The 60,570-nt window shown below is 33.8% G+C and overlaps 5 protein-coding genes across 12 annotated transcripts; 3 read left to right on the forward strand and 2 right to left on the reverse strand.

Annotated features, from left to right (window-relative positions):
• Positions 1–3,892: 3,892 nt before the first annotated feature.
• Positions 3,893–34,477, reverse strand: LOC119639120. The gene is made up of 6 exons (XM_038036339.1): positions 33,565–34,477; positions 21,996–22,345; positions 18,976–19,283; positions 18,136–18,363; positions 11,699–14,529; positions 3,893–5,647 (listed from the first exon to the last, which is right to left on the reverse strand). Exons 1-6 carry the CDS (start codon positions 34,409–34,411, stop codon positions 4,479–4,481), a joined length of 5,733 nt encoding a protein of 1,910 aa, XP_037892267.1. The 5' UTR covers positions 34,412–34,477; the 3' UTR covers positions 3,893–4,478.
• A 4,207-nt stretch (positions 34,478–38,684) lies between these two features.
• Positions 38,685–39,396, forward strand: LOC119639572 (U1 small nuclear ribonucleoprotein C). Its single transcript, XM_038037029.1, has one exon. It carries the CDS (start codon positions 38,740–38,742, stop codon positions 39,214–39,216), a length of 477 nt encoding a protein of 158 aa, XP_037892957.1. The 5' UTR covers positions 38,685–38,739; the 3' UTR covers positions 39,217–39,396.
• Positions 39,397–40,207: 811 nt separating this feature from the next.
• LOC119639424 (deoxynucleoside kinase) lies at positions 40,208–42,557 on the reverse strand. 7 transcript variants are annotated; one of them, XM_038036784.1, is made up of 6 exons: positions 42,410–42,484; positions 42,312–42,351; positions 41,780–41,978; positions 41,459–41,711; positions 40,635–40,783; positions 40,208–40,546 (listed from the first exon to the last, which is right to left on the reverse strand). In XM_038036784.1, the coding sequence occupies exons 1-6, from the start codon at positions 42,450–42,452 to the stop codon at positions 40,403–40,405; spliced, it is 828 nt and encodes a 275-aa protein (XP_037892712.1). In that variant the 5' UTR covers positions 42,453–42,484; the 3' UTR covers positions 40,208–40,402. The 7 variants fall into 7 exon arrangements, with proteins under 7 accessions (XP_037892712.1, XP_037892713.1, XP_037892718.1 ...); XM_038036785.1 differs by lacking the exon at positions 42,312–42,351 and having other exon boundaries at positions 40,209–40,546; positions 42,437–42,512; XM_038036790.1 differs by lacking the exons at positions 42,312–42,351; positions 42,410–42,484 and adding an exon at positions 42,505–42,557 and having other exon boundaries at positions 40,210–40,546.
• Positions 42,558–43,173: 616 nt separating this feature from the next.
• On the forward strand, positions 43,174–47,645 carry LOC119639550 (CUE domain-containing protein 2-A). Of its 2 annotated transcripts, XM_038036993.1 has the most exons (5): positions 43,174–43,341; positions 43,661–44,002; positions 44,062–44,293; positions 44,949–45,115; positions 45,180–47,645. In XM_038036993.1, exons 2-5 carry the CDS (start codon positions 43,689–43,691, stop codon positions 45,364–45,366), a joined length of 900 nt encoding a protein of 299 aa, XP_037892921.1. In that variant the 5' UTR covers positions 43,174–43,341; positions 43,661–43,688; the 3' UTR covers positions 45,367–47,645. The 2 variants fall into 2 exon arrangements, with proteins under 2 accessions (XP_037892921.1, XP_037892922.1); XM_038036994.1 differs by lacking the exon at positions 43,174–43,341 and having other exon boundaries at positions 43,410–44,002.
• Positions 47,646–48,676: 1,031 nt separating this feature from the next.
• On the forward strand, positions 48,677–54,694 carry LOC119639368 (V-type proton ATPase 116 kDa subunit a1). The gene is made up of 6 exons (XM_038036692.1): positions 48,677–48,818; positions 50,919–51,057; positions 51,128–53,017; positions 53,897–54,125; positions 54,190–54,361; positions 54,426–54,694. The coding sequence occupies exons 2-6, from the start codon at positions 50,941–50,943 to the stop codon at positions 54,517–54,519; spliced, it is 2,502 nt and encodes an 833-aa protein (XP_037892620.1). The 5' UTR covers positions 48,677–48,818; positions 50,919–50,940; the 3' UTR covers positions 54,520–54,694.
• Positions 54,695–60,570: the final 5,876 nt, after the last annotated feature.

Raw genomic sequence — 60,570 nt, forward strand, 5'->3', positions numbered from 1 at the left:
TGCTTGAAAAGCTCTCGATGGCTCTTCAAATGCTCCAAAGCCGAACGCATCAGAGATGTGGAAGGCTCCATAATTGAATAAACCCTTGGACCTTTGAATACCTGTTGTCCCAATTCTAGCCAAACACTATAGATTCCATTGTGCCCACCTAAATCTTCAGAAGTGAGACAGTTGCACAAATTTAGCAAACATAAAAGTGAAGAAATTCCCAAATTTTTCGCCCTAAGAGTGAAGTCATCCTTTACATAGGTACTTTCTCTCTTAATTTCTCCTTTCACTTTCGTTTAGTAAATATTTTTGTTTCATTTTTATTACTCATCTCATTTTCTATTGCATTTGCTTCATTTCTGATTTGGTGTCAATTTGCGGAGTGATAAAGAAAATGCTGAAATTTATGGTAAATGTAACAATGCGAATGGGCATGGACATAATTACACAGGTAATTAATTTTATATATTATTAAGTATAATTATACAGGTAGTCAAAACTTCCTTCAGCTAACAATTGCTTACCCTAGAAACTGGTATAATTAATATAATAACCAATTCGGTATGTCCATGTGCGGTAAATTTTTTTCCCGTTGCAAAAAATAAGCTGTAGGCTTGCTTACACTGCAGCACAATCCCGATTTCAACAGAGGGAACAACCAAGTTGAGAGTTTTGCTTGTTACTTATAAACTGCACAAAAACCGACCAACATTATAAATTATTATTATATATTATGTTTCGTATATATTATTTGATTCTTTTTTCGTGGCAATAGTGGCGGAAATAAAAAATTCGTTCGTAGTCAAATATAGAAAAACATGTGTTTTACTTCATTTCCTTCTATTTCCGTATCTGCTTTATGCCTTATCGTAATTTTTTATTAGCAAAACAGTAATATTATTATTTTTGAAAAAGGAATTTCTGATGTAAGTCAAAATCTTGTTTGACATTCATTCCGGTGAACAATAATAATAATACCGGGAATATTCAAAAGAGCATTTGGGCGAAGCGGACGTATTCATCGACTGTGTGGAAGTGATGGTGCAAATTACCAAAAATGCATTAATTTACTTATATTTAAGTGTTCAATACAGTCGTTAGCCTCGGCAACCAATTTTGATTAGGGTTTTCATATAATTCTTAATAAATAATTTTGATAACAATTTCAACCACAATTTTACTTTTAACTAAAAGGTGTTGCAATACCAATTTGGTTTTAGTTTTACAGAAAATCCTGAAATTTACCAGCACACCCTGAAATGTTAGTACTAGATTTTTACTTCTAACTATTATATAAGTTATATTATATATAAGGTTGAATGAGAAAAACATATCGCCGTTGTTAACTTTTAACTGCGTTTCTACTTTACACATACTCGCTTTTGCGGAGTGAAACGTGGTTTTTTATATAGTTGTTGCAAGTGGCCTGAGCTAAACACACTGCAAACAAATAAAGTATGTAACGTAGAAGCAAAATTGGGCTTGTTAAAGTCGATATAAATTCTCGGTAATGCTTTAAGAGTTTAGTCTTAGAATTTATTTCTCTGACTAAATTAATTATAATAATAATAATAAAAGAAAGATATAAACAAAAGCTAATTATGAAGTTAATGAGTTTACGAAATAATACAAATGTTGTAAAAAGAAGAACTGAAAAGCTTAAACCAAAACTATAAACATCACTAAACTACCACTGCAACCATTTATTTATTATGTTTATTTATTAAATTTATACGGAGTGGCTGTAATAAATATTTCATCAATGCTTTGCTGTCTTCTTTGTTTACCTTTTCAGTACGGTATTGAAAGGAAATGTGTAAAAACTAAGAATTTTTAAAAGTTTAACAAATTTTAAGGTTTGTCCATTACTTCGTAAGGACATTTTCTATGGATACTTATGCATTGGTTTTAAAATTTCGTAAAAATATAAAAGATCTGAATAACTTTTCGAATCATTTATTTGCATGCTTAGCTCGTTTACAAAAAATAGTAAGGAAAACATTAAAGTTAGAGGATACATATGAAAGCTTAAGAAATAAGAATAAATAAACAAAAAGTAAACAATTTTAACTGGAAATTGTGGGTAGAAGTCAAGGTTAGGCATTCCAAAAGCACAATAGCAAAATTTGCCTGTAATTTTTGACGGGAGAAAACAAATGAATATATAAAATATAAATATCGCCATATAATATTAACAATAACAGCAACATTAGTCAAAACTGTCTATTATCTTGTGTTCTTCATTTAATTAGGTATTTGAGACCAGCTTTAACTGCTCTGCGTTAATGCAGAGACTTTGGCTCATCCTAAAACGCCGTCGAATTTCACAAATGTCTATTTAACCAGTTAACTGTGTTGACCTCTTCGAAAAATATGCATTCAAATTGCGTCGCAAAATTTGTGCGATGACGAGCGTATTCGTCATACAAAGAATATGTCCAATATGTAACTAAGTTGTAATGAAATAACTTGACAAAGTGGCATTCATCCATTGTGAAAAACATTATTGTAGCAAATACACATTCATGATGTTACAATTTTATGAGAAAATCCGACAAGACCGGCTGGACGGATCATGACGTATACCTTCATATATTTATGATAACAGAAAATTTGATACTTCTTTCATGAGTTATACATTCGTCATACACAGCTCCAGTGGTTATGAAAATAATTTGAACCATGTCGAAGCGTGACTAGCTAATTACTCAGGAAGTAGCAGCAGCGAAGATTGTTCATAGCTCTCAAAACGAAATTATATGTAATTTTCGACGAATAATCTTCTAAAATGGTCGATTATTTCAGATATTTTATTAGTTTAAATTTTCAAAAGTCAATTTTGATTAAATAAAGACTCTAGGAAGTTCATCGCGCTATAATATTACGAATCATCGCAATTACAGGCGGAATAGAATAATTTTAATAATTAATACCTCTCTTAAAATTTATTTTTTTTTATCATTAAAGGAATTTAAAATTATGGAGAGACTGAAATGCGTCCTTACTTAGAACTTTTTAAAAGTACTGAAAGAGGAGGCGTGAAATTTAAGGACGTTATAAGAGGCTAATGAATTCTTAAGGATATTTTCTAAAAAAAATCAATAACTTTTTTCATTGTCGTAAAAGCTTAACAATCACTATTTTGGAGACATGCAAATATGTTTGCATCCCATTTCGTACGCTGTCGAATTTGAGATGAGTTGTTTTTGAATATTGTTAAGGCAGTTGTGAGTTGTCAAATATAACAGAATTCTTCTCTTTTAATAATATCTGTACAACAAGTTTATATAGTAATTTCAAAACATTTTGAAAATAAATTGTAAAACACTCCTAAGAAACAACCTTACAAAATAAATTTGTAAATGTTTATGTGAACAAAAAAATGTATGGCATACGTATGCGGTTGTGTACATATTCAGTGTAAACATTATTTATGTATGTTTAACATAACGGGAGCGGTAAAAATGGTGAAAATAAAGTTTCATATTCACCACAGTAGATAATAATACTTGTTCTGATATTTTGAGATCCAACAAATTGTGTATTTGAGCAATTTTGAGGTTTTGAAGTTTATCTTCAAATTTGCAACGTTTGGAAAATTGGAACGCATTGACTTTAAAAATGGAGAAAACACAAGTGAACACTGTAATGGATCAAAAGCAGTCTGTGGGTGGCCTGGCAATGTAGCCTTTTATTCGGAAAGTAAACTCAAAATAGAAAACCATTGAAAATGAGCGACTTCAGTTGTAAAGTCGAAGAAAAGAAAATTTAACGGTCAATATATATGTTATGAATTAAAAACATCCCAGTTATCCAATTAATACGCCCGCAATTACAAATAGCCCTTCGGAAACATTCTTTCTTAATGCGTCTTCAAGGGAAACATAAAAGTAACATAGCGTTTATCTCAGGACAAAATTCAAAGTTAATTGGAGTATGTATTCGTAAAATCCGCTAACTATATCTACATAAAACATTTGCAAGGACAAGGTCCTTAATGGATGGCAGTTGTGAAATATAATAAGGAAAGGCAGACTTTTGTTTTAGCTTAGGCCAGATGTTTGATGCTGGAAATGTACATTTTTATATATTACATCAAGCTGTCTAACTTTCTGTATTTAATTGACTGATTTATACCTGTTTAGTAGGTTTTTTACGACACAATTCTCTCTCTCTCTCCCATTCTTATCTATTCTGAGACCGTAGTTTTTGTTCCGTGTAGTTTCAGTCTTTCGGTGCAGGTGTAAAATATAACCTTTTCCTTTTCGCTTTATTAAACTCAGAAATTCAAGAGAGTGATTCGTTCAACTAAGTCTTAACTTTGTTATAAAATTATATTGTAACATGGCTACGAATTTTGTTCTTATTTTCTAGTTGTATATGCTTGAATACACTTCCGGCCCACACAATAGTCTACCGCCCTTTACTTATGTCCTCAAGCACTGATGAATTAATGTTTTAGATTTATAAAGACACAGCGTAGCAAACTTTTACAATGCTGTCTCTAAGGCAGGTGTTGTTACGACTTTTGAAGCTGGCGCGATTGCTTCAATGGTATTCATTATTGGGACTGAGGCGTTGCCATCGCTAGCATTTACATCTTTAGAATACGTTGCTGGCGTTATAATTGTTGGTTCAAAAGAGCGTTTATCTTTACCAAAACTAGACCTTAATTCACCTCGTATGAAGTTGTTTTGTTCATTTTGCAAAAAAATATTCTTCTCTTTATCTTTTTTTTTGAAATTTTCCATGTTTCCAGCCGTTTCTCCTTCATCAATATTTGAATTGCCATTTAAAATGCTACAATTTTTGCTAACATTACTTTCATCAGCAGCAAGAGCCTCTTCACTGTTCGACTCCGGTATAATGGTAGACATGATGTCCGTACGTAACGCAGAGTTTGTTCGCCAACCACTGGGCGAATTCTTTAACTTAGGAGTGAATGATTTTGAAGGTGAACCAAACTGACCTTGACGCAGCATCCTGCGGTTAGCAAATGTTTTTGGAGAACCACTAAGATCCAGTAAATTCAGACTGGAATTGATTTTTAATGTTGGACTTCCTGGTGATGCATGGGTTTTGGTATTTGTGCATGTTATGCGTCCATCCCCAACGCTTTGGCCCGTTCCAGTAGAATTTTTCTTCAACATTTCCACAGCCGACAATTTTTTTGGCAGTGTATTGCTTTTTACGGACTTGGCTAGCAGCAATCTTTTAAAATCCATTAGACTGGTCTTGCTGTGTCCAATACGATCGGCACATGTATTCAAACGATCCGGCGAATTGTCGTCCCAAAGCAAACTTCGCGCCGAAGGTTGCTTCATGGGAATTCTGTCAGATGGAAATGTGGAGTCAGTTGCACTTTGTCGCATAGGGGTGGACGTCACAATTCCCATTCGATGACCTTGTCCTATGGACGATATGTTGTCTTGACGTAGCTTTCTATCAGAGCGTTTCAGAGGTGTGGCGTACAAGTCATCGCGAGAGATTGAACTTATCACTTGCTGTCTACCGCATCTTTTGCTTTGCAAAGTCCAATAAACAGGAGAACTCCTCTCAACCGCTGAGTAGTTCATGCATATTTTTTCTAATGCTCTATGACACTCTTCCGGTTGTTGCTGCTCCTGTTCCCCAACTGTGTGATAAATTGGTTTATAACCTGCCAAAAAAATATCAAAAGGGAGATGCATTTAAAACATATGTAGACATATTTTAAGTTTAATAAGTCCTGAATTCCTTATTATCCAATAGAGACTATGAATAGATGATGTTAATAGTGGATGCGTTTGAAAAAAAGTAACTTGAAAAATTTATAACATTTTACTATTTACATCTAGACATTACTTATTAACAACGACTACACCAAATGTACACGTGCACAACTATACGTTAAATCTTTGTATACTTCCGTAGCGAATTCCGAAAGATATTATTTAGAGTTGCTTTTCCACCCGCACAAGTGTGAAGCGTATGGAGTATCGTAATGTAAATGAAAGCTAACTTATATAACCAGACAATTCCCGGAAGTTGTGTCGACATCCAAGGCGTATACGAAGTTTTGAGTATCGATAACATATAGTCTAGGTGCGCTTTGCGTACGAATAGACAAAGAGGGTTGGCAAACTCGGAAAACCTGATATGCCATGTACGGCGTGATCGCATAATTACTGTGAAAGTGTGTTGTTGACGTGGTTTGTGAAATTACATAGCACAAGCATTCATCTTCCCGACATTTCTCGCCACATTCGGTCACTAATGATTTTCATGCGGATTTCAGAGGAAGCGGACGGTCATTTCATGAGTACAGACAAATTTTTAAAGTTCAGAAATCAACTAATGCTAGAGATTTATGAAAATCTACTAGATATTTTGCTTTTTGACTTTTGCGGATTTTCGCTATGGATCTTTGCGCAGTTGCAATAGACAATGTATATAGAAATAGTAAAAGTAAAGAAGTAAGAAGATAGAGAAGGAAATTATGCAGGTATAAAAGATATATATTTTTACCTGGTAGATTACTGCTTACCTGTGGTTGATCACAGAATGCCCGTATACATCAGTGTAAGGAAATGGGTTCGTATGAACGTATATTTACAAATAAATGTTGCTCAGTGAATATACAAATTTTTATGCTTTTTATGCCCCAATGGAAAAGCGCTGTGCGCATATATCGAGTGAACAAAATGAATAAGATTTTCTTTATGCACTTTTTGTACAATTTGCATATAGTCACAGACAAATATACATACATATCCGAAAACTTTTCAATATGAAAAAGAAAAGTTGAAAACATAATTTCAATCCATTCTTTATATAACGAAATATAAAAAAAAAAAAAATGGTAATTGAAAAGCAGGGCCATGTGTCCAGACGACCAAACGCAAAGATTTTAACCCGCATATGTTTACATACATTTCTTGTCCTCCCCATAATATAAATTCCAATAAAAGCGGGAGAGGCAAACGGAAATAATATTTCGAAATTGTCGAACGCGACTAATCACGAGTAATCGCTGTGATAAAGTAATTAAAGCTCTCTTTTTACGAGGATTAATCGCATATTTCACCGCTTATCGCTAGTATGCACTTATAATGATACATACATAGGGCATTTGACAAGAAGATAAGGCCAAAATTTGAAGCTTTTTCCTCGAAAGTAAACAAATATAATATTCCTTCTTCAGTACTTCAATTTTATTAAATGGCGTAGTACTAAACACCTAAAACTACTTTACATGAACAGTTTCCTTAAATTGAACAAAATATTTAAATTGTGTTACATTAGCGCTCTTAGTAATGTTAAAATTAATTAAATCATAAAAAAACTCATTTCCGTGTACCGAAAAATTGTGCTAATAGCTTACATTGATAAAATTGCTTGGTATCGATTTTCTACTTCAAATTTCGGTATATATCCCTTACTCACCGGTCCCCATTAAGCCGCCCCATTACAGTCTTCGTTATAGTCTCACGTCTGTTAGTCCGTTTTTCGATATAGAGGAAAAGACATTTTTTCAGATTAGTAAGTTTTATAATCAATTTTCTTTCGATTTTAACTTCCAGAGGCCCAGTTTTGGTTCATTAGCTGTAATAAGTAAACTAAGCGCCTTTTGCCAATTCATGAAATATTAAAAAACGAAAACAAGACACTTTGAAAAAGAATTTTAAAAGGGATTTAAAACAAAAAAGAGCTACGACGCACGTTTACTAACAAATGCCAAGTTTTTATGAAGTTTGAGCTGCACCAAAAGGCAGGGTAAAGCGAGGAAGCCTAAGATTTATGTGTGCTATCAGAGTATGGTGTTCTTTCATTTAGTTTACGTAAAAGCGGCATTAACACACACTAGCTTAAGTTGCGCGCTAAAATATTATCAAAATATCGCTTGCGTCAATTTTTGCAACAAAGCTTTAGTAGCTTTATGGTGTGAAGGCTGGCATGGTGAAACTAATAATATAATCATTATTATAATTAAGACCCGCATGAGTAGCAGAGTAGGTTAGAAACCACCAGTCCGACCACCAATCATTGTTCGAGTGTATAAATCTTAATGCGCTTGAGTTGATTTTAGCCGTAGTTGTAATTGTAGTGAGCGTACGCTATCAGTGAGTTAATAAGTTTTTCGATTATGCATGTCATGTAATAGTTTTTACACTTCGCCATCAAAGAATTGCGGTGACAATGAGCAATGTACATCAGAGTATATATAATTTTGATCGGTATAGGACTGCTTGGCCTTAGCTATGTATCTTTGTTCTTCGATTTTCGTTTCTGCAGTCTGGATTAGAAAATGAGAGAGTTGGAATTCGAACACATATTTTCTGCGATATGCGCAGATCATGCCTAAAATTGTTCAGAGTCCTTACAGAAATACACAAAACGTTGCTACTTACAAGCTGTCGTAGGTAATGATCTAAGAAACCGCAATCGTTTACTAAAGTCAGGTAAAGCTTTAGTACAAAAAAGAGTGTACACGGCGCGCCAACATGTCTTAAGCTAATAAACCCATTTGAGTCCGTAGGCATCAAAGATTTGCTTAAGGGTGAATAGACTTTACTTCTTATTATGGGTAGAAAATTAATAACATATTAATTAATGCGGTAATAACGTGATTGTAATTAATTAAAAATAAGGTCCTGCACCAGTACATAACCGCTTAAGCATGTGCCCGTTTCGAGATTCGAATCGAAGGAAAGCCAAATTTGCCATACGCATGCGTTTATGTTTAAATTACTGCGTTTGATTAAAATGTAATGCATTCAACAGTAATACTACAAAAAAACAGTGTGCTTTTTTTCGGATATTATTCATTCATTCTCGGTTAACATTTTTTTGGAATACCTTTACCACCAACTACGCGTCAGGACAAATTAGAGGGCAACCCAACAGTTAATTCAATGCCAAACTAAGTTGAAAACTCCCTCAGATTTTCAAAATTACGGTCATGTTCATATCGGTAAAAGTCATCTGTTATCCTAGGAGATGTTAATGGAGCAGTAGAAGTACTTTAAAAATATAAGAAATACGAAGCTGTATAGACTGATGCAACCCACCTTTCCTTATCTGTGTAAAGTATCGAGAGGCTATCAATAGCTAACAAACGATATGACGCAAATATACACATTTCGATATTCGCCTTAAATCATTTTTAAAGCCATTTTGCTCCTCTTGATGATTACTATCTCTTTCACAAACGAGACGCTTTGTCGTGAAATAAAGTCAAAGTGAAGGTTCCGTTAAATGCGCAAACTCTGAGGACAATTTTGCTTGTGTTTAATAATATCAACCACTTTCGCTAAGTAAGTTTTGAAAGCCTTAGCAGAGAGTGCTATTAAATGAAGGGAGGTAGGGTAACCGATTGAGAATAGCAGGTCTTGCGATCGGGTAAAATAAACATGCTTTTATATTCACTACCGAAGGATGATGGATATATTAATTTTGTCAAAACGTTTGCAACGCACGGAAGGAAGCTTCAGAGATACCACAAAGTATATATATTCCTGATCAGCGTCAAATTCTGAACCGATTTAAGCATGTCCGCGTGTCCGTGTGTGTATGTCCGTTGTAAACATTCTCCTGGATGCGAACATGAATCTATTGACTGCAAATTTGGCAGAAACATTGAGCACCCGTGCACGCAGGTTGGTATTTAAAGCGGGTTAGCTCGGTCGAAGGACACGCCTATTTTAGTGAGTAAACTGAAAATAGCTCCATTTAGTAAAAGGTATAAAAATTGCTCTTTTGCTTGTTATGCTGTAAAGCTGTAATATCTCTACAAAAATGGGAAAAAATTGACCACGTTCACCCATCATTAGTGTATTAAAATTTAATTTTTTTTCTATGCCTTGTATGTCTGTTTGTCCATCCATCTGTCCGTCCCTCTGTTCAACTATGTAGTAACTGTGCTAAATATTTCCCCGTTCACAAAAATTACGATGTCGCCTACAAAAATGTCCTAAGCGGTTGAAAGGAGATGCCAAACGCCTATGCAACAAAACTGTGAGCAACTTTGATCTCCGTGTTTTTTGCTCGGTACTCATAAAGTACAACATATACACCATATAAATTTCCACGCCCATCCAATATTATCGAGTACAAAAACTTGGTCCTTTCATTTTTTTTTTTTTAGCCTTAGTAGGAAAATAGTGATGGGTGTAAAAGATTCGATCACAACCGAATATCATTTTTTTTACTTCTTTTTTACTATTAAATGTCCAAGGCGACTATCCGAACAGATTTCAAATGATTATCGTCTCATAAGCATGCCATTTGTTTATCGATCCTAACCAATTTTATGCCTTACCATTAGTACATTGATTTTGTAACAATCTCTAGTCATGAGTCGACTATTGAAGCCTTGGATATTACATTCAGAGGCATGTAAAGGCCATCATTGGGATTTCTGGTCTAGTGGAGAGAAATGGCTTGCTTCATCACGTGAAATTGTTTTTCATACGCAAAATTCTTTGGATGGAAAAGAACATGCGATGACTTGAAATTGATAGATAGATAGATAAGGCATTGGTCGCGAGAATCGTTTTGTGATTAGCTAATAACTACACGTTGCAAGAGTGTCATATACTTGGAGTACAGTTAGGTTAACATTTGGATGGAATCTGTTCTGTAAATGTTTACGTGTCCTACACTCGAGAAGCTATTTCAAATGCTCACCAAATATCGGTTGTTTCAAATTTTTGCAAAATTCGTTGTCGTCTGTTATCGTCTAGCGGCATAATAATCTTAAACGGTCTCAGTAGCACTTTTTTTACAAACAATTTGTTGTATTTTACGGGCGTGTTGAGAGCTAGTTGATTTTGCTGTTCAAAATCAGAATCAGAATCCAAGCCTTTACACTTGTTTAGTTCGTTGTAATTTGTGCCTATTCCGGCACATTCATTAACGGAATTTAACGGAAGTATGGCTGATGACTCATCGAAATTTTCTAAAGATTTATTGCGCAGATATGAGGAGTCTATAGATGTAGTAGACAAAGAGAATTCATCTACTAACCGTTCAAATGATTTGGTTATCTTATTTTGAGCGGTAGTTAGATGCAAGTTGCAAGAATTTAATGATTCTTGTGTGTTTTGTAAAACATTTTGCAAAGACTCTTCCACTGGCGAAACGACTGGATGAGTTAAATTGCTAGAAATATTATTAATATCGATATATGAATTTTGTTCTTTGTCTATTTGCGGGTTTGTATCGTTGTTTGCTAGTCTGTAACTATTGTTTCGTTTCAAGGAAATGTGTTGCCTGAGTTCATCGCTCGATGCTAAAGCAACGTCCAGCTCTCTACATGAAGTAATAGCGAAGGGCTCAGGTGCAGATGCATCATTTTGCAGTTTCGTATTTAGGTCACCCTCCAGCAAAATTGATTTCTCTGTAGTGGGGGTGGGAATAAATGTATAATATGAATATGGATTGCGGACATCTGTTTCATGTGCTTTCACTTCTGCACTTCTGGGTGGCAGAGGTGGTGGTAATACAGCTGTTGATTTTTCCAAATTTATCGTTTCGTTTTCTTTATTTAAAATTTTGCTTTTAATCGAATTAAAATTTTGAAAAGATGTTGAGTGTGCGTTTTGCTTTCGGATTGTCGGTAGTGCAACGTCAGCCTTGTTAATGATACAGTTGGGATTTGTGTTATTTACAAGAGAATTTGTATGACTATTGCCAGATTCTCTACTAGAATATTTTACATTGGGCTTACCTTCATCTTTTGAGGAAAAACTTGATTTGGAAGATGAGGTGATTGAAGAAATGATGGAGCACGAACTGGAGCAATTCGATTTGGTGGAAGGCGAATGTATTAAGCTATGGCTAGAAATGGGCTGTTGGTATGAAAAGGGTAAAACGTTTTTGTTGTTCTCGTTAGTGGTGATGTGAGGGTTTCCATGCTCATCAGTGTCAGGTGTCGCTGAGATTGGTCTTGTTGTCGCCAATCTATTCGTGATAGATTTAACATCAGCCATTTTATAATTAACTTTATTATCAGCATAGAGTAGTAGTAATTTTACGGCCGAACTATCACTTTCACTATTATTTAACGGTAATTGTGTGTATTGACTTTCGTTTTCTTCTTTAACGTACGGACCCGGTATAAATGTTGTGTGTGCGCCTTTGCGTCGTTTCAAACTATCGGAATCATAGATTGGTTTGCCTACTGAATTTAAACGAACTCGCGCACCCTTATGTGGCGAAATAAACGGGGAAGAAGGCTTAGATGGTGGTGGTGTTTTTGTTATACAAGGAGATGTTTCCAAAGTTTCTCTCTGCAAGTCATCAATATCTGCATACAATTCCGTTGCTTGCAAATTCTGCATTTGATAAGCGCCGGCGCGGTGAGTATCACTTGACTCATTGTTCCGCTGAGAGCATTCAATTTTTGGTCCTTTATTGCTGCTACCATAAGCTTTTTGTAGACTCAACGGTAATTCATTAAGCGATACGTACTCTAAGTCTCGTCCATTTCTTGTTACACTATTAGAGTAATATATACCCAAAGAACCTGCATTACTCGCTTGTGGCATCTGTGAAAGCTGCTTACTGCTAACTTTGTTATTGCTATCAGCTGCAATGTAAACATATTCGCCAGCTGTATCATAAAGCACGTCATCCTCTATCACAGACAGACCAGTAGACAGACCAGTAGAAGGTAAATTCATTTGGGCAGCTTTCATTTCGTCTAATGCAGACTTCTCTTCTACCTGAACTTCTTTGGTTGAAAATTTAATCTCTGAAGATTGCGTGTTAAACGAAATTAATTTTGAAGCTTTATTTTTGGTTGCATTAGTTTGAAAGTTCTTTCCATTTAGTGGGCTGTTATACTGGATTTCTTGATTATTTTCTTTATCGTTTCCATAGAAATGTTGATTTTCATCATCACTCGTAGTAGGCGTAATAATGCACATGGATGGTATATGTCTTGCATTAATTGCAGTTTTTTGTTTGATGCGTTCTATCCGCTCTACACCTTCTAAATCGGAGCTTTCTGAATAGTCAATATCTGCAATGGGCAGATGGTTTGGATCTCGTTTTCTCGGTTCTTCCTGTTCACTCGTGCATACCAGTTGTGAAGAGAGATTAGGCGAAGACTGTTTTATATCGTCCAAATGCGACGAACATGCAGCATTGCTAATATTTCGCTTGATTGTGCCGGTGCGATCAACACCGCTACCGATAGTGCTGCTTGATATGCTTCTTTCTAAAGTGCTAGTGCTGGCACTGCTATTGCGCAAGGAACTGACACGTTCCGGTAATTCGGGACCACAACTTGCACCGCTATTATTGAGATTTTGTTCGCCACCAATATTATTGGCCACTAGCGTGGTGCACACTGTGCCAGCAGAACTCGTGGTAGTTGATGTTGAACCATGGCCAAAGAGCTCGTATTCATTTTCGCCAATTAGAGTCTGCTGTGAATTATTCGCGGAAGAATTGTAATCTTGGGCATAACCACACAGACTCAAAGCTTGATTTCCCTGATGGAAATTGCCCATGCACACATCCTCTTCTTTCAGGGTTCTCAAACCGCTGTCCATGTGGAAAGAAGTGTAATATCCCTCCGTATCACAAGAATAAGCTGAACTTGTTTCATCGTCCAAGTGATTGGAATAAGCACCTTCCATTGTAGATGATACCACTTGTAAATCTGGTGTTGCAGTTCCTTCACTAGTGACGCTGCTCGAGGCCGATGTGTTAAGAAATTTTCTGCGACTGAACATTGACGACGGCGGACCGCTGCCGGCTTGATAACTGAAGGCGTTTAGAGAAGTATTCGAGGCGCTAGACTTGGGTTGAAGGGTAATTTCACTGCCAATAGAAGCTCGACCTGATTCAGAGCTAGCACTCCAATTTCCACTTGAAGAGTGTGGCTGATCCTCCTTATTGCTTAAGCCATTGACATTCAGGCAACAGTTACGGCGTCGATTTAATGAGGAGTTGTCTCTTAGTTTGACATTACCAGCAGATGTATTCAGATGAAATTTGCCTCGCAAATGATTGATGTTATTAACATTTACGCTCTTTTCAGAGGAGGAATATGACGGCTTTCGTTCGTGCGAAAATCGACTTTCATTCGTATGCTTTTCCATAACATTAACATTTTGATTTGCGACGATTTTATTCTTTTCAGTCACTACAACATATGATATATTTTCTACAAAACTGTTTGTCGTACCTGTTTTCACGGAGCTTATATCCTCCACATTTTTCAATTTTACATTCGTGCTAATATTACCCAAGCACGCTTTGTGCTCAGCATCATTTTGATTGACAGACATTGACGATGACGGCGTGTCGTTGTTTCGCTGCATGAATTTGAATCGACTACGTCCCCATTGCTTCAGAGAGTTTAGACGAGTCAAAGTGCTTTTCCCCTTATCATAAGGTAGGGTTACGGATTCTTTTTTTAATATATCGCTCGATTTACTTCGTCCGAATCGTTTCGTCTTGTTTTCAGTGCTACATTTTGGTTCTTTATTCCCAACATCGTTTTCAGCAGCAATAACTTCTATGTCATCACCTGCGACTGTTGTTTCTCTAGAGAGTAAAAATGTTTAAGTAATTCACATATTGGAAAAACAAGAAGGCAAATAAATGAAAAAACTCAATTGAAAAACTAAAAATATATTATGTCATATAAATTACATAACTAAAAAAAATGAGAAAACTGCTCATAATGCTAGGCTTTCAACGCATTTTCCTTTCTTATGCTAGCTTTTGAAACTAATATTTAATAAGTATTTTTAATTAACATTATAAATAGTTTATACAATCTAAAGGAATTGTGTCGGAAAAACTTTTCTTTCGCAACCAAATGTTCCGCATTACAAGTGAGGCGCTTGTAAAAACTTCTGCTCTTAGGGGCGTAAAACAAGCAGATGCTTGGTTTCATATTACATTTTTGTTGAATGTGCATTTAATCTAATATAATCTTAGTCGCGGCGCTCAACATCGTGATATTCATGTTCACTATTTGGGACATTAGAAGAATGTGTATGTGTAGAAAGGTCAATTTCAAAGAGTTGTTACATAATCAATAAAAAATATTTGCTTTCTTGCGAGACTTTTTCTGATTGTTAGCTCTTATCATCCCGTCGATCAAGAAAATGCTACGCAAGTTTTTGAGGATGCTATAGCAAGCTGAATAAGCCGATTCCTTAGTTGCCTGTTGACGTGTTGCAATGGTATGACCAGGAGGCATTCTTAGGAATGCTTTGATCTTAATTTTCTCTCGACTTTGATAAAATAAGAACATTGCTATGATGGAATATGGATCTGTGGGTACGTTATTGAAGTCTTTCAATTTACGTCTGCTTATATGTATGGGTTGTGTGTTTTTTTAAATTTTTTTTTTTTTTTTTTTATGAATGGCATTTCTTTTGGCTTTTTCTTTACTAACTTCCAGAAAAATCTTCACTAAGTATATAATTTGTGGAAGGCCAATTTGTTGATTCTTATGATCCCACAATAGAAAATATTAAGTAACATTCCAAAAGGATGAGAGACTTTGCCTTATTGTTATTATTATTGATACTTGACTTTTTCGTTAGCATGTCGCTTATGAAATAATAAAGTTCTATGGATAAATGCTTAGTATACAGATAGTTAGTAAATAAGATTAAAAGTTTTTAACTCCCAGAAATACCACCATCAAAAACTCCCAAAGCCTCACATATTGTAGGTATTTTTGCAGCATAGTATAGAATGTGGATTTCCCGAAATTGCTAGAAAAAAGTTAATATGCGATGTTTTCACCTTTTCAGGTTTGTTTGGAGTATAAAGCTGTAAATCGGTGGCATTAAAAAGGCGAACAGAATGAGGCATATGGAAGTAAGAAGGGATTTTCACTATCTTTACCCTTAAATGCACAAAGTGATTTAAATGTTAGGTAGCTCCTTTATTGTATTGTAGGCGTGATAAGGCGGGTCAGAGAACCTCAGCAGCACTCACACCGTTCTTATTAGCACTGTTTTTAATCGCCGACATATTGCCTATTCTAACGTACATCCATACCCACAGCAATCATGCAAAAATGTCTAATTAGGTCAGTTGGTCTTTTCGCCATGAGTCTGTCTCAAAGATGACCGAAGTAAACCTTAGCGATGGATAACAAATGTTTCCCACCGTTTCCTTTTTATAATAAGTGTTTAATTTTTCTAAAAAAACAGCACAAACTGTTTGACACTTTAGCTAATTTTGGTAAAAAATTTAGAGAAACTCATAAACTCAAAAAAGAAATTATTGGTCAGCTAACCCTTCTATCGAGTAAAATTGGCAGACCATTACGAACCATTTGGTTGATAAAGGTAGAACGTAATTTAAGTAAATTCTCTCAGACACATAAAGTCACAAGCGAAAAATGCAGGAAGAAGTGGGAAGCAGTCGAAACTGCATAAAACTCGTTATGAAGCATAGAGTGACATTTTCTAAAAAAGTATAATTTCAAATATATTACACAGGGTATTAATTGCATCCACTTCGAATGCATACAATTCGCCAACAACGGGTTACTTAGACTTTGCCTCACTTGCAAAGCATAAGGTATGTATATGAGCTTGCATTAGTTCTACTACTCCGAAGTTGGTTATTTACATGGAAAGGATTGTTCTTATAAACGAAAGCGTTAATCGTGATAAAATTGGGATTGCGTTACCCAACGGCAGGGAAGGCAAAATCTTTCATCCAAAATATTTAGGAAAAAGGTTATTAATATTAAACTTATACCGCTTGGGGGTGGGGTGAAATTTAATCGAAAGGTAAAAGGGTTACCGTTATCCCGTCCGTTATATCAGCATCTGTAGGCAGTCCAAAAGCATTATAAAAGGCGTTGGAAAGCAGCTTGTATAAAATGATGGAAAGCGCGGTAGTGTTAGCAAGAAGACGCTTAAATAGACCATTCTTAGGTGTTTATACATAATTCACTACATTTTCATAGGAGCAAGTACGGATTCGCAGACATAATAGATTTATTTTTAATAAATAAAGTAAGTTTGGAATTTTTATTTATGTATATTTCCGTAACAATGCTTCCGAGTTGAAAATAGTAATAATAATAAATGTAATATGTATATATATAATAAATATGATAATAATAATTAGTTTTAATATTAAAATAAAGGACTATCAATATTCAACTCTCGATTTATTGAAGATTTGCACATTTTTGGTGTTCTCTCATACGCCTTTGAGTTAAGTTTTGCGCATCAAAAAAAGAATAAAAGATAATAGCCGAAGTCCAATGCAGAGAAGTAAAGATTACACTGTGTAGACAGAAAAAAGTCTAATCGATTGAGTAAAGAAAGAAAAGAAACATTATGCATATAGAAGAAATTAGGAAAAGACAAGTAAAGTAGTAAATAGCTTTGAAGGAACAAGCGCAAAATATTCATGCATATGTGTAGAGGGATAGCGATGACGTACATATATATAAATATTTATGAAAACAAATGCAAACAGACAGATAGATGTGTAGCATAATCTACAATGCTATATATGACATATATACTATAAGCTCTATAAGTACTTTTTATCACAGGAAATGTTAAATATATTTATAACATTAAAAATTAATGATATAAGTAAATAAAAGTTGAATCCTGTTGTGAAATGAACGTAAGGTAGGAAAGGCAAGTTGACATCTTCGGGCTATCAGGCCATCTTGATGGTGTAGTAGACTATGTGAAGGAAAAGTGATCCTTGAGTTCTCAACTAGAGCAACTCGAGAAGATGGCGGGCGAACGTGTGTGGCGCGTGTTTAATAAAAGTCGACATGCATTAAAACCGGCCTCGTTAAATACTAGGAACGTTCACGCACTGATAGCAACAAGGAAACTGTGTACACTGATCCTTAAGTGAAGTGCATAATAGTGTGCATTACTTACAAAGTTAACTCCTGCACAAACGTGTCATATTGCAAGTTTACATAAAACATTTGAAAAAATTCATATTGATGCACGATATACATACAGTAGACAGCCATAAATATATAGATGCATTTATCTGTAGATTTATATACTTTCTTTAAACTTATTACATACTTATCACATTTACATAGGTAAGGACATTATTTATGACACATAGTTATAATTGCATGAAAATGCAACAATGAAGACGAGTTGAATGCAACTTTTTTCCATTACGTACCCATTCGCTGCATCTTGTATCTCCTTTTGGTCAGTGCCTGCTATAGTGTTTCTTCGTTTACCACGTGCTCTTCGGGAACGTGATCGACGAGTCACCGTTTGCACTTCACTGTCAAGATTGTTTGTGTTTGGTACATTAGAAATGCAGCTAGTCGTAGATTTTCGAGCCATACACATACGCTGAAAACGTTTTCCCGAAACGTCCACAGTGATGACTTCGGCGGGATACCTAAAGTTATTAATTACTCGAATTAAATCATTTATATTGTTGGGTTTTTTTAAAACGTGATAGAATTAACCGATCAACTGGGAAAGGTGCTAACAAAATGCGCCATTTTTAAATGAATATAATTTACTGATGAAAGCCAAACTTTTTCAAAGCAAAACTAAACACTTGTATTTAAAACATTATTGAAAGGAAACATTGCAACGCGTTTGTTAATTATCCAAAAGAACCACTTGCGCGAAAAATTAAACGTCTATTGCCTTCCTCACTACGATTTGTTATAATCGGTACAAAATGCGATCAAGAGGTACAAGGCATTTCCCAGATTCAATTGAGAGGAAAACAGAAAGTCTTTTGTGAACACCTATATCTGCCACACTGTGAAACACATCTTAGGCATGAAAAACTCAATCCCTACCTAGTATATATTACCAGAACGTATTATCATTCGATTTGATTTTAATCCCTTTATTAGTTAGTGAGAGAAATCCTAAGCCCGATCGGCTAAGAGGGTAGCCTCAATTTAGTTAGACAATCTTTTCAACAATTTGACTTTGATTTAGATGATTTGATTAGATTTGGATGTTACAACTTTTTGACGTATCGTAAACTTACTTCAGAGCAATAATTTTACTTTGCTCTTCCGGTGAAGGCAATCGATGATTTAAGGGCACATCTTTGTTATTGTCGTTCGGTAAGTTGTTTATATTCATGGCATGGTTGATATTAATGGTTGAAATGGCATCAGCCGCATCTGCGGAAGGTATGGACGGAGATGGCGCCAGAGACGGTGAAGCATTTTCACCAATTAGAAAAGATGCGTCAGATAAAGCATCAACATGATGTATACAATCTGGAGTGACAGTCACATCTCCAACAGCTTCTGTGGATGTCCACTTGCGCAAATCTTCTATAGCTGCAGGCTGGAAATGTATTTAAAAGATGATATTGTAAAATCAATAAAAAATTTTCTCAACCATTTACAAAAGATTTTCAAAATATAATATCTGTGCGATGCGATTCACACGCTAATAAACGTATGTATGTTTTCCTATAAACGATAATCCAATGTTCTCAAGTATAGGTAGAGATCTGTGTTTTGAATAATTAAAGCTCAAAGAGGATAGGCAAGCTATCAATAAGATACCTGACGTTTCAAAAGAATGACGTTCGCCTAATTAAGTAAGACTTTGACTTAAGGAGGATCTTAACCATAGAATGCCGAATTAATTAAAAGGAAATAAAAATCACTAACGAATAAAAATTGTTCTCATCTCAACACTTTAGACTCATTTAATTTCGGCATTGTTACTGACAATTGAAATATCAAATTAAGTCAAATCAAGAGAGTTCACATTTATAGTCGATATTAAGCCGATCTGCACGTACACCCATCCAATATATGCAACCACACTTCATACAACATTGTATGCCCATCTTTTTTACCAACTTTCTTAAACCTAACTCTTCACACATTTTGTCTTTTTTTCTCTATTATCTCTTACGGCAACTGACTTTTTTCTTTCTTTTTGAGAAACATACGTGTGCATAATAACAGATGACCTTTCAAATCTGTTATTACGTATTTTTTGAATGTAAATATGGCAGAACCATTAGTATAAAATTAATGTAGTATACGCATTAAAGCAATTGTATACATTGAAATCATGAAATATTCTACTTCGGGGCACATTTCACGAATCTCCGACAAGATTTACATTCGTATGTCCACAGCAGCATTGCGCCAGCAGTAGCCGAGGTAATAATAGTTCTCAAAATACTGCAATCATAAATCTTAGCTTTACTAACCAGAACACTCTCACTGAGCCAACATACACAGTTAAGTTTCTCATAACGCGGTGCTTTTGCAAAACAATTTCCATAAAACGGGAAAAGATATTTAGGGCAATTATCTTGTAATGCCTTCTCTCTAAGGGCGCATACCCACCAGCGCTCAAATGGCTTGAAAAATCTGTCTATGGCCGCAATTGTTCGGTGTTGGCGCATATGAGCCACTCCACATTCCAATTCCCAAGGACTTGTCCGTAGAAATGCGCAAAGAATACGACTTTGCTTTCTTTAAATTTTTTATTCCTGAGATTTTCTATGAAGCGGCACCCGTTCATTTATTCATTCATATGTATTAACTATGACTTTCTTACATGCGCGGTACAATTTAATTTGATTTGCCTTAATTCTATGCTTCTCTTAAATCGGGTTCCGCAAAATGATTTCCCTGAATTGGCTCAATTCTGAGGATTAACATAATACGGTTTCCATATAACGCGGGATTAATCGTCTTATAGGAGTCTTGCCTGTACTATTTATTAAGCAATGGAATGGCCGACACGAGTACAATGTGCAACAATACATCTTCCTGATTATAGAATTAGAGGATCGAAAATTAATTATCACAGTCGATTAGAACAACTTATAATTAGTCTATTAACATTTTGTGCAAATTATATGTATAAAAAAAAAGTGAATAAAAAAAAAACCGGACTTGAAAGATACGTGTTGTGGCGTACGTTTAAACAGAGAGCTGAAACGGCCAACAGCTACGTCAAAGGAGCGGATCTCCATAACCAACGTTAAAAAGTCGAAAATGGCACACGTGAAATATATCATAATTTTCCCCGAAAATTGCCTGCGAATGAACTAAATTAGAAATTACAACGGTGTTGTCCGATGTGAATAGTTAGTTATTCAATGTAATGTTAATCGCAAAGGCATTTCAAACTAAAAATCATCCTTTTCAATTTAAGACGCATTAATAAGATGGACAAAAAACATAATTGTTCAAATGTCATTGGTTGAATTTTTACTGAACAACCGAAAACATATAAAAATGTAATTGTGCTCCGGAAAGCCATACGGATCATTCTTGCAAAAAAATTTTAAATTCTAATCTCGATACTGCTAGACATCAATTTGTACGAAAATTTATCTTCTATTGAAAGTTTTTCAATTTGATCAGAAAAGGGAAGAAAGCGCTCAGGAGTAAAAAATAAAAAGACTATTGCATCAGATTTTTTAATTGCCAATAAAACGTATATGAGGACTTTCATATATACATGCAACTTTTTTTACACGGTCTTTCTTCACTCCGTTTTACAGTAACGCGGTTCACCAGTGAAAACAAGAAAAAATAACTTGCGTGTATGAAGATTTTTATATATACACGCAACTTTTTTTTACACGGTCTTTCTTTACTCCATCTGGAAGCAATGCGGTAGAAAAACGTTTTTTTATTCTAAATTTGACCTTGTCAGCAACTTGTTCTATTAGGGCGTATACTTATATAGTTATATTATTTAAGGAATTGCTTTCTCCTGTGCACAAAATTGTTTTTTTTGTAGTAAAAAAAAATTATTTTTATTTCAATATTACTTTTTTGAACGTTCTTTTTGGGAAAATATTTAGAGATTTTTCATCTTACACGATTCTTTAAAGCTGTGGAATATACCCCCAAATTTACCTTTAAACTTGATTTCGGTTTTTATATCGAATATATACGATGACGAAATTACACAAGACACAAATTCGCATGAAAACGGGCGGCTTTTATATGTGGCATGTGTTGCGAGTTCAAATTTAAATACGTACATGTTTTGTATTATCAATAAAAGACTTACCAATCTTATCTCAATGTCCGCGTCAAAGCGCATTTTGGATATCTTATTCGCACGAAAAGATGAGTGCGAAAAAACATCGTTTCCAAAAACAGAGCTGTTTATGTCTCGAATACATGTCGATTCAATATCGATTACATGACCACTTGCAAGGCCCGATAAACCCGTAAAAAGTGAATGTTCCGAAGTTTGCGAAGGCTGTGTGTCGAAACTTTGCGTAACTTTTCCAGCTTCTTCGTACAGTAGATATACGCTGCATGGCCGCGTGTCGATTGTGAAGAGCTCCTTGTGATATGATTTGTTACATTCGTAATGCGTTTTACGTTGTGCGATTGTTAAAAGGTCACTTTCCGCTATTGTGAAACGGGAAGATGATTTTTCATTACCATTTATTAAAGTTAAAATTAACAAGTAAAAATATTATATCTCGCTGTGTCCGAACCCTTTGGACCCACCGCCTTTATACTAAAATAGAATACACAAATATTTGCTGTTGCTGTCGATGGGTGATGGACAACACGCCCATGATTTGGCAAGCAGAAGTGTTCTCACTTTACGTTTTACAGGGTGCCTGTAATTTGAACGATGTGACCCATTCTCTCTCTCGATTTCAACACGCTTGCAATAACTGTGAATGTTTTTGCCGACAAGGAAGATGTTCACCACAGTTAAATAAACAAATAAACGGGAAAACGGACTGAACGGAAATGCTGAAATCGGTTTGGAATTTAACGGTGATGAAGGACATATATATTCTGTGTGATCTCCGAACCTCTCTTCCGGCTGTTGCAAACGTTTTAATAAAACGAGCATAACACCCTCAATCGGTGTGGGTCTAAAAAGTGCTCTTCGACCATTTTTGTAAGACTAATTATTTGTTAACCCAAATGAAAACAAAATCAGTTGTTGGTCCAACTGTGAAAAATTAATCGAATTGTCTTTTGGATCATGTGGGCTTGTACACGGTCGCTTTTCACAGTTTTTGACCATGTGCTAAAATCGTCAAGAATTACGCAAGGTTTAACGTTGTATTTGGCTCAGTCACGGTTTTTAATACCCCCAGTTTTATTGTTTTGTATATAAACAAAGTTCTTACACCGGGCCAGGTCTGCAAAAGGCAAGACTAAGAATGCATTCTAGAAATGTGGTAAAACACCTATCGATTTCTATGAAAGCAGGATAGAAATAGAATTTAACTAGGACGAGGAAGACTCCACGCTGGAGCATCCAAAGGAAAGGAAAGCGAATGCTATTGCTTTAGTTGTAAGAGTGTGCCTAAGAAAGAACTCTGCTCTTCTTCATACAACTTTTTCCGAAAATTGCTTGCAGAGTAGGCTCACATCTGAATTTGATCAGTGATTATTAACTAAGATTTCTGATTCAAGTCCTCTGTCTGAATGTTCGCGAAGCTAAGTATTTAAACAACAGATCAGACAACAAGCAGACTAAACGAACTGTTCGGCAATCGTTGTTAAATCGAAGAAAATCTAATTTTGACAGAGAACGCATACATTCTGTGTAGGAAATCTAATGCGTATTTCTGAATATGATATGACATGCAAACATAGGACAAATTTTGCTTCACGCCTTATACAAACAAACACAATATCAATTATATTTAAAAGCTAATGTTAGATAGAAACCTAAATTCAACCATACACGAGTGTGCCTGAAGTGCAGAGTGATCGTTGTTTATTTAAAAGGCAACGACTGCTGCGACAATTCGTATCGCGATCATTGGCATTGCCATCGTACAAATTCTTGATCTTTATTCTACTTATGTCATTATCATTACATATGAAGAACGTTCATCCCAAAATATTTATAGATGCATGCGCTATTTCTATGATGTGCGGTAAGGAAATTCTTATTTCAGTGAAGTGATGTAAGCCAGATGCGCCCAAACACACAATCATATATCACCACAAATTTAAAGGGAAATATGCCAAATTTATTCTTACATTGGTTATTTGCCCGAAACGTATCTACGTAGTCTTTCTTCGTAGAAGAACGAGAATAAAACTTTCTCTTGTCTATAGCACTGAATGAAAACGTTCATTCGAAACATGAACAAAGCACTTGAAATAAAAACACTTTCGATTAAAAAGAAATCCCCAATCGATAAAACATTATCATCGCACGTCCGCTTTGTTATTCAATAATTAATTATTGCTACTACACAGATTATGAATAATTGAGAGAAGATTATAAATGATACTAAAACTAATCTATACAAATCAATTGGAAAAGTAATCAAGGTAAAAAAAAATCAAGTAAAAGCACTATAACGGGCCACCCCCACCATTAAATACCCTACACCGAACTGTTTAACCCGGTTATTCATATAGTTATTTTTTCAAAATCAGATGTTGCATTTGAAGTGCTCGAAAAAGTGCTCTAATCCCAAGCATCTTCAATAGCATTGGATCTTGGACCAAATGGTATCAAAATATCTCAAAATTTGCGACCTGCAAGTCGAGCATAAGAAAACAAAAGAATCAGGCGAACGGACAAACGAACAGGCTTAAATCGCTTCAGAGAGTGATTGTGTATGCCCCTTAGGATCATGCTTGCGTCCCTCACACACTAAGCACCCATGTTATCGTTCTATTTAACTATTTGCTGTCGTTCGTCCCCCAACCATACACCTGAAATGTATGTTTATGTAAATTATTGCGCGCTTCAATCAACTTTCCGAAAGAGATGTGAACTTACGAAAATCCATAAATAATTTGGTAGCGATCCCTATTGAAAAATGGTGTATTTGCGTATATTCATATATCGTTCTATTTTGATCTTGCTTTCTGGGCTAATTGAGGAACCGATTTAACTGGGTTGTACAGTTCACCGTAAGGGATTAATAAAAAAAATTTGAGACAAGAATATAGTGAAATCTAAATCTAGTTAGGCTATGTGAGGTTGTGCCTACGTTTGTATATTTTGCTAACTAATCTAAGTACATGAACACGAGCATACAAAAAAAGCATCAGTGGAACTGTCATCCAAGAACTACAGCCTTCATCACTTTTTATATTTCTATTTTTATTAATTTCTCGTTTGTACAAGGAAGTACGAATGTGACAGGCCGGAGAGTTCATTTTCTATTATCTTCGTTTATGAAGAATTTATGTTCAAAGCCACAGCAAGACAACTAAACTATTTTTAGAAAACTCTCGTGACTTATTACATAATTAAAAATAATAAAATTATATATCCGGGATGGGCAGAGGTTAAGTCGACTGGATTTACATAGGGGCTTCTTAGAGCGCTAACTGAAGAAGAATTATGTTAGAATTTTTTAACAGCAGCGAAAAGCGCTTTTGCCTCTTTCTGTCCGAAAGTTTTAAAACAAAAACTATCGATTATTATTGTATAGATGGGCAAATGGAGAAAATTAAATTGGTTTTGCATTACGATTATATTAGAGATAAGAGAGCGCGACATATATATTTTGGACTGTTACAGATACAAGGACGGATGTCTAAGATGTCCCCATCATTAGTTTATGGATATAAAAGTGACTAAACAAGTAAAATAGCACTGAGTTCTAGTGTCCAATGCGTTCAAAATAGTGAAACCGGAAATTTTTAAAACGTCATCCAGCAGAGTATTTAATACTTCCAGACAAAAAGAAATAAGACAAAATTTAACAAAATATTCAATAATTGAACAAACAAACTTTGCACTATTTTATAAAACGTCAACTCATCACTCATCATTCATCACATTCCTACTTTGCATGTTTTAAATGAGAAAATCGTATTCGTATTTAATATTAAGGAAAGAGATTTATCTCCTCTTTCAGACCTAAGTAAACTCGATCAAAATTGTCTACAAGAAAGTTTAGCGTACAGTCAACGAAATCGGTTCGAATTACTTGCTCTGAGCCGGGCCGGGAACAATCTCTCCTCTGGTAGGAGATATTATAAATTTAATTTATCTCGTAATAATCCATTGTGACTGAACGTTCCTGCGTTTGATTATACATAAGGGTGAAAATAATGTCCGTGTTGCGTTCTGGACAAGCCATGTTACCAGCCAATTTATCTTCGAAAATTTATTGAGATCAAAACATTTTTAACTTAACTGTACGATTGTTGCTGCACCCCATCCAAACTGCAGTTCTTGCTAAGTCCAAGAATTGCACAATAGCACGAAATGTGCCTCTGCCGTACGTACAACCAATAAAGGTCAAGTAAAACTTATGTCTTTAGAAGAGAGTAGGAACCAAAAATGCTTATTATAAACATTTAGCAAAGGGGGAAATTTCAAAAACCCCTCGACATGCTTTGAGCAAATAGTAGACAGATTTTGTCAATGCAGCTCTCTAGATGAAATGCCTTAAGCGCAAATATAGATCCAGCAAAGTAAATTAAATTTCTTTGTAACGCATAAATAATTGCAACATTTGTATCAAAATGCATTTGGGAAATAATTCTCGAAATATGAATGCGAGGACACGATTACGTTATATCTAAAGCTTCCAACCCTCATTTGCTTCGTAAATCTTTTTGCCTCGAAAAGGTGGAGACATTTTTCTACAGCATTTTCAAACGCTTCTCCTATGCGAAAGTAGTACACTCTGAAAAATGGAGCTATGCAATCAATATCTTCAACTTTTAACTTCCATGAATATCTTTTCAAAAATGAGCGAAGCATTCTTCTCATCTAATCACTTTAAGAAAACTTTGAAATTTTGGGCCATATTATTAACCATACGTTGGTAAAGTCGAGACAAAAGAAGACATTAAAGTCGCGACTGTTTACTTTTTCACGTTTGTCTAATGAACGAACGTAAACTTTGTGTTCACAGGCACACTCATCTATACATATTTTCGCATTTCAACATAAATGTGAATACATGCACTTTTAAGCTCAAATAAATGTGCACTTAAGATTCTGAGAAACAAGTGCTGGTTAATAAGCTCTACAGTATAGTAACATATTTCCAATGCAATTGCATCATAATGCTGAAAAGCGATGACAGAACTTTATAAAATGCAATTCGAAATGTAGTTGCGCTACTCTTTCTAATAAATAATTTTTCAAACTTTCTTTTTACTTTGAATACTTTGGTAATACTTTGGTAATACTTTTTGTGTTAAAATCATTTGTCTTGTGTTTCATTGTAAGGACAAGAGATAAATAACTAGGAATGTAAACAAATAAAGAATTCTCAATTCTTATTTGAAAACTTGCAACTTGTAAACGCGAACAAGTGTATTTAATAAACATTCTCATTGATAGCTTGAAAGTCATCTGCTTGCTTTATTCTATTTATGGCGTTCATTATTATGGCAATAATTCCTTGGTTCCAACATGAATGTTAACCATGAATTCAGTGCAGTTACTTTTATAGCTTCGACTTTATGTATACGTGCACAGTGAGGACTCCAAGGAATGCACTTTCTAAATGACCGTTAGATTGTAACTTTGTTTAAACAAATCATATATTTACGTATGTTCTTGGCTCAATTCACCAAACATTATATTAATTATTTTTCAAATAAAGCCAAATGCGGGAGACGACTCTCGCATATCAACCGGTATGCTTTTTGCATTGTTTCGCAATTTTCGTTAGAAAAAAACGGACTTGCGTTCAGTTCACGTTCCACTACGCACTTCTTCTTTCACCAATTTGGCCCATTTTCAATAACAACCTACGCGCAGAAACGTCCAATGTTTCTACCGATTTTGAAGCCAATATTTTCATTTTTGCGACGAGGAGTGTGCCACCAACACTCACCACACAAACAGAGAGACATGGCTAAATGAACTCAAAATTTCACGCAGATCAAGAATATTTTATAGAGTCTCCAAAGCTTCCTCTTGGGTGTTACGTACGTTACGGAAAAAAACAAACTAGATATACCGCCGTCTTACATATGGTATAGTAATGAATACAAGAACAGAAAGAGCAATTTCTCTGCTTTATTAATAACTTGTTGTGTTTTAGATATTTAGGATATAGAGGATGTTTCAGTTTTTGCCATGTTCAGCAATTCACATATTTTTCAAAATTATTTACAGAAATGACCCGTGCGTCAGCCAACTGCTTAATACATGCGAAGCAGAATCTGCCGTTAAATAGTTTGCACAATCCTTAATACACCTGCCTACGAGCAACAAAATTGTTCGGTAGAAGGTAAAAAAAAAAAAACTACGCCCAATCGATTGAACGCACGCGAGGTTATAAATATATGTAAACACTCACCTAATAAACCATTTTTTTTGCGTAACCAATATAAAACAATACTTTTTGGTTAATTTAAAATAGCTGAGGTAAAACTGAATAAATCTGGACCTGACGTAATGTTCTAAGAAATGACTGATGGGTACATTTTCGCGAATCAATGAGGAAGAAAACAACTGCATACGAGGTGGGTTGAAACAAAGGTAATTTTTAGTTTTTCTCGAAAAATATTCGTTTATATTCTTTAACTTATGCACTGTTTAAACATAAAAAATTGAGGCGTTTTTGCTTTCACAGAGTGAGTCGCAGTATAGTGTTGAAAAAGTGCAATAAGCAAGTTAAGAGCATCAAATGCAAAAAAAAATAAATAAATTAAAAGTGGCGGTTTTACAAGGACCACACGTCGACCATTTTAATATTCTTATACGACAATTTCTATATATATATACATATGAGGATACTCAATTTATGTTTGCATATTGACTAGCGCGGTTAAGGTATTAGATTTTATAATATTTTTTCTGAACCGTTAACTGTTTACTTCAAACATCAAATGGAATATTAATCATCGAAAATATGTCGATATGTAAAATCAATTAATTTTTGCATTTGCCTCTCTTGTGTTGTATATGTTATATATGCATATAAATACAAGAGGATAGTAAGTCCAGCTCTTCATCTGCTAAAGCCAGCGTGGAGAAGATATATTTAGCATTAGCTGTAACTCTAGCATTTATTTCTAAAATGGAAAAAGATTTCGTGGAGATAATTACCAGTCTCAAAGAAGCTTTCCTTACTCTCTCTTTCTCTTTACCTCTTAAAACAAAAAAAAAAAACAATGAATTTATTGGAAACTGAACCCTTCCGAAAAGCAAGAGAATATGCGAAAATATTTATGCCTGAAGCGATCATCTTCTCTTATGTCTGAAATTGCATATCTCGGAAATTTTTAAGGTTTGAGATATATTCTCGTTTTAGAAATATCCTCTTTCTTTATTAATCATCTTTAATAATATAAACTTCAACATTGAGCAGCGCTCTTGTGCTCTTACGTATTGAAAGCGGTTGCAACGCATTTGGCTTTAAACCTAGAATGACGAAATTTGATTAATTTTTCTTTATTAACAATTGTTCAAATACTTTTAAATACGCTTCAAATATCTGACGAAATTTCAATCAACACAAAACCGCTTTTCGAATTCAATGCGATGCATGTATGCTTTATGTCCTTTCCATACCCATCTTAATTTATGATATACACGATATTCTTTATTTTATCTTAAACCATTTAAGACGAGTTGAAATTTATATATTTTCACATTAACCCCGATACATGTTATGACATGTTGGCGTGCTCAACATGTCATAATTTTTGCAACAACCAGAGAAAATTTTTCAAAACTCCATAAAATATTTGTATTATTGTATGTATTATTGTAATTCCGATTCCACTTAAGCAGGGCAATGTATCTCGGTCTGTGTCCATCAGTCTGCATAATGTGCGTGGTAAAAAGAAGACACCAGCTTTAAATTTTGGTCAAAGGGCACGCTCATACTACGCCACAAGATGAGAAAACCTTTGCTTGGTATTTTGGTCATTGTTCGCAAAGTGCAGCACAAGTATTTGCTTATTCTCCTTTAACACGAAGGTGCTCGATATAAAAAATTCGGCCATAATCAAATATAATTTTCTTGTTTTAGTATACGTTGGTATTATTTTGTTACGAGAAAGACTATATCTTAAGAAACAATATATATAAATAGAAAATTTTTCCGTCAATTGTGTACATTATCTATTTTTGTCCTTCGCTGTCATCGTCCACTTGAAAAATGCTTCTTTTCGTTTTTAGGAAATTGATGCCTTTCATTCTTGCCAGTCTGTGAGTCGATATGTAAAGATTTTTACCGCAAGAATCGTACGCAATAGCAATAAGAATTGAAAGCTTTCTTTGTTAAGATTTAACTAACGTCTACATCAAGTTTGAGAGCCGTACGGTCACCGGGAGAGTCTTCTTTTGCTGGTCTGAGGTGTTTGAGAGATAGACGACAGACAGCTCGGTAAGAACAAAACGACACATTTAAATTTTTTTTTTTTTAGTTTACGAATTAATTTAAGAAAAAATTAGTACACTTGGAATTAATTCCAATCCACGTCTATAAATGCTTCGCTGAGTCAAGTAAGGCTCCTAAGCACAAGCATTTTGCAGATATTTTCAAAAGCGTTATAAACTCACAAACAATGCGACCATAGACGAATCAATATAGTGCTCTTCCAATTTTAAGTAACAATTGAAGAGGTAAGAGGGAAAATTTTCCTGGCGACCAATAAGTGAGATCTCTCGCCGTCGTTGTATGCAGAGAAATACTTTCTTTTAATGTCTTATATTATGCGGATAATTGAGCCGATTTTTTTCTTAAAATAACAAAAAAAAAACAGGAAATCGATAACAGCACAAAAAATAGAGTGAGAATTATTGTTTCTAATAATTAAAAAAAAATTTTTATTGTATTCACAAAGTGATGCCAAATGGTATTTTTCCGATTATAAAAATTTATTAGAAAAGGTCGACAGCGAAGGAAATTATTAAACTTGACAAGGAAGAATTACTCCTGAAGTTAAAAGCTATGCTACGGGCCTGAAACATACACAAGTATCCTTAAGGAACATCACATACGCATCTTCTTTTAATGGTTTAGTGGGGAGTGTGAAGTGCGCACGTAAAAAATGTAAATGAAAAGCATTACAAGGTCTACAATAAGGTTTCTCTGGTTTCACTTATTACCCCTGCAATGACAACAATAATTACATTGTATGAAAGTTAACTCTCACCCTTATCGTCAGAGGGGCTGCTTAAGACGGTTGAATATGCATTTTCAGCAAAAATATCAGTTTCTATGGGAAATAGATATAAATATGCTTAGGCTTGTTGACAAATGTATACGTTTGCTTTCTTAAAGAGAAAATGCTATAATCATATATACCCAAGCAGAGGAGCACCTACGGAAAATAACGATGCCGTGAAAATAAAACCATCTGAATGTATCATTTGACGCTAAACTATTTATTTTTAGGAAATATTCAATTTTCAAATTTATTGTAACAGAGCCAGCAAACTTATAGGCAGATTCTACAAAATAAAACAACTCATTTCATTACGAATCATGGGTATATGGCTAAGCGTCCGGAAATGAACCAAAGCTGACTGAATGCATTTTCCAATAAAACTCACTAATAAGTTCGTTTCTTCCGACGAAGCTCCCTATGCCTGGCAATTTATAGTTCCTTAGATCAATACAATCTTTCAAATATTCGCACGAACATGTTGCTTTTGAAGCATTAAAAAATTATCCAATGTCCATCAGCGAATGCAGGTTTGGCGCCTAATAACAACAAGGATTTTTAAAGCCGAGAAAGACGGGTTATAAAAAACAAACGGTCGATCACGGGCAGAGTGTTTTGAAACAAACTAAAAACTTCGGAGAGGGAAAAATTGTTTTCGCCAATTTTAAATAATGTTTTAACACACACTGACTGACTATGCGAGGCAATAATTTTGATTTATCATTGTACAGATAAGAAAAAACGTTGTATTACCTAGTAAAGAGAAACGGTAACGGTGCTCTAGGTCATGAGATTGAATAAATAAAAGCATTGAGAATTCAAGTAGATATAAATAAACAAACAAATTTGTTATTGACTTCAAGCGGGCTACATTTTTAAGGAATTCACTAACGTAAAACTGCTTTCTATGGAAAAAAGTTAAAATTTCACTGCTCGACATGGATTAAAACCACCGTAGCATGCACAAATTTCCTCAAAATTTAACGCACAAAGATGAGACATCTGATACAGTTACATTCACACGAGAGTGTATATTGACAAAATTCTCTTTCCTTTCCTTCTTTATACGCGTACACTCAACTTCTCAACAGTACGTTAATTACAGCAATAGTTTTAATAATGCTTATACAATTAAATCTTATTATGACTGAGCACTAACATTTATGACATTGTAACATTTGTGTGTATTGTCGGGCAATTGAATTTAAGGAGAGATACATTCAGCTGATTGAAAAGAGAAAAATTGGGCTATGGATATTCTGTCTTCATATGCAACTTGCACATAAAATGAAAAACAAAGTATAAATAATTCCTATCGCTACGCAGCCAAAAAATAGAAGCGTCAGATTTAAATTTCATTTAATCATAAAATTGGAATCGGAAGCATTTTATATTCTAATATTTAAGGAACTTCATGCAATCGCTGAAAATAGTTGAAAGCCTGACTGAAAGCCTAAACAGAGACCGAATATTGCGCATTTTACTTAACAGAAATTTTGAAGATTGCCATAGTATGCAATAAAATGTGCCATTTTAATATTCTGAGTTTCAAAAAGTAACCGTTCATTTCAATGAAATAAAACAATGCCTAATGCTTTAATTGCCGTGTTCGGCGAGCAGACGAATTAATGCTAGTTTTTGCTCATTGAAACATTTAAGAGACCGTCAGCTTTTGAAATAGTTAAGAAACTAATTGCATTTGATCAAATAAACAAAACTTTAATCGAATGCTCTCGATATTATGTTATTATTCGAAGATTGCAACAGAAAATACATAAGGTGTTTTCCACGAGAAAATTTCAATTTAAAGGCAGGAAATTACTCACGTAATCTCGTGGAGAAATGACAATTTTGCAATGTTCAGCCATAGCTTATAAACCGTTTGGAACGAAGCTTTCGTATTAAAGTGCTTATCTTGCACAAGTCCTGAAAATTCTGTTTTTAAGGAAGCATGACCTGTAACTTGAAATGTCCAAATTTTCTAAGGAACGTAATATACACGATTTTTCTTTCGAATGGTAAGTTTCTGAAATATTTATCGATCCATCGACGGCATTACAATAACACTGCAAAACAAAGATGCTGAATGCAAACATGTAATTCATCTACGATAATGGGACTGCTGGAGCTTATGCTTCTTCGCCCATTCTTATTGCTTTCTTATCATCTTCTTCATCATTTTTTTGCTAATCAATTATATGACTTCATTTTTTAGAAAATTCATCAAACTGTTTTTAGCAAGTTAAAACTCTGGCGATGAAAAAATAAAAAAGAAAACGCTTTATTGTTTACCATCAATGCTTGTTAAAAACCCGTATAACAAATTGCTTTGGAAGATAAGCGATACAAATAAAAAAACACACTTTAAAAGCTACTTTGTGTGAATACAATTACGTCAATGCTTTTCACTGTCTTATTACTGGTCAACATTGTATGTGCTAATTTCTTGCTCCTACGTAACATAAGATGAACTGAAGAGGAAAGAATTTATAATACTAAGGTACTACTAGGGTACCAGTGTTTAATGCAGCACTTACGAACTGTAACCGTTTTCGGGTCATAATCACTAACGTTCCGTTCCACCGTAATAATTTTATTTTGAACAACTCGTGCACGTTCACCTACAATCCGCAATTCTTTATGCAAGTCTGCAAATATATCGCTGGCTATCAACACTAAAGAAGCCAGCTGACGTAACGCATTGCTAAGGGTGATATTGCTTATCGAATCGAATTCGTGTCCGGCAACAATCACTGCAGCAGAACGGCTTTTCGACATTGCACCTATGCCACTCACGCAATCTTTTGTTGCGGACGGAGAAAATGAAGTGTGTTGTGAACGAATCGGTGATGTTGCTGAGGATAAAAATTCTACATGTTCTTTCAATTTTTTAATAGGAATTTGAGGAGTCGGAAACAATGACGAATAAACGTTATGCTTCGTAGCGTCGCTAGCGTTTAGGTAACAGCTTGAGGAGCAGCTGTTGTTGATGATTGCATTGCTCGAATTGTCGGTGATATCTATATCAAGTGGAGATATTCTTTGGGTTTCTACACCGTTTGCATGCACAATGACTTGGGTTACTGGAGTACGCGCATCGTTTGCTTGCACTTCCAAATGTACACCACTCTTCACATTGACCCTATACGAAACTGTCTCCGCGGTCAAAGCAATGGACTCACGGGTACTTCTTTCTCGGGTATTAACAGAGGAATCTTTTACATGATGCAATTCATTCAACGGCTGCTTTTTGTTTGCGTAATGCTTGTGTTGACATTTGTCGGCAATGCAATTGAATTTTGCTGTTTTGTTACCGGAAGCGGATATAAAGTTACAAGCTTGGGCAATATGTACCGGTTGTACTACGCGTTGTACAAATGGCATTTTTGAATATTTATATACGTAAATAGCAATACGTATATTTATATATATGTATTTTGTATTTTATCAACTATTGTTAAATTTAATAATGCACCATAATTTAAATAATCACTATCCTTTTCCTTTTATATTAATGCCATTATACACCTTCTTTAAAATTCAATATCGTTTATTATATTAGATATTTCTCTAACATATATACGCCTAGATAACAGATTTTTCACACCTATATAAGCGCACACACACATTTGTTTTTAATATTAACTTACTAAAAGGCAACAACAATAGCAACAAAAAAAATTATAAAAACCGGTATGACCACTTTATACGCTCATCCGTAGATTCCCCGTCGCATAAGAGTAAAATAAGAGACTGCTCGCTTTTACGTTTTATTTGCTCTTTTATTCTTTTCGTATTATGTCTCCGCTTCACATTTACTGGTTTTTCTTCACGTATCACAATTTGAATGGTAACTAAATTCCTTTAATTAATGACGATGCAACGATGACGATCTTGCACTTAGAACCTGATTTAGATTTTACTTAAACCATCGCCTTGATTTCTTTAAACATCTTTAATACTTTAATACAGTTTACTTTCTTCCGCCTTTATTTGTACTTCGCATTTTACAGGCACAAAAATATATAAAGCTATATTATGTCCGCACTTTTCAATTTCAAAAAGATATTTCATTCATAAATTATCTGAAACGAGATCTTTTTATTTCCATGCAAATTCTCTTTATGCACGAACTAAAAAGCTGACACAGCTGCTTAAATTTGCTCAAAAGCAATAAAAGTAGAACGCCGCTCTCACTACACACTTCATACTTGCACTAATACTTAACGAATAACGAATCACGAATTCACACACAGAATTCAAATGCGACATTGTTTCACAAAACTTCATAAAGCACAGAGATGGTAATAAAATCTTCTGTTATTGTTTGGCTGAATAGCAGAAGAAGAAGAAGACATAAAATACATCTGTGTTTATACGACTTAAACACCTGATTCTTGCACGAATGTTGGGAAAAATTTTTTTTACTATTTTACAGAAACCGCGTTTAAAGCATTTCAAATTGAAAAATAATTTTTATTATTTATTTCGGGAAAGAGTATAATTTAAAACCTTTTATTTTTTTCTCTTTTAAAATTTTTAACTTTTAATACACACCACTGTAAGACGGTGGTATACTCATTTTGTTTTTTTAGATTATATGTAACACCCAAAAGTAAGCCTCGGAGACCCTATAAAGTATGTATATTCTTGATCAGCCTGAATTTCTGAGTTAATTTAGCCATGTCCGTTCGTCTATGTGGCTGTGTGGTGTGTGTTATTGGCACAGTCCTGGTCGCAAAAGTGAAGATATAGACATCAAATTTGATAGAAACGTTTGAAGCTTCTGCACGCATATTGGTGTTAAAAGTGATCCAAATTGGTCAGAGCAGAAGCGCGCAGTGGAGCGTAAACACAACTCAACTCCGGTTTTCTTAATAAAAATTTTTGTGTTTTTTCTCGTTACTCGGAAATTATTAAAGTTAGAAAGCTGAAATATTCCACAATTACTTTACAAAACTGTTTACTCTTTTCTTGCAAAAATGGAACAAGTCGACCGTGCCCACACAAAGTTATTGGAGATTAAATTTTGTTTTTTTTCACTTTTTTAAGGTTTTATGCTTATTTATCATAAGGCAGACAAGACAGAATGTTTAAAACTATCTGGCACTCCTCAAATGAAGATATATTATCTGCATAAAAATGAGTTGATTCTAAAATGAATATGGTAGACTCTTTTCTTAATATTAGCAGCTATATGGGTACCAAATAAAAGAGCTTGGAGAGTAGAACGTCTTATATGACTACGTGCATTTATTGGGATTTTTACGGAACAAATTTCTCTTAAAATATTCGAAAGGGTCGTCTTTATAATTAAAGATCTAAGTTGGTCGATAGATTTATTTAGTGATATATACCGTTTCGAGCGGCTTAACTATCGAATTTATCGGCCGATTTCCGTCCAATACAGTTTAGTAAAATAACAAGATTGAAGATGGTAGCCTTAAAGGCTTTATTCTGAAGAATGGCGATCATCAGGTGAGAGATGTTTACATGCTAATGATCTCTAGAAAGCACTATATGCTTGAAAATATATATTCGATTTACAAAGACACATCTATAATGAAATACAGTGGCCTATTCATTATTACATAGAGAAATGCTTTAAAGACATATAGTATGAAGGCTAACGAAGGCTATTGACCACCGGCAATGTCCACAAACCTGCTACAACAAACTCAATGATTTATCCAAAGAGCAAACACCTAGAACAACACCCAATTTCTCTGTCAATACATTCATATAGGACATGTATTGAGATGCGCTTCATTACTGCCAGTAAATACCAATATGCGGGATTGTATTTTTCTAAAGGCTAGCGCATTGTTGAACCTGAAAATTCAATTAAAGTATACCGTGTGGTAGCCACCGTACATCTCATCTTTCGAATAAATAAGTCCATTTTTTATAATATTATTTTTTATTTATTTAAAATATAAAATAAAAAAAGCTCTTGAATGTACATTTTAATTTCAGGTATACGTGTTTTAATAATTCAATATTAAATATTCAATTTATAATTCAATATAATTCAATTTATATTTTAATATAATTTAGTATATAATTCATTTCAATTAACAGCTCATTTGATTTGAATTTAAGCATAAGTAGAATAAAAGAATATATCATAGGAGATTGAAAATTTAATACTTTTATTATACTATTTCTTGTATTTGCGTTTTCAATAAATAAAATAATAAAAAAAATATCAAAGTAATAAATGATGCTATTGACTCGCCTGCATTACTTGGTGAAATAAGCTTTAATGTTCCCAACTTCTTCTCTAGGCACTTTATCTTGGTTAAGCTTAGTCAATGTAAATATAATTATGAGTTGTTTACCCCGCTCAGAATTGTTTGCAAGAACCTAAATGATGTCTATCACTTATTCTCATTATCGGACTCTTTAAAGTCCATTAAAGCAACATTGTTTAATGCGCGTAATTGATCTGTGTCGTACTTAAATTAGCTCTTAACCTTAAAAAGTCACGATGAGTTGAAAGTTAATTGTTGTTAACTATTATCGGGTGCCAAGCTTATGCATGTTTGCGATGGCTTAGACGTTCATTTGCAATTCGGTCCTGTACCGGTAAGTGTGGCACTATGCTGGTTGTGTGCATGCTTTTTTTTTCCTTCTTATTTGTTTTATTATATTATATTTATTAGAATTTTATTAGGATAAGAGAACTAGCTTTCGATTGGATTTCTATATCAATTTTTATCCTTTAAATTATTTAAGAGATAACAAATGAAGGAAAATTAAAAAGAATGATAGGATTATATTATAAGCGTTGTAGGGAAGAAAGTTAATTGAATAATTTTTTCTAGTTCAATAAAAGAATTAATAAAACTTAAAATTGTTAAGTTGTATTTGTATTATTTCTTAAAGCAATTTTTCTTTTTATATATGGTTGATTATCAAGAATTTCGTGAAATGCGTATATAAAAACATTTAAAAAAGAACGTAAAAATTATTAAAAATTATATAACATTTATATATATAAAAATTATACTGAATAAGCAAATAATCATCTCCTTTGTAAAAATAATAATGAAAGTATAGTTATTTTATTGCTCTTACATCAAGAAGAAAATATTTAAAAAACATGAAATATTTATATCTTGAAATATTTATCACTTTATTTACATTAGAATGCTATCAGCTTAATTAGCGTTCATTTATTTATTTATTTCTAAATAGCCGAAATCGCAAAATGTCGATTAATTTATGTTAGGTCATTAAGGAAAGTAAATTCACCAACCCTCTAATAAAAAATTTAATGGACGTTGCAGGAAATATTCTAACGTACGGAGCGTAACATGGAACAGGGAAACTTTTAATCGTAGAGAATAGATTATATGAAACACAAGGCAATGAAAATTGTTTTTTAATTTCTATTTATCTCAAAAACGCAACTGCTGCTATAAATAGAACATACTTCGCATAAAATACGCCTAATATTTCGTCCCTCTGCTATTATAGAATACAACTAGATATCATTTCATTCCGTTGTGTAACATTGTCTCTGCTGTCTTGTTATTTGCATGCCTTTTCATATCATGGTTGACTTAATATTATTGTATCACTAGTCCGAACAAAAATGTGAAATCATGGTAACCTTTAATAACAAAATAATTTTCAGCTGCAATAATTAAACACGGTTAAATATTTGTTTATAAGCTTTTCCAACAGAATAAAAAAAAAGTTAGGGAATGCCGAAATATTATTGCGACTACTGTGACACATACTTAACCCACGATTCCCCGTCGGTGCGAAAAACACATTGTACAGGACGAAAGCATCGCGACAACGTTAAATTTTATTACCAAAAATGGATGGAGGAACAAGCGCAACATTTAATCGATGCCACTACAGCCGCATTTAAAGCTGGTAAAATTACTCAGAATCCGTTTACCAGTGGGGTTCCACCAAAACCTGGAGTAGCAATACCCCCAAATATGGCAGCACCACCAAGGCCTGGTATAATACCTCCTCCGGGGTTGTCGGGAGCGCCAGGAATGCCACCAGGAATGATGATGCCAGGAGCTATGCCGCCGCCTATGATGAGCATGAGACCACCTCCTCCGATCATGGGACCTATGGGGCCTATGATGGGTCCGCCACCACCATTAGGCACCTTGGCAGGTGTCCGGCCGCCTACTATTATTAACGGCCCGCCTCCAAAATAGCAATAAATAAAAAATGTTAACAAGTATACATAGTTAAAAAGTATTTGATTATTAGTTTAAAATCTTTTCAGTGGAAAAAAAACTTATTTCAAAGATATAAAAGTAGCAAAATTTCTTAGTAAAAAGGAAAAAAAGGAGCGAAGCACACTGGACACGGATCTATTGTTAACATTTGTTTTCTCACTAGATCTAGTGGCTCAAGAAGAATTTTAAGTATGTACACGATTATGATGATCAGGAACTTTTTCTATATATAAAATATGTAATGGACGATAACAAAGTATAATATAACAAGTATAATTTCAGATTGATTATTGTAGAAGCAGATGAATTTTGGAATTCATTTTTAAAGAAGTAAAATTTTAAGACAGGATGACGGTTGGTTAACAACAGGAAATTCATCGAAATGTTTATTATTTCTTTAAACACACACTATACTTAGATTAAGGTTAACTAATTTCTGTGAAAAATTAGTTCATTCCGGTTTAACCTTTACTGCATATCTGCGTGCAACTAAGTAGTTGTTATTAGAGCAAATTCTTAAACTTCAAAATATGTCCCGTATAACTTTTCAATATCCCAAAGTGTGGCTCAAAATCAATTGTCTCCCTTAATTGGCACGTATGACGGAAATAGTCATAGCATGCAGGATTCTGAAAACAAACAACACGATGACACGCCATTTTCTACGTCAATGTCTATAAGCAGGAATTCATTGTACAAGTACGTATGTATAGCAGTTGTCAAGTTTATCTTTCTGACGACCCTTAAAATCAAATCTTGACTGCCTTACTATTACTACAAGCATTCGATTACAAATACTTGCACCTTTGTCACGACTTCGAATATCCTTTTTTTTGTTTTTGTGCTCTTAAAATTGAATTCATATAAAAGAGTCTTTTATACAGTTGAATTTTATTTAATTAAAGTCTACATTTGCTTTCATGCTTTCTTGGATTTAATATTGTGAGATAGATAAAAATATAGACGCAAAACACTTAAGATTCAGATTTGATTGTTGATTGTTTCCACAGCTTATTTTGTTAATATAGAAGAGTTTTTACACAGCAATGATGAAAAGGTACTTGTTATTCCAATGATTGGGGCTTCCATATACGTAGCTTCTCCTTTTTCAATTATTTCATTTAATATTTACAATTTCTGCAGTTTGTAGACTGAATATTAATTAGTCGTCTAAGGAATGACTTTTACTAGGCGAGACCAGCACAGCCTGTTGTTGAGCAAAGGCAGCATTAATTATATGATTTTCAGAACGTTTGTACTCAGTGCCAATTTGTTCCAAGTCCAAATCAGCATTTAAAACAATGACCTTAAAATTGATTCGCAAATTCAAAAAATAAATATATATATATATATATATATATATGAATGAATGTCAATTAAAATTACGCACTTACTTTTGAATTGTAGCCCTGATTAGCCATTAGCCAATTTTCATGTAAGTCATGCAATTCTTGTAAGTACTTTAAGGATATACTACTCTCTTCCGAACGGGCCCTCTTCTGTATGCGTTTATGCACGATGTCTGGGGATGTACGCAGGTAAACTTAGAAAAACAATTGTTAGATATTTTAGTTGAAACAAATGTTGGATAATCTCAAATTAAAGTGCGTACACGTGCACTAAGTTTAGAATGCGATATCCGGGAGGTTAAACAGAAGGTTAGGAGATAAACCTATTCGAACCAGAATATTCTAAATCTATTTATAAGGCTAAGCCAAAAAGACAATGATTTTGTCAACAATATGTGAAACAAAAAAGCGCGTATCCGAAAATAGACCATAGATAAGTGTATCTTATAATCTCATTAAGCGAACGATTATAAAAATGAATATATTCAATTTATCCTCAGAACCATAAGACGAACGAACGAATCCAGAAAAGGTAAATGCATCGAAGTTGAGCACATTGCAATTTATAAAAAGAAAGGAGACCGCTTATATGTGCGGAAATGCTGCCTGAATTTCAACCGAATCTATTTGCTTTTCAGAATCCTAAGATAAACGACGATTTTAACCCAATATGTTATCGTTGTTAATAATTAATATTGAATTAAATTCAATAATTTAGATTATTATAATTGGTATTGAGTAGGTCCAATAAGGTGAAACTTAAGTTTTTGTCTTGAAAAATATTCATTGATATAAGGAGAAAAGTAGTATATAATTTATCCATGTATTCTTAACGAGGAGTATAAATCAAAATTCCAGTATTTAATTACCTATTAAATCAGCCCGAATGTGTATTGACTCCTCGATGAATTTATACCATTCTTGCAGAATGTGGTACATGGCAGGTTCCATCAATTTGCTTTTATACAAATTCTCAACGAAACAATACTTGGAACTATATAATGATCGTTCCATTAATTTTACAGGCTTATCGGTTTGCATAGTATGGCTTTGCAACATCGTCAAATTCACATAAGATTGAAACGGCATAGCCCATTTGTCCGGTTGCGAATACATCAAACTCTGATTTTTTATTACCAACATAATTACATTCTTTCTCAATATATGTATTTTCCATATCATCTACATACCAACAAATTAAACTCCTGCAGGTTGCGCCATTTGTCTACGGGCTCAGTTATTAAGCAAACCTGATCTTCGAATTGTTTAAAGTGATTCAAGAACGTAGTTTTGCCGCTGCCAATATTGCCTTCAATTAAAACAGTGAAAGGTTGGCAGCCGGCACCATATTTTTTAACTTTAATATTAGACGCCATGATTGCATGCGATCTAGAAAATGGTTTAAAGGTAAAGAACTATTAACAAAGGATCTTCCATTATCAACAAATTTCTTTATCTATAAAGTGTAATATACCATAAAAAGTGTAATAAAGTTCAATGATTAGACCAATATTAATTTACATAATTTTTTAAACACAAATATGCCAAGTAAGAAATGATGAAATTAGTGACAACCGTGTTATCGAAAGTTTGGTAGATAGTAAACGGACTATGAGGATATAGGATTAAATAGACAATCAGAAAAAAAACTGTCCTTGTCAAGTAGGTTTATTTGCAAATTTTCTGGAACGGGACAAAGTTTCTGATGAAGTTCCCACTTACTGGGCAACAAGAGCGAAATATTTAGTTTTTATTTTATAATCTGTAATTGAATTAATTAATTTCTAATTAAATTAGGCTTCTCAATTCTGCAATATTACACTTATTGTATTTATAAAAAGATTTACAAAAAAAAAAAGACATAAAAGCGCGCCGAAAAATTAATAGATATCGATGATTTGTAAGCACCAAATACCATTTTAAACGAGATTTTAATATCAGTTAGATTCGTGAAGATTTCAACACTTGACGGAATGGAGAATTACAAATGTTCTTAGACCGAGTGTTTCCAGCAAAGAAAGGGAAAGAAAATAAATATGAGATGAATGAATGTTGAATGAGGACAACTTGTATACAAACACTTTTTGCTTTATTATTAATTTATAATGTTTACTCTAATAAAATACATTGTTTAAGTTTTCTATTTTTCCTTTTTAAGGACTAAACTTGAATATTGTTCATATAATACTCCGCCTTTAATTGGTTTACGTTGCAGAGTTATAAATATTCTACCGACGAAAATTAAACTTTAGGTTTCATTTCATAAGTTTCTTTCATCTTTTAAGTTTGCAGAAGGAAACATCAAAAGTAGAAAGATTTCTTTCAACTTCGCTCAACACCTACGGTTTTTTCGCGACGAAATTATCGCTCGTGGTTTCTTTAATTTCATTTTATCAAATAAAAATTTGATTCTCGCGATTTAATTGTCAATATTGTTTGATGAACAAGAAACGTCAAAAGAGTAGATTTGTTTGGTGGTATGGTGTAAAAAGCGTCAAAGAAGACGGCAATCGATCGGTGAGAAAACCCTGGTTGTATTTTGTGCAAAATCAACAACTCTGTTCTTATTAAAAGATGATATTCGTGGGTACTGCAAGTGTTTTGCACAAAGAGCACAAATTTTGAAGATTTTTGACGAAGAGTTAAAACAAAGAGGAATATTTAACACTTTCTGAAAGTAGGAGAATTTAAATCCGTTAAGAAAAAGTAACTAATCCAAGCGTGTGGTTTGATATAATTACAACAGGCACAGGTAATAAGTTAAATCAATTACTTATTGTTGAGGATTTGACGCAGTATTACACTACAATACTGTGGTGAAGATTAGTCTTGGCTATTTGCGTATACATAAATATGTTTGCTAGTATATGAAAAAATTTAAAAAGGCAGGGCAGGAAAGAAAGTCCTTTCTTGAGTGTTAAAATTTTTCAATTCTAATGTAGAAAGGAAGGCTCGTTCTCCGCATTTTGTAACAATAAATTAAACTAATTCGATTTCAGTAAAAACTTATTTTATTGATTTTGAAGTAAAAATTACAACTATATTTTTAAACTTCCTCGATTTAAATACAGTAAATAATTACAATTAAACTAAAAGAAAATGACAAACCTACAAAAGCAACATGAATTGGTGAAAGGCAGCCTGGAACAGTTTGTCGGCGTGCATATTCCGGGTGCTGATTTTAGCGTCGTTGATGATATTGTATTATCTTACATTATTTCCATTTTGGAAGAAGCTTCTCAGGACCCCTGCTTTGATGTGGATGGTTTTGTGGAAATGATGGGTGCCTATTTTGCAGAATTCTCTTTTATTGACCAAAGTATTATATGCGAATGGATTTATAAGTTGGCCAATGAATTAATTGAGCTTCAGAAAAACGAAGATAACCACCAACCAGCGAACTTATCTTTGCAGTGAGTTAAAAGTAAAAAAAAGAAAATTATAAATAATTGGCTGCTTTTTAAAATTTTAGTTCGCTATCACTCTCTGACATAATACCAGAACCGAAATTGCGTCCACGCAATACTTCTTCGTCCGATAAGGAAGAAATTAACTCAGACAGGACAAGCGGTAGTCAGAAACGCTCCCAACATTTATCTGAGACTAGCGATGGAGGCTCAACGGACAGCTCATCTACCTGCGACTATTTCCTAAATGAGGCAGAAATATTGCAGGAAATGTTTCCTGACAGTGCTTATGTAGAAGTGAGTAATTTTTCCACAACTATCCTTAGATTTTGTAATTAGTGAAATCAGCTCGCGGGAACATGATATTTTTTTTTCAAAGTGCATTTAATTGTGGTGGTTCTTCCCTAAAATCAAGGGAATGTACGACATAAGTCTTTCTGTATTCACTTCTCACGTTATTAAATACATCTTTTTATTATTTTTATATCTACTCATCGTCTTGGTCGTAACACTTTATTAATTTCAATTAGAAATATTTTTGCTCGTTAAAATGCATGCAACAGTGAACTCGCGAGCATTGCATGAACCCCACTCTTAACCAGTTTATAATCCTTAATCCTAACAACTTCGCAACACAAAAATATTTAAACATGGAAGAAGTAAAGTTATGAAGCAACATGATTTACTTCGTAAATCTGAGATATATTGTTATTTAGTACATTGACTCAAAAGTCTTTAGGATTACGTTGTGGAAATGGTTGATGAAAATGAGCACAATCAGTTTTGGTTCGTCCACATATAAGCGCTCCACTGTAGTATCAATCCACATACCATCATATATTAATATCGCATTCATTATTCATATATACTATTTTTCAATTGTGGAATGTTTTGTGGGATAAATTTATGATCGTTTATCGTTGTATTTGTACCTGTTTTATCATTTTTAAAGGTGAAACATTGCATTGCCATATCTAAGGGCGACATTAACAGTGCTGCTCAAATATTATTGCATCGGCAAGAAACTGGTCAAAGTTTAACAGATAAGCATAATGGCTTGGGCACTCGCAAAAATGTGGTTGTGGATGACACTGAACTCAAAAACCGCATTATAGCCAGGTAGATTTAAAAATTGCTTAGTATGAAAATCAAAGAATTAAAAACATTGGAAATTTACTTTTAGATATTCTTACGTGGACAAGGATGCTAGTAATAGAGAGTACAAGCCGGTTGTACCGAAAATGGAACCTAAGAAATTAGTACGCTATCGAGATAACAAAATTGTTTCGCTTAAAGGCGAACGATATACAGAAGTAAAACGCGATGAGGAAGCTGAGTTAAAAAAACCAAAAAAGCCGCTTCAGCCGTAACTAAAGATGATGAAAATCTATTTTAAATATTTTATAAAAAAACTGAAGCTCAATTGCGCTAAGCAGTTGATAGAAGTGTTGTTACGACATTTACTACCGGAGAAAGCGAACAGTGAAAAGGATTTAGAAACTCCGGTACATGTAGGACATAAGAAAAGTATTATAGCGACCCTAATGTTTTGTGTAGATCATTCTTGCAATCGCACTCACTCCTTTTGTAAACTCCTCAAAATTATTGCAATTTCGCACCCTATTGAATGTGATAAAGATTTATTACGAGGCACATGTACTATTCAAGGAAAATGTTTGAAGAAACTTTCTTCTAACTTAACGGCTGAGCTTGCCATCAAGAGTGCCTCTGCTGCCGCAAAGATGAAGTCATTACCTTTGTTAGCGTTAGGGAAACCTTCACCAAAGTCACTACCATTACAATTACAATTACCTTTAAAGTTGGTAAACCTTTTGGAAAATTTCTTTTGGTCTGAGACCGCATCCATCGCCATCAATTGTAAATTATTGTTAATATTTTTAATTCATTACCATTCAGTTCCAATTTTTAATTTTTTACTTTTAATTGCGACTTCGTCGCTTTTATTAAAATTTAGTAACAAAGTTTTTGTTGTTTATGTTATATGGAAATGTATCGACAGACGTTTCTAGGATTATCTTTCAAACGACAAGATTTAGTTTTTTATGTATAAAAATTTATAGATCTTTTTTGTTTTATTTGCGCACAATAACAATTTTATTATTTTTTACAAATCTTATTTTGCAATGAATGTTACAAAGCCTCGAAGTTTCGACGTAATTCAATATATATTAGCCGCAGGTCACAAGTTGTTGGTTTCAGATGGCACTTTTCACCAACGTAAAATAGAATTCAATCCAACTGCAGGAATATTTTGTAGTTTACTACAAATTATGAGTTACAGATTGTAAAAAAGGGATGAATTTATTTTAAAAATAATTCAAATGGATTTGAAATAATTGAGTTATTAGCGCTAGATGTTTGCATATAAATAATTTGTCAAAAAATTGATAACGCTTTGTAAGGTGAAGGTGAAGGTTACGTTTCAAGCCGTAATAGTTGGAGCTATTTTCCAGCTAATATCATTACTTCGGCTATTCTGAATATATTTGCAAATGGATTTATTCTCTGTGATAGTCAATTAAGGCCAATCAGTTTTAATTTTTTATTCCAATCTTTATGAATTTAAAAAGCGAAAACATAGACGACGGATGAATATGTATACAATAAAAGTAATGCCATCATCTTACTACTCCAGCAAGTCGGTCAGTATGTTTCAATTATCTGTTCCGATTTCTATGTATACTTGCGTTATATATATTGTAAGCAAGGGAAAAGCTAACTAATTCTTATTCCCTTAGAAGAAACAACATATTATTGTTTAGTGATATTAATATATCGCTTTACTTCCTTACCTCTTTGTTTGGCATTAGGTGGGCTTAGAAAGAAGACAGTTTATTGCAAATAAGGAATTGTTTTGTAATTCAGAAATTTCTCGAGACAAACGAACAAATTTTCAAATTCAAAATATCTGTAAATTGCATTTAAAAATTTCAAGAATTTTTCAAGGAATAAATTGTGTTAAAGGTCGCTTGCGGAAACTTGCAGTTTGTTTCCTTTCTTGACAGAAATCGAACGCATTTTGTTAAAGTTGGCTTATATCCTTTAAAGGTGTCTTTCGAAATACAGCACAAGCCCCGTTGTTTAATTACAATTCCTAATTATTAAAAATTCTCTAGAACTTCTCGTTTTCAATCTTCAAATGTGTATCGTAGCACTTCCGCGGAATCTCAAATCTGCATTTGGTGATAAAAAACAAAAATGCTCTTGTGAATCAAGATTTAAATTTCAAAACTGATTTTTTTAGCTTTTTTCTTTTTTAATTTAGGCGCTTAGTTTGTTATATAATCGTAATGACAATGGTGCTTTTATACAGTGAAAAAAAGTCTGTAACATTTATGCGAAATTGTAATATAAATAAGACGTTCTTGCTTTCCAGTGAAATTACATAATATAGCACAAACATCACATAAAATCAGCCAGTTAATCATTAAAGCAAAGAAAAGTTATGAAAGTAGATTTCATACTTTTATGTTTGCATAGGTGTTTACGTTTAGCTTTTAAGTAAGTATCCTCTATTAATGAGAATATTCATCCGGTACACTTTATACAATAAGCATGTATATGAAAAGCACGGAAGTATTTATGTATTGTCACATTCAATAAAGTCATTAAGCAGTTCTCATTAAAATTTCTTTTCAACTATTGACAATCTTTTTTACTTCTCAAAGTAATATTGAAGTTATGTTGGCCGATCGCGAAAGGAAAGGAAAAAGGAAAAGCTAAATAAATACATTGGATTCTTTTCATTTGATTCTTTTTCGTAGTATTACAAAGGCAATAAAAGAATTTATAAGAACGAACATGTTCCAGTTTGTGTGAAAAACGAAATATTTAATGTAAAGTCGATGAGACAAAACATCGATGCAGATATTTTTTTATATACTAAAGGCTATCTCATGCTACAACTGGAGAATTTTATTGCAGAGTGAAGAATGAAACAAACTGATATTACATATATTCAATAAATAAACAATCTGCTAAAACAGAAAGTGCTGTTGAATTATGGTGAGAGAAAAATGGAGGCGATATGAAAACGAGAGAAGCCCTCATATAACTGAAATGCGCCTCGTTCCGATCTGCATCAGGCATTGCTCTATATTGATTAACGTTGGCTTCAATCAATGACTTGCAATTTACTTGACCGAATGATGATCGCAAAGAAGTGGATGCTTACGTCGCCTTAAAATAGCTGAGAACCAATATTTACCATCCTCTTGAAATAAGCGCTTTTCTCTTTAAAAAGATTAGGAAACTATTTCTAGACTCACTACTTTACCTTAAAAGCTGATTGATTTCATTATCGAGTCGAGGAATCAATTAAACTCTATCAAAAAGTACTTAAGAAGCAGGGGGATCTAGTTGCTTACATTTCCAAGATTTTTAATTAATGACTGTCAACGTTCTTGCTAGTTATTGGCATGTTTGATATCACTGACGGATTCGGGCTTCTCATAATGCAACTCACACATTTTGCTCTGCGATACTATAAAATCGGTTTAAGATCATTTATGTGTGTCTCGCTCACATATACAAACAAAAAGAGCAAGATTATTGCAGCAATATACAGGCGAGTATATTTAGAAAAGAGTTGAGAATGTAAAATTGCTAGAGAGAAAAAAAAATTAAGACCTGTTGCCATTAAATGGATATTTACTAAAATCAGTTGAATTCAGTTGAATTCCATCCATACGCCAAGACGAAAATTCTTAAAAGTGGAGACATATACGTTTGTGCTTATATTGATATTGATAAAAAGCAACAACTGCTGTAGTAAGGTGCATTTTAATAAACTGAGTAAACGGTGAGCACTTAAATATATAAAAAAAGGGAAGATATTTTTTGTAAACAAAGCTGAAAATAAATCTTTCATTGCATAAGGAACGAGAAACATTACGTAAAACGAAGCTCGAAACGATCTTCAAGGTTTAATATGTGAAGTGCTCCGTTCTAAGATAGATTCTACTTAGGATTTTTAAATAATTTGAATGAAACAGAGAAGCGTGCAAATGCAATGTACGATTTTAGAGCTATCTCTACAATATTTAAATTGTGCTAAAAACTAACAAGTGGCTACGTAAGACTGCTTGATATTTCCTTGAATAATTCTTTGTATTTTGATTATGCTGTACGTATTCATTTCAGTTATTACGGGTGGAGTATGTGTTTTTTTTGTGTGTGTTGTTATTTCCTTCCCCTTTTTCCACAATATGTTCGATCTCATTATACGTAGAATCGATATCCAACGCAAAGTAGAAATATGCGTGAACGTGTTAGTTCATTGTCGAGTTATTGTTCACTCAGCTATAACAAAGGGAGTGAATTATTTCAAGTACACGTTCAAGGCACAACGAGTGCAAAGAGAACACTCGATCGATCATTCCGCTTCGCCAACATATATTTTTTAAACTCAATAGTAAAATTTAAGTGCGCGTTTGAAGCAAGTCACAGCAAACGAGTAGTCTATCTGCAGGCATTTATTATCTTTGGCATTAATTTCTCTATAAAGTTTCGCAGTAGCATTTTGAGTAATGCTTAAATTTTTATCTGGAGAAAATCATGTGATATGAAACAAAAAAATTTTTTTTTAAGTCATGTGTTTGCTTTTATTAGAGAATTTAAAAAGTTGTAGGAAAAATGGTACATATGCAAAACAAACATCGTTTGCAAGTATGTAACTTGTTAAGGCTATTGGAAGTTTTTTTCAATTTAAGAAAATTTTTTCGGAACATTAATGCAATCTTGATCTTAATTCAAAACCTAATCTGCGCCGGAATATGTTATAAGAATAAGTTATAAAGCAAATAGACATGTCTTAAAAGGAACCTAAAGGTCCAAAAAATATTTCATCCCAGCCGATGTTCGCATCGTTTACACTGCTTATGTACGAACGAAAGTAATGTTTACTTCGCTCATATTTAAGGAGACTTTCAGACGATAGTTAGAGGTTCATGATCACTTGCAGTGGAGAGGTCAAGAGCTCATGGATGGATGGTTTTCAATCATTTGTCCTTTAGCTGCCGGTGCACTGCATGACCCATTGGCAGGATTGCCCACTCGTCAACAGCGCTACTAGTCTGTAGAACAACTTTCTTGTAGAACTTTTCCCACATACTTTATGCCCGCGTATATTTAAGTGAACTCTGCGTAAACATTATTCTTTCTTATCACTTCCTCCTCCCATACCTTTTGTGCAGGTAACATCTTTCAGGCGTCTGGTCATACTGGAAAAAGTAACCTTTTGCCTTGGGAAAACTTTTACACTACTTCGCTAATACAATTCTTCACACATTTTAAGCATAAATATCACAGATTGTAGCGTCTTTCCCTATAAAGGACAATTTTTCACGAATTTTTATATCGATTTTCATCATATTTGTATTTTGTTGTCAATTACCAGAATGCAGAGAATATTAAGTTTCTAAGATTAAATTTCGTTTTTGTATTTAGAAAGTTTTAAACTACCTATTAGGGTGGACGCATGTGTGGAAGCATTTGACCTACTGTAGTTTTTCTGTCGTCATAGGCGTGAGGTAGTGAAATCAGGCTTGCGATTGTTTGCTTCTTGCCTAGTCTTTCAAACTTCATAGCTCTGATCCTGTTCCCATAATTATTGCTTAAGGTTAACAATATGCGTCCTTTACGCAATGTCTTCGATATATTTTAAGGTTTTCCAAATAAAATAGAAAACTTGCGCGATTTAAAAAATGCTTGCTTTCAATAGACATGAAGACTGAGGTGCCTCCTTTAAATAAAGAAAAGTGACGGCAATCTGCAGAGGTTGGATCACAGAATCAACGTGTTACAATAAATAAATGTACTCAAATAATTAATGTTTTTTAGTTGAACAACTATAATACTTTGTTCAAAATGGCCAGTAAAAATGGTAAAATGATATTTGTAGGATTATATGAAAACTTTTCATCATGGGGGATATGTTTCGCAGTGAGGAGATAGCGTTGTGCCAAATGTTTATACAACCGGAAGCAGCCTATTCCTCCGTTTCTGAACTGGGAGAAACAGGATGTGTTCAATTTCGTGACGTACGTGCGTGTGATAGATTTCCCAAGCAAACGTAAACCGTTTTTTTTTTAAATTTCATTTCTTTTGTAGCTGAACAGCGGTGTTAACGCTTTTCAACGTAAATTCGTAACAGAAGTCCGCCGATGCGATGAGTTGCAAAGAAAGATTCGTTATATTGAAACTGAGATCAAGAAAGATGGAATCATTTTGCCTGGAATTACTGATGACATTCCCCGAGCTCCTAATCCTAGAGAAATAATCGATCTAGAAGCGCATTTGGAGAAAACAGAAAATGAGATTCTTGAGTTGGCTCAGAATGAAGTCAATTTAAAGTCAAATTTTCTGGAATTAACTGAATTGCGAAAGGTTTTAGAGAATACACAAGGTTTTTTCTCCGATCAGGAAGTGCTCAACCTGGATAGCAGCAATCGTGGGATTACCGGCATGCCCGATGAATCAAATGCACAGAACCGCGGACGATTAGGATTTGTAGCTGGCGTTATTAAGCGGGAGCGCGTGTTCTCATTCGAGCGTATGTTATGGCGCATATCACGTGGTAACGTATTCCTTAGACGATCCGATTTGGATGAACCTTTGAACGATCCCACTACTGGTCATCCAATTTACAAGACGGTGTTTGTAGCATTTTTCCAAGGTGAACAATTAAAAAATCGCATCAAAAAAGTGTGCACTGGTTTTCATGCTTCTATGTATCCATGCCCGAGTTCACATACGGAGCGTGAAGAAATGGTTAAGGGGGTGTGCACTCGTTTAGAGGACTTAAAGATGGTGCTCAGTCAGACAGAAGATCATCGTAGTCGCGTTTTGGCTACCGTTTCCAAAAATTTACCCTCATGGTCTATAATGATAAAAAAAATGAAAGCTATCTATCACACTTTAAACCTATTCAATATGGATGTTACCAAAAAGTGTTTGATTGGCGAATGCTGGGTACCATCCAAAGATCTTCCGGTCGTTCAGAAAGCTTTGTCAGACGGATCGGCTGCAGTGGGAAGTACGATTCCCTCATTCTTAAACGTTATTGAAACTAACGAACAACCACCTACTTTTAATCGAACTAATAAATTTACCCGTGGTTTTCAAAATTTAATTGACGCTTATGGTATAGCTTCGTATCGGGAAGTGAATCCGGCTTTATACACTTGCATAACCTTCCCCTTTCTGTTTGCTGTTATGTTTGGCGATCTAGGTCACGGGTTTATATTGACACTTTTCGGTGCTTGGATGTGTATGTATGAAAAATCGTTAAGCCGCCTAAGGGGCGGCGAGATATGGAGCATTTTCTTTGGAGGACGTTACATTATACTACTTATGGGCCTATTCTCCTGCTACACTGGTTTCGTCTATAATGATGTCTTTTCCAAATCTATGAATATATTCGGTTCTACCTGGAGCATTAAATTCAATACATCCACTGTTCTCGAAAATCCAGAACTTCAGTTAAATCCACAGTATCATGTTGAAGGCATATACCCAATTGGTATGGATCCGATATGGCAGATGGCAGATAATAAAATCATTTTCCTTAATACATATAAAATGAAACTGTCAATAATTACCGGTGTTATTCACATGGTGTTCGGTGTTTGCATGTCAGTCATCAATTTCGTACATTTCAAACGGTATTCCAGCATCTTCTTAGAATTCCTGCCACAGATTCTTTTCCTACTTTTATTATTTGGCTATATGGTGTTTATGATGTTCTTTAAATGGGTTAAGTACACTGCTAAAACTGACTTTCAGCCACACACACCAGGCTGTGCGCCGTCTGTCCTTATTATGTTCATTAACATGATGTTATTTAAAAATACTGAACCACAAGACGGTTGTAAGGAGTATATGTTCGACGCACAGAGTTCTCTCGAGAGTGTTTTTGTTTTCATTGCACTTATTTGCATACCTTGGATGTTATTAGGCAAGCCGTTGTACATTAAGTTTACGCGTAAAAATAATGAGCACGTAAGTATAATCTTGGAAAAGATTTTTATAAAATACTTTTTTCTTCGGTAGGAAACTTAATAGCTGCAATGTAATCGCAGTTGTTCTTATTGGACTTGAGATAGTCACCGAAAGCATACTGAATCCGTCCAAGCTTGTCTGTCGGTCTGTCTTGTCTAGTCTTTTCGTACGTTCAACGTAAAAAAAAAAGAAAAACTTTAAAACCTAAACAAATCACAATTGATTCGATTTAATTTTTAAATAAATTAAAAAAAACTTCTCATTCTCAATTTGTGGAATCCATTTCGATTAACATGTGAAAAGAAAGAAAATCAAAGTTTGGCAAACCATTTACATATATATTTTTTTTTTTTAGCTAAAAAGTGTTTATTTATTATGCACGCTAAATTATTAAAAAAAGAAAACCAAGATATTTTCTAATTAAGCTCAATTTATCAACAGTCGTTTCTTTTTTTTTGAAAATGTTGCATTATTTATAAGAGAAAGATTAATATATTATTATTATTATTATTATTTTAATTTTAGACTAATGAAATGAATTCTTAGACTAAAAAAAAGACATTGAGCACTAGCAACACAGGCTATCGGCTCTAAGATTAATATAAGTAACATTGTTTCAGAGAGAACCACTTGTGGAATGTATAGAAAGTAATCCGTGGTAATTGCGTCGAACCGAAATAGAAGTGAGTGGCATTTCTCTATTTTCAAATTTTTGGCTTGCCAACAATCTCGGTTTAAATTAGGGCAGAAATAAGGAGATATCTTACAAAAACTTTTTAGGAATTAAAAACACTAAAGCAGCATTCAACTGTTTAATACGCTGAAGGCGTATTGATTCGGTTTTATTAATATTAAAATTATACTTGATATAATTTTCAGTCGAACAACAATGGCGGATTAACTAATAATATGGAACTGGGTGAAGGCGAGACACCCATTCCTACAGGGGCCGATACTCGGGAAACTGGAGGCCATGGGAGCCACGACGAGGAGCCCATGAGTGAAATTTATATTCATCAGGCTATACACACAATTGAATATGTGCTAAGTACTATTTCTCATACAGCGTCTTATTTGCGTTTGTGGGCGTTGTCCTTGGCTCATGCCCGTAAGTGCAGAAATTTTTGTATATGCAAAGTTATTATTTATTAAGATTGATATTAACACTTCAGAATTGTCAGAAGTCTTGTGGAACATGGTTTTGTCGCTAGGTTTAAAGACGCATAGTTACTCAGGCGCTATTGGCTTGTACATAATTTTCGGCGCTTGGTGTCTATTTACTTTGGCAATTTTGGTCATGATGGAAGGTCTGTCGGCATTTTTGCATACCTTACGTCTTCACTGGTAAGTACTTAAAGAATTCTGCATTGTTTTTGTTTTATGTTAGTTTTGCTTTGTTTTCTCTTAGGGTTGAATTCATGAGCAAGTTTTATGAAGGTCTGGGTTATCCTTTCCAACCTTTCAGCTTCAAAGCGATTTTGGATAGTGAAGATGAAGAATAAATATAATAAATATAAATATATTATCAGACGTACGATGCTTACATTTGAAGCAAATATTTTACAATTTTTATTTTTCTTGTTTGTTTCTATTAAAAAGTTTTATGCTGTTGCACGTTCATATGTTTTAGAAAAGCTTCTAATAAACTAATTAGCTAAAGTGTTTACAGACAAAGCACAGCTATTTTTCTTTCATTCCTGATAACTATTTCAACTAATAATACGTACGTGATCCTTTACAATGAATTGAATTAAGGTATAATTTTTGAACAGTGTATAAAAATAAGTAAAAGTAACTGTGTAGCTATTACGTCATTAGATGTCACGAGGGGTGCGTAAGCGAAATTCAATTGAATGACCGCAGTGAACAAAAATGCTATTTATTGAATTTTTGAGCCGATGCAATGCCAATTTAAAGTGTACGAAAAAAAAATGAAAAACCATCTAAATATGTTGAGTGTTAATAAATGTTTCAATTAATTTTATTTGCGATTAAGATATTTTCTCGGCTTTCTGGAAAAGTTCTTCATGCAATTTCTTTTCACACTCTCAGAATTGGACGCACACTTCTCACACTAAAAGAACAGGACGCAAATTTATTGAAATTTTAACAGAATCGGACACAAATTTCTCACACCAGCAGAACGGGACGCAAATTTGGAGATAAGGCCCTAATAATTTTGCCTGGAAAACGATAAAAACATTTTGAGAATAAAAAAGATATTTACCGCCTGGCGTCATCATATAATGTAGTTGTCCAATTTTGTAAGTCAACTTTCCTTGTGTCAATAAATAATGTAAAGTATTTAATAAGTTAAATTGTTGAAGAGAAAGAAGTTTTACGAAATCCCAACTGGTATCAGCATAACCGGTAGCTTCTACTTATAAGTATTACACTACATTATATCGGATTCCTGGCACGGTTCTCCATGCCACTCTTCAGGTACCGTGATCGGCGCGTTGCCAATTATTTTAAATGGGTGACTCCCCTGTAGGCCTACACCATTATAAACGTATCTTAAAACTATAATATATTTATGGATATCTCTATAATATCTATAATAATAACAAATAAATCCAAGTCCCGTTAATACATAATATACGTACATAATACATAAAAACATAATTATTTATAATTTAAATAAATTGGTGACGCTGGTGTGTCGCCGGTTTGTTGATATCTGCAAAAAAAAATATTGCGATTGATAAATTTTATAAACAAAGATGACCACGAATTTACCGTTGATCTATGGAAGTGTCGTATTCCGCTGGAGCCATAGTGCCATGGTGCAGGCGCGTGCTTGTTATTTTAATCTGAAATAAAATAAAAGCAAATGAATGCTTTATACATAACAATAAGAAAAGGTAAATGCAATCTTACGTTTGGCGTATAGCGAATCTTCATCTATATGAGGCAATGAGCGGGCGGATCGTTTTTTATTCTGAAATAGAAGACAAAAATTTGATAATTTATAGATACATTTATATAATATTGTATTTACCTTCATTTTGTTGTTTTTCTGCCTGAACCTCCTTTGATAATTTGTTTTTGTGGACCTTTTTTTATTCTGAAATAGAAGAAAAAAATTTAAAAACGTTACCTATAAAAATAATATATTTCGAATATCTGTCCTTCGAGCTCGAGTGGCCTTAACTCTTCTTCTGGCTTTTCTTCAATTTCGTAATCCATTTTCTTTATCAGGTCATAATCGTTTTTGTTGCGAATTCGTTCGCATATGCTGATATTTGTCTTTTCCTTAATCTGTCGAAGAGCTTTACAATTTTTTGTGACGACCTGTTTTATTTTCTTTTCGTTCAGCGCCATTTTGATGAAAAAGCATTCTAGAAGGGCCTGGCTTACTCTGCATGAGGTTATATTTATGAAAGGGTAAGCTTTCACCAGTTCGTTTATGATTCGGGTAAAATTTGTGATCGTTATTATCGTGTCAATTATTAGGCGGCCCGTCTCTCTTCCTTGGCAGATTGAAATGCATATGAAGTCTCTATTAAACTATTTCATTTGACGTTGCTACAAGTAAGGAAATAAAGCATTTTATTTGGTCATAGAATATTTCTGAATGGTCCAAAGGTACAATTACTGATTGATGACGTATCTCATACAGCGGATGAAACTACCAGCAGTGCTGAGTAAGTTTTTGTAAATAGCTCAGCTTATGCACACTTTACATCCATCCATCAGCTAATTTTTAGACAATTTGTGCAGTTCTTCATAAACGGAAGCTACTTAAAATACAGATAGTTATAATAATAAAGGCTTCAATAAGGGTTCAACGTACGACATTAATATATTCAGTGTGTAACCTTTGCGTTCGGACAGTGGCACAAACGCTGGACACCCAGCTGCTTTATACCGGAAATGTATCGAAAATGTTCTAAAATCAAAGGCACAATTTGATTCCAATTTTCAAATCATGTTTAAAGTAGGCTTGGGAGGAAAACTCGAAGCCACCGAAAAGCTCTCTCGATCGTTGTCTTCAACATGATCCTAAAGATCGTATGACTGCGTTGGAACCCTTAGAGCATAATTTTTGTAAACTAGGAAACTTTGAATTGCACTCTAAATGAAAGTTTGCTTTAAATTTTTGTTTTCAGTATGGCCGTGAAGAGTGTTTTAGCACAGAAGAAACAAAGGAAAAAGCTGAGAAGTTACAATGTTATATGAAATCAAATAATATTTAATAAGCTTTCTTTTATGCGAGTTCAAAAAAATTTTGAAAAACATGTTTTCAAAGCAAGTAACGATGGTAGTATTTAAACAAAATCCAACCTCACTCTCATTTTAAGCAGTCACATATTGTGCCACTTCAAAAAAATACATAATTTCCCAATTTTTGTTTTTGGTCGGAAGGAAGGGCAATCCGGATAATAATATTTGAGGAGCCCATTGGAATAATTCGTTGGGTATGAAAAGAAAAAAGAAGAAAAAACTTTATTTTCATTAATTTTCTCATTGTCTTTTATTTTAATTAAATGCATTCAGTTTTTGTTAGCAGCATAACATCGATAAAGGCAAACATTTTTTTCCTTACGGTGCAAATATGGATGCGCTTTGATTATATAACATTTCCATTGATATGTGACTTAAGAATTAAGATTATTTTAACTAAATAATATGTCCGCAGTACACTAACACCTGCAAGAATGTCTGGAGAGTTTTTAAGGGAGCAATGCATTCAAAATTTTCCAGATTTATATTTACTTTCATTTTACATTGAAGGATGTCAGCCGATGAGTTTGTGGCAGTTTCACACCAACAACTAAATTAATCAAAACTTTGTGAATACCTTGAAGATACAATTAAATTACGCAATATATACAGCAAAAGGTTTAACCTAATTACAATGAAAGTAAAAAAAATGATGAAGCTGCGACTATATATGTAAACGCATCCACACTTTTGAATTGAAGCCCGAATTGCTGTCTGAATGAGTCTGAAAAAAAAAAAAACATGAATTGTTTTTTATTCTTCCAACATGTGAATACGCATTTTATGAGCCGTGTTTGGTTTCTAAATCAAGATTTATCAAGATTGTGATTGAGTATTTTTATCTTAACCTAATACTTGAAATTTATTTAAAAAACAATAATATAATAAGGTAAACGAAATATGTAATTAAACGATTAACAGATAAATAATATTCGAAGATTGAATTGATTTATTTATCACAACTTTGTGCAGTTCATGAATTTAACTAATAATATTTATAAGCTTTCTTTCGTGCAAGTTCAAAAAAATTTTGGAAAACCTGTTTTTAAGGTAAGTGACAATGTGCACATCGCCTAAACAAGGTAAGTATTGCTGATAATCGAATTACTCTAGAAAACGTTTCGAAAATCTTTGTACACATATGTATTTCTTGCGGAATATAATTTATTTATACATTTTATATTTTCGATATTTTTTTCAATGCTTTAATCATTGGATTAAAGGTAATTCATTCATTTGTGGAGCTAATCACAGCTTTGCACTTATTGTAATTGAAAGAAAGAGTACCAGTAAAAACTTTTATTTAATAAATTATAAATAATTTAAATAATTTAGATGAGTGAAAGCAAGTAGTGGCCTGTTCAACCCTCTTCCTCGTTTTCTCTAAAAAATTAGTTAAAATATAACATTAACTTGTCAAGTTAAAATTATTATTGAGGACGATTTGGATTCGGAATTCAAAATTTAGTTAGTGTTGACTAAATTCACCTAATTGCTTGAAATATAAAAAAAAAGTTCTCTTTTGAATATCTTTGCAAGCTAGAAACCAGCTACATTTACCGTCATTTCGTTGGCCGAACCACGCTCAGCCCATTTTTCAATGTAGCAATAATTATTAAAAAAACATACCAATTAAGCATCATCAACCAAAAACTACCTTGAAATGCCTTTACTGTGTGCTTTCAAGCGGAGAGAAATTTTTCCCAGATTCCACACAAAAAGCGACCATTCACTCCACATGTGTGTCTGCGATAAAGACTGATTCACGTCTTTGCAGGGCGGTTGTGGAACATAAAACTTTGCTACTCTACTTTAGGTGGGTTGTTCGGAAAATCATGTCTCTTTTTTGGTCAAAATGGAAAATAGTGTTGTTATAGTGGATAAATATATTATTACGAACGGTCGAATTCGACAAATGTAACCTCGCAGCGATCTGAAATAATTATGTATTCTGTCTTCATCAGCTAGAATGCAAATAGTTGTAATAATAATGTTTTCAGCTAGAACGTGGTACACCTTCAGTATGAAAAATTGTGCGAACAAAATTTTGTTAATCAGTTGTGGCTCTTATCTTCTGCGATACGTATTCTTCATGCACATTCAATAATTTTTTTCTTGCTTGACTACCATTTCTACTTTTTAAAGTATTTCCGATTCCGCTGTTTTCCACTCTCCATAGCTGGTAAAGGAAAAAAGTACCTATTAAGCTAGAATCAAGCAAAGTATATCAAAAACAAGCCTTGCTAGGTTTTCACGGCTAAAATATATAATAAAAATGTTGCTCCAGCGTGAACAATACGCAATCAATTTCACCGTTGGGAAAAAACTTTCTGAACAACCTAATATTTGTCATATGTTTATGTTAAATAGTTTTAATAATTTTTCAGCGATTGATTGCAATAAATGAAAACTGGTAGAAAATGTGCGGTGACGAAGAACGGCCGGACGTAATCTTGAACTTTTAGAAACTTAACTTTAATGTGGGCGAAATATGTGTTTCGGCTTTCAAAAGACGACTTCTTTGAAAATGATGTAAAATCCAATCGAAAAGGAATGAGTTCGTAGGTTGAACTATTCAACGAAAATATTGAAAGAGCAGAAAAAGCTCGGAAAGAAGAACACGGTAAAGGTTAACGAAATATGGATTTGCTTTTTTAATTAACTTGAACAACACTTTCAATCATATAGAATTTCTTCAAAAAGTTAAAACTCCCCAGTTTCTTCCCATTTATCGAAGGCGAAGATGTTAAATAAAAAGGAAAAATGAGACAATTTGAATTAATTAGAGAATTAAGAAGAATAATAACAGAAAAAATTGAAAAATGTCCAAGTAAAATAAATAAATAAATAAATTGATATTTGTTAAATTTTCAAAGTTTACTTTTATTTGGTTTTTGGAAAAAATAAAGAAATTTGATTAAAACAGGGATTTATGCTGCAGGTGGTTTGAGTAAAAACAAAATAGAAATTTTGAGGGAGAATGCTTCAGAGTTTTTGTCCACTTTTTTTATAAAGTATATGTATTTTGCTCATTTTCAGACTAGAGTGGATCGATTTTGGTCATTTTCACAAACGCACTGGTTGATTTTGCTCGCGCTCAAAGACCTGTCGATTGGTTTTTGTTCATTGTGAGGGACCTATCGAGTGGTTTTTGCTAATTTTGAGAGACCTCTTCAATGCTGTGTTTTCCTTTGCTATGATCTTATCTTGTCCATTTTTTTTTTTTTTTTTTGTTTGGGCACTGAATTGTACCATTCAAATCTGCAACACAAAAGACTCACGAAACAAACTTGATTGATCGCATGCTATGCTTGTAAGATTATATT

The sequence above is a fragment of the Glossina fuscipes genome, unplaced genomic scaffold (genome assembly GCF_014805625.2).
Source record: "Glossina fuscipes isolate IAEA_lab_2018 unplaced genomic scaffold, Yale_Gfus_2 112, whole genome shotgun sequence".
NCBI lineage: Eukaryota > Metazoa > Arthropoda > Insecta > Diptera > Glossinidae > Glossina > Glossina fuscipes.

Coding starts and splice junctions, on each gene's coding strand:
- LOC119639424 (XM_038036784.1), bottom strand. CDS start 42,452: ATGTCTTTTTTTTTTTGTAAATCTTTTTATAAATACAATAAGT. Junction 41,712..41,779: donor TGCAGGAGTTTAATTTGTTG/GTATGTAGATGA, acceptor ATAAAAAATCAG/AGTTTGATGTATTCGCAACC. Junction 40,547..40,634: donor ATCAGGGCTACAATTCAAAA/GTAAGTGCGTAA, acceptor ATCAATTTTAAG/GTCATTGTTTTAAATGCTGA.
- LOC119639572 (XM_038037029.1), top strand. CDS start 38,740: ATGCCGAAATATTATTGCGACTACTGTGACACATACTTAACCCACGAT.
- LOC119639120 (XM_038036339.1), bottom strand. CDS start 34,411: ATGCCATTTGTACAACGCGTAGTACAACCGGTACATATTGCCCAAGCT. Junction 19,284..21,995: donor CGGACATTGAGATAAGATTG/GTAAGTCTTTTA, acceptor ATACATTTCCAG/CCTGCAGCTATAGAAGATTT. Junction 14,530..18,135: donor ATACAAGATGCAGCGAATGG/GTACGTAATGGA, acceptor TTTACTCTCTAG/AGAAACAACAGTCGCAGGTG.
- LOC119639368 (XM_038036692.1), top strand. CDS start 50,941: ATGGGGGATATGTTTCGCAGTGAGGAGATAGCGTTGTGCCAAATGTTT. Junction 54,126..54,189: donor GTTGTCCTTGGCTCATGCCC/GTAAGTGCAGAA, acceptor TTAACACTTCAG/AATTGTCAGAAGTCTTGTGG. Junction 54,362..54,425: donor CATACCTTACGTCTTCACTG/GTAAGTACTTAA, acceptor GTTTTCTCTTAG/GGTTGAATTCATGAGCAAGT.
- LOC119639550 (XM_038036993.1), top strand. CDS start 43,689: ATGACAAACCTACAAAAGCAACATGAATTGGTGAAAGGCAGCCTGGAA. Junction 44,003..44,061: donor CCAGCGAACTTATCTTTGCA/GTGAGTTAAAAG, acceptor TTAAAATTTTAG/TTCGCTATCACTCTCTGACA. Junction 44,294..44,948: donor CTGACAGTGCTTATGTAGAA/GTGAGTAATTTT, acceptor TCATTTTTAAAG/GTGAAACATTGCATTGCCAT.